Source organism: Hemibagrus wyckioides, linkage group LG03, assembly GCF_019097595.1.
Source record: "Hemibagrus wyckioides isolate EC202008001 linkage group LG03, SWU_Hwy_1.0, whole genome shotgun sequence".
Lineage (NCBI taxonomy): Eukaryota > Metazoa > Chordata > Actinopteri > Siluriformes > Bagridae > Hemibagrus > Hemibagrus wyckioides.
In genome coordinates, this window is record NC_080712.1 from 22,303,138 (window position 1) to 22,375,226 (window position 72,089).

The following is a 72,089-nucleotide window of genomic DNA, read 5'->3' on the forward strand; positions in this document are numbered from 1 at the left end:
ACATTCTTTAACATGTGAAGATGAATTTTATAGCATGATGTAGATAATAATTCTGATATTTTATTTACAGTTGAATCTCATTAGGCATGCAATTAAAATAAATACAGATATGTTATTAGCAAAAGAAAACGGTAGCATGACATCATTATACATTTTTTATACTTTGACATAAATAAAGACTAAGAAAAGACTGACAACATATAGTCCAAAAAATGTACAGTTTAAACTCTGCAGTGTGTTTTTACTTCCATCACGTGGTGAAAACTGTGAACTACAAGACTTGTACCTGGAGCACGTGCACAAAATGGGCAGAAAGTGTAGAAAGTACAGAAAAGTAGAAAAAATGAACTTAGGTGCAACAGATGATTTAATCATTAGCTTTTACAATGTTTGGAACAGTGCAGTTTTTATTGGCAATGTTTGTTCAGTTCAGACACTTTCTTCCTGGTGAACAGCGAATGCTAAGGTCATGGAGAACAGGTTCATATTTTCAGCATTCCCATTAAGGTTTCCTGACTTTTCTCTTATAAGAAAGAAACAAAGCTCTGCTGGTTCTAAAATAGATACACTGACCAGGTATAACATTATGACCACATGCCTAATACTGTGTTGGTCCCCCTTTTACTGCCCTGGCCCATTATACACTATGTATTCTGACACCTTTCTATCAGAACCAGCATTAACTTCTTCAGCAATTTGAGCAACAGTAGCTCATCTGTTGGATCGGATCACACGGACCAGCCTTCGTTCCCCATGTGCATCAACGAGCCTTGGCCGCCCATGACCCTGTCGCCACTACCATGGACCACTGCAGACCGAGAACAGAGGAGATGGTCTCGTCATAACAATTTGGCCCTTGTCAAACTCACTCAAATCCTTATGCTTGCCCATTTTTCCTGCTTCTAATACATCAACTTTGAGGACAAAATGTTCTCTTGCTGCCTAATATATCCCACCCACTAACAGGTGCCATGATAAGGAGACAATTAGTGTTATTCACTTTACCTCTCAGTGCTCATAATGTTATGCCTGATCAGTGTAGTTTGCATTCAGTTTGCGATCAGTTCGGCATTATACAGTATATAGACTAAAATGGTGTCTAACTAATTAAAAAAATAGAGACTTCAGAACAAAAAGGAAAAATATTCAATAATATTTTATTGAAATTGAAAATATATAAATATTTTTATATTCAGCTTTTGCCACCAACAAACACTGACTTCAATATGAGTCTTACAAATCAAGACAGCTTATCTTTGATTCTGTAAAACCTATGTAACCTTTGTAACACACCCTGACCAGACAGGTCTCCATACACATACATTACTGTGCTTGTTTCAGCTGTTTAGAGTCTCAAGGCTGATCCTAAATGGCTTCCTTCACCCTGTATAAGTGCACTATATGAGCTATGACATCATTCTCTCCGGTGCACTCTGGTTCCCTCAGGGCACAATTAAGCCTGTGGTTACATCCCAGACCGCATACTAGCATATTAGGTTATCTTTAGTAGACTTCCTTCTCCCTATATTGATGCACTATATTCAGTACATGTTTTGGGCCCCTGGGCAGGAATGTAACCCTAATGTCTTCCTGTTGGGCAAAATAATAGAGCACATCACCATTAGCTCTAGTTATCATGGATTTTTAAAAAAAATTAATAAACAATGATTAAACAAATAGACAAATGAACAAACAAATAAATAAATGCATAAATGATTACACAAAGAAAGAAAGAAAGAAAGAAAGAAAGAAAGAAAGAAAGAAAGAAAGAAAGAAAGATTTATGAGGTGATGTGACCATCAACCCCATTGTGTACTTCCACAAACTTTTGGCACAAAGTTTGAAACACACCATTGTTCAGGATGTCTTTGTATGCTGTGGCATTACAATTTACAAATTACAACAAACACAACACACCAATCTATCTATCTATCTATCTATCTATCTATCTATCTATCTATCTATCTATCTATCTATCTATCTATCTATCTATCTATCTATCTATCTATCCGTCTGTCTGTCTGTCAGTCTTTATATCTGTCTGTCTGTCTATCTATCTATCTATCTATCTATCTATCTATCTATCTATCTATCTATCTATGTGTGCCCTTGAACTACACTGGAACTGATTTACACGCCTTTTGCCCCGGTTTAGGATTCTGAAGTTACTGCTGGAGGCTGCGTCTCAAACCGCACACTGGCGCACTAAACAGGACCTCAGATTAGTAATCACACTGTGTACACCACTGTGCGGTTTGGGACGCAAGCCTGAATAGGGGGGCGTGTCGTGTGTGGGGGGGTGTAATACGCGGCTGTGTCGTGAAGACAGTGTACAGTAAAGGTGGCTTCAGCAGGGAGACGCATTGGGAAGTGAACAAGTGAGCGGCTAGGGCGCACTGGGACACTCGGTCATGTCAGATAACGGGAGCACGGAGGCGCGGACCTCTCCGAGCCTCGGCAACAAAGTGACCGTTGTGCTTGGAGCGCAGTGGGGCGATGAAGGCAAGGGCAAAGTGGTGGACCTGCTGGCCCAGGACGCCGACATGGTCTGCAGATGTCAGGTAACGTGCGCGTGCTAACCAACGGCTAACGCTGTTAATGTCCGTGCTGTACAGCTAGCTAGGAAAACGTCCCAGTTAGCATGCTAGACATATACATATATGTCTCATAAGACCTCTTGTTAGCTCTGAAGCTAAAGCTGGTGTGTGCTAGCTGACTAATGTACCTGTTATGCCGATGCGGATCTCCGGCCGCATCTCATTCAACCTCAGCGCTTATGATATAGTCACCTTGGTGTGTTCAACTCTAATCCTAAACCTTTCTCTCACAGTGTGAACTGTCAAGCTTGAACACTCTCCACTTATTCCTGTGAATGTGAATGCTCTGAACTGTGCTATTTGTGAAGTTTACACTGTCAGAAAAAAAAACAACACATCTGTACTGGTCTTTTGCACATTTAATATGTTTCATTTACATGGAAAAGTGTATAGTGTGTGTACCTTTAAATTACTCAGTCATGTCCATATTAAGATGGGTATGTGGATATCATCCCAGTGACAAGGAAACCTACAGCTGAGATGTTGACAAATCTATGCAGCTGACTTTTGTCCAGATGATTTTCCCAGTTATTATTTACTCCTGAACCACAGCTCATACTGCTGAAGAGGTTCCTCAAGATGATTATGAAGTGCAGTAGCTGCTGGTCATGATATTAGATGGACGGACGAAAAATCTAATATATCTAATAATGACATTGAGCAACACATTACGTCATGTAGCCTTATCGATGACGATAAGAATGACGCATAGACTGTTACATACATGACCTTACACTCACACACTCACTTTTTTTTTTAATTGCATTAAATGTTTCTTGTGCCTAATCAGCTGCTGGTCCATGCCATGTTTTGTCATCTGCCCTTTTAGTCCTTGACCGGAAAAGTATGTAATTATTTCTCTCCCGAAGGTGTCTTTGGGGAAAAATCCACGGCATTCACGTTCAATACAACCGCAGCTGTGTTTCACATTCTCTGTCTCAATCACTGTTCATGACGGTCACTGATAGGCTGGATGAAGGTGTTATCTGAGCTTGGAAAGAAATCAGCCCCAGCGTTCTTAACTCTATGCATTCTATGTGCAAGCACTACAAAAGTTCAGCCTTAATACATTTGTTATTGACAAATAATCTGATGTTAATCACCAAAAATGTTATTTTGACCTTTTTATCATTTATACCATTTAACCCTAAAGAAACTGAAAAAATTGGTCTGTAATGTTCATCTGTCTCTCTTTCTGTCTGTCTGAGATCTGCCTTTGTGGGATATCTCAAGTATGAGTGAGTGAATGACTGTAGGATTTAAATGAAATATCATTTACCAGCAAGGGTCAAGGTCACAGCAAGGTCCCTTTTCTTCAATAGCCTTCCTGTTTGTCATCTGTAGTTGTTACTTTCACAGTCATGTCCAGGAAGTCAAAACCCGTTTTCGACTTCCTTTTTGGTCCGTCCACGTGTCTGTCCGAGATTCGAGATTAGTGCGCTGTCTCAAATATGACTGGTTGAATGTTTGTAGGATTTATACGGAAATATTATTATAACCAGTTGATTAGATTTTGGAATTGATCCAAACAAACAAGGTCAAATGTCTTCAAAAGCTTCTTGTTATATTTAAAGTATATTCTAAGGTTTTGGATTTTTCATACAAATTAGTAACAAGAAGGACTAGACCTCATTGTGGGGAAGGAAATTTGTTATGGTACAGAGCATCGAATTTATTTGCTTTCAGATATCACCATATACTCTTTTGATACTGATGGTCTCATAGAGCATTGTCTTTATTTGTGCTGCACAAATGTGTGTTGAGATTAGAGCAGTTTATGTGCTATGTGTATGTGGATAAGCTGTGGTGTCATGATGTCAAACATCACACTTCTTAAATGTATTTTAGGTCAATATCAAGGTCAACACTGATAACCGGTATCAGATATACACTCTTTACTCTGATGCAGGTTTAATGTATCTATGAGAACGATCGTATAGTTCATCCATCCATCTTCTAGATGTGCTTATCCTTCTCAGGGTCACAGAGAGCCTGGAGTCTCCTGGAATCTCAGGAGACTCGGGGCGCAAGGCAGGGGACACCCTTGATCTCACACACACTCACACAATACAGATAATTCAGAGTTGTTAATCAGCCTACAATGCATGTCTTTGGACGGGTTGGGTTGGAAACCCCAAAAGCGTGGGGAGAACATGCAACTCAACACACAGGGGGAGGCGGGATTCAACCCTGGAGCCTTTTTTTCCTCTCTCTAGAGCGCAGCTTGTCATGTTACTGAGTAACCACAAAGCTCCTGTAGAATTTCCCATGTTGGAAAAGTTGCAGCTTTTAAATGCAATGTGCTCTTCTTAAAATGAAGTTAGAGGTGACTGGTTCCTTGGAATTGTAGAAGAAATAATGTACGAGAATGTAGTTTTCACCTACATGAAAATACACCATATGATCATATGTATATACAACCCTAAGTGTGTGGAAGTCTGTTCCAGCATGAGTGTTCCTGTGCACAACACAAGTTCCATGAAGACATGGTCGAGGTTGGAGAAGAAGAACTTGAGTGTCCTGCACCGAACCCTGACCTCAACCACACTGGACATCTTTGAGATGAACTGGAACACTGACTGTGCCCCAGGCTTCATCACCCAGCATCACTGCCTGACCTCACTAATGCTCTTGTAACTGAATGAGCACAAATCCCAACAGCCACGCTCCAGAATCTAGTGTAAAGCCTTCCCAGAATGGAGGGGGGCACAGTGGCTTAGCGGTTAGCACGTTTGCCTTGCGCCTCCAGGGTTAGGGTTAAATTCCTGCCTCTGCCTCTTGTGTGTGTGTGTGTAGTTTTCATGTTTTCATGCTTTGGGGGTTTCCTCTGGGTGCTCTGGTTTCCTCCACCAGTCCAAACACATGATTTGTAGGATAATCAACATCTATAAATTGTCTGTAGTGTCTGAATGGATGAGTGAGTGTGTGTGATTGTGTGCGGTGATAGATTGGCACCCCATTCAGGGTGTTCCCTTCCTTCTGCCCCAAGTCTTCTGAGACACTGTGGAGGATAAGCGCTACAAAAAATGGATGGATGAATGTTTTGGAATGGGATGTTCAACAATCACATGGGTGTAATTATCATGTGTACACAGACGTTACTTTTGGTTTATAGTGTAGCGAATAAATATAGTGTAATGAGAATTAGCAAAGAAGTTTTTGGTTAAAGTTAAAACTATGCTGAAATGGTACACTGTTTTGGGACACCCCTCCAAATCATTGGTCAGGTGTTGTTTTTCAGGGGTTGGGCTTGACCCCTTAGTTCCAGTGAAAGGAACTCTTAATGCTTCAGCATACAAAGACATTTTGGACAATTTCATGCTGCCAACATTATGGGAACAGTTTGGGGATGACCCCTTCCTGTTCCAACGTGACTGTACACCAGTGCCCAAAGCAAGGTCCATAAAGACATGGATGAGTGAGTTTGGTGTGGAAGGAAGAGGTCATCCCCAAACTGTTCCCACAAAGTTGGGAGCATGAAATTGTCCAAAATGTCTTGGTATGCTGAAGCATTAAGAGTTCCTTTCACTGGAACTAAGGGGTCAATCCCTGAAAAACAACACCTGACTTCAATGATTTAGAGGGGTGTCCCAAAACTTTGGCAATATAAGTGTAGCTCTGGTAGCTCATTATACAGTACAGTATGGACAAAAACAGAGAGATTTTCCATATAAATTTTAATCTATTAGTGTGGACCTGGCATTACGGTGTGGCCTAAAGGTTCATTTTAGTCACCGTATTGTATAATCTGCTTATAAAAGTGAGTGGCTAGGGCATTTTATACAGATCTGCTCATCCTTTTCTCTGTTATGAAGAGATAAAGAAGTACTAAAGAAACAAAAGACAATCACATCTGGATGTTTTCCATGTATCAGGATTCCTGTATCATCTGTTGGCCACATGGTGTGAAATCAGTGCCACTTATTTTTATTTGTACTTTCAATTAAGAAATTCGGTCTTGTGTGCTCTGTCGCAACAAGTGAAACATAATTTCATTGCTCGGTTTTATTGCTTTGCAGAATGACACACCCTTCTTGTTTCTCTCCACATTACTTTTATAGCATCTGGATCTGATCTCTGTTTCATACACACACACACACACACTCCCCCGGGTATATATATTTCTATTTTTTGAGAACAGTGAGTGGTGGAAAGCCGTTGATGTTCTATAAATACAAGCAGATCAATAAGCAGATCAAAACAAAAAGCATTTTTACCTTTTTTTGGATTAGATTTAGGATTATATGTTCAGCAGTTAATGTAGGTTTCTATTGTTAGACTGAATCAGATATTTATGTGCAGGAGGTTTTACTGGATCTTAAAGCTTTCAAACTTTTTTTAACGTGAGTATGTTTTTTTATTTTATTTCTGGAGAACACTAAGGGATGGGAAAGGCGAAATTATAGATATTCTATAAATATTGCAAATCCAAACAAAAACCTTTCTCATAATGCAGACTCGGTGCATCATCATGCCAGAAGTAGCTGTTAGAAGATGGGTAAATTGTGGCCATGAAGGGATTCACGTGTTGCTCAACCATACTCATATAGTCTGTGGCTTTCAAGTGATGATTGATTGGTATTAACAGGTTCAAAGTGAGGCAAGAAAACATTCCCCACTCCATTCCTGTGACTGTTGACACAAGGCAGGTTGGGTCTGGGGTTGAATGTTTTTGGTGCCAAATTCTGATCCTTAATATCCGTGTGCATCAGCAGAAATCAAGTGTCAGGAACAGCTGGACAGCTGCTTCTTTGTGTGTGTTTTGTGCCACACCTTTCCCATTGTTCTCCTACTCTGTTGTGTCACCTGTTCCCATTTTACCTTAATGTCTAGCCCTATAAATAGGGATCCATGTGTTCCTGTCCCTGTTGGTCATTGTTATCTACACGGTGGTTTTTCTGTTTAATGGTTTATTTATGTTTATGCTCTGCTCATGTTCTCAGCCAGGTTTTAGTTTTAGGTTTTGTTTTAGTTTCTTTGTCATGTATTGTCTAGTGTTAGGTTGGTCTGCCCCATGTCTTGTGTTTGTGTAAATAAAGCAGTGCTTTTTAATCCTGCACTTGGGTCTTATTCCATGGCGTGCAGGTGCACGCACCCCCATGGAGGTCCGGGTTCGAGCCCCGCACAGGCGGGGGTCCTGGACGTGACACCAAGATTTATCAGACCAGACTAGATTTTTCTTTTCTTCAGCTGTACAGTTTTGGTGAGTCTGTGTCCACTGCAGCCTCAGCTTTCTGTTTTTGGCTGACGTACACTGACCAGGCAGAACATTATGACCACCTGCCTAATACTGTGTTGGTCCCTCTTTTGCTGCCAAAACAGTCCTGACCCGTCATGCACTGTGTATTCTGACACCTTTCTATCAGAACCAGCATTAACTTCTTCAGTAATTTGAGCAACAGTAGCTCGTCTGTTGTATTGGATCACACGGGCCAGCCTTCGCTCCCCATGTGCATAAATGTGCCTTGGCCACCCATGACCCTGTCGCCGGTTCACCACTGTTACAAGGGAACACCCCACAAGAGCTGCAGTTTTGGAGATGCCCTGATCTAGTTGTCTAGCCATCACAATCTGGCCCTTGTCAAACTCGCTCAATTCCTTACACTTGTCCATTTTTCCTGCTTCTAACACATCAACTTTGAGGACAAAATGTTCACTTGCTGCCTAATATATCCCACCCACTAACAGGTGCCATGATGAGGAGATCATCAGTGTTATTCACTTCACCTGTCAGTGGCCATAATGTTATGTCTGATCGGTGTAAGTGGACCTTGATGTGGTCTTCTGCTGTTGTATACATTCTGCCTCAGGATTCAAGCTGATTCAAGCTGGATTCTGAGATGCTTTTCTGCTTACCACAATTATACTGTAGCCTTTCAGTCAGCTCAGACATGTCTGGCCATTGTCCATTGACCTCTTTCATCAACAATGTTTCCATCTACAGAGCTGTGATTTCTTTATTACACCATTCTGTGCAGACTCTAGAGACTGTTGTGTGTGAAAATCCAAAGAGATCAGCAATGTGCATGGTGTTTATGATTAAAATTGGAGGAAGGTGTACTGGTGAAATAATATTTAGGTGAAGGGTATGTTTTAAATCCTCTGTTAAATACGGTTTAATCCTGCTTTGTTCCTTTGTACATTGTGTAATATTTTTGGCAGTGTAAGGCAGTGTGTAGAATGTGACCAGGTCAGATTTTTTATAGTTGTGACTCAAAAAATGGCCAAATGGAATAAGCACATGTCTAAAGACCACAATGTATGAAGTATCGTGGTGTATTATTCATCACAGATTCATAATCCCACACTAGGAGTGCAACTTTTGTTTGTGTGAGATGTGAAACAGGGTTAAAGGCTTCTGTAGCCTCTAAAGATCAGGATCAGACAAGCCTCGTCATGTTGTAGCTTTTTTTTAATCAAGTCAGTTTGCAAAATATCTGAGGTCAGTGAATGATGTTGATGGTGATTTGTATGTGGTGTGATCACACTGAAAGCCGTCCTAATCAGCAGCAGCTCAGTGGACAGACAGCGTGATTGACACTGGCATTATGCTCCAGTCTTCATTAACCATCAACATCAAACACCTGAAAAGGTTTTGACTCTGTTTTCTCATTATCATATAGCAGTGAGGAAATGAGGAAAATAGTGGTGGTGTAGTCAGTGTAAAATGGGGAAAGTGCTAAGTTATAAATATGTAACTAATACAAGTTAGTACTAAATTATTTCATTACTTGTTTGGGAAATTATTATATATGTCCTTCCTTCTGTCCTCTCTCTCCCACTTACACATTCACACACTCCCTTACTCATTCTCACTCAATCAATCAATCATTCACTCTCTCTCACTCTCACTCACTCATTCACTAAACCATTCAGTCTTTCACTCTTTCTCTTACTCATTTTTAACTTTTTCTCGAACTCTCTCACTCCCTTTCTCTCTCCCTCTCTCACTCTTTCATTTTGCTCTTAGTCTCTCACCCCTGCACTCACTCACTCACTCACTCAGTCATTCACTCACAGACTCACTCACTCACTCACTCAGTCATTCACTCACAGACTCACTCACTCACTCACTCACTCAGTCATTCACTCACAGACTCACTCACTCACTCACTCAGTCATTCACTCACAGACTCACTCACTCACTCACTCACTCAGTCATTCACTCACAGACTCACTCACTCACTCACTCACTGTCATTCACTCACAGACTCACTCACTCACTCACTCACTCACTCAGTCATTCACTCACAGACTCACTCACTCACTCACTCAGTCATTCACTCACAGACTCACTCACTCACTCACTCACTCACTCAGTCATTCACTCACAGACTCACTCACTCACTCACTCACTCACTCAGTCATTCACTCACAGACTCACTCACTCACTCACTCACTCACTCAGTCATTCACTCACAGACTCACTCACTCACTCACTCAGTCATTCACTCACAGACTCACTCACTCACTCACTCACTCAGTCATTCACTCACAGACTCACTCACTCACTCAGTCATTCACTCACAGACTCACTCACTCACTCACTCACTCAGTCATTCACTCACAGACTCACTCACTCACTCACTCACTCACTCACTGTCATTCACTCACAGACTCACTCACTCACTCACTCACTCACTGTCATTCACTCACAGACTCACTCACTCACTCACTCACTCAGTCATTCACTCACAGACTCACTCACTCACTCACTCAGTCATTCACTCACAGACTCACTCACTCACTCACTCACTCACTCACTCACTCAGTCATTCACTCACAGACTCACTCACTCAGTCATTCACTCACAGACTCACTCACTCACTCACTCACTCACTCACTCAGTCATTCACTCACAGACTCACTCACTCAGTCATTCACTCACAGACTCACTCACTCACTCACTCAGTCATTCACTCACAGACTCACTCACTCACTCACTCACTCACTCACTCAGTCATTCACTCACAGACTCACTCACTCACTCACTCAGTCATTCACTCACAGACTCACTCACTCACTCAGTCATTCACTCACAGACTCACTCACTCACTCACTCACTCACTCAGTCATTCACTCACAGACTCACTCACTCACTCACTCACTCACTCACTCACTCAGTCATTCACTCACAGACTCACTCACTCACTCACTCAGTCATTCACTCACAGACTCACTCACTCACTCACTCAGTCATTCACTCACAGACTCACTCACTCACTCACTCACTCACTCACTCACTCACTCAGTCATTCACTCACAGACTCACTCACTCACTCAGTCATTCACTCACAGACTCACTCACTCACTCAGTCATTCACTCACAGACTCACTCACTCACTCAGTCATTCACTCACAGACTCACTCACTCACTCACTCACTCAGTCATTCACTCACAGACTCACTCACTCACTCACTCACTCAGTCATTCACTCACAGACTCACTCACTCACTCAGTCATTCACTCACAGACTCACTCACTCACTCAGTCATTCACTCACAGACTCACTCACTCACTCACTCACTCAGTCATTCACTCACAGACTCACTCACTCACTCAGTCATTCACTCACAGACTCACTCACTCACTCACTCAGTCATTCACTCACAGACTCACTCACTCACTCAGTCATTCACTCACAGACTCACTCACTCACTCAGTCATTCACTCACAGACTCACTCACTCAGTCATTCACTCACAGACTCAGTCACTCACTCACTCACTCAGTCATTCACTCACAGACTCAGTCACTCACTCACTCACTCAGTCATTCACTCACAGACTCACTCACTCACTCACTCACTCACTCAGTCATTCACTCACAGACTCACTCACTCACAGACTCACTCACTCACAGACTCACTCACTCACTCACAGACTCACTCACTCACTCACTCACAGACTCACTCACTCACAGACTCACTCACTCACAGGCTCACTCACAGACTCACTCACTCACAGACTCACTCACTCACTCACTCACTCACAGACTCACTCACTCACAGACTCACTCACTCACTCACAGACTCACTCACTCACTCACTCACAGACTCACTCACTCACAGACTCACTCACTCACAGACTCACTCACTCACTCACTCACAGACTCACTCACTCACTCACAGACTCACTCATTCACTCACAGACTCACTCATTCACTCACAGACTCACTCACTCACTCACAGACTCACTCACTCACTCACTCACAGACTCACTCACTCACTCACTCACTCACTCACAGACTCACTCACTCACAGACTCACTCACTCACTCACTCACAGACTCACTCACTCACAGGCTCACTCACAGGCTCACTCACAGACTCACTCACTCACTCACTCACAGGCTCACTCACAGACTCACTCACTCACTCACAGACTCACTCACAGGCTCACTCACAGACTCACTCACTCACTCACTCACTCACAGGCTCACTCACAGGCTCACTCACTCACTCACAGACTCACTCACAGGCTCACTCACAGACTCACTCACTCACTCACTCACTCACAGACTCACTCACTCACTCACTCACAGACTCACTCACAGGCTCACTCACAGACTCACTCACTCACAGACTCACTCAGTCATTCACTCACAGACTCACTCACTCACTCACTCAGTCATTCACTCACAGACTCACTCACTCACTCAGTCATTCACTCACAGACTCACTCACTCACTCAGTCATTCACTCACAGACTCACTCACTCACTCACTCAGTCATTCACTCACAGACTCACTCACTCACAGACTCACTCACTCACTCACTCACAGACTCACTCACTCACTCACTCACTCACTCACTCACTCACAGACTCACTCACTCACTCACAGACTCACTCACTCACAGACTCACTCACTCACAGGCTCACTCACAGACTCACTCACTCACAGACTCACTCACTCACAGACTCACTCACTCACTCACTCACTCACTCACAGACTCACTCACTCACAGACTCACTCACTCACTCACAGACTCGCTCACTCACAGACTCACTCACTCACTCACAGGCTCACTCACAGACTCACTCACTCACAGACTCACTCACAGACTCACTCACAGACTCACTCACTCACTCACAGGCTCACTCACTCGCTCACAGACTCACTCACAGACTCACTCACTCACAGGCTCAATCACAGACTCACTCACTCACTCACTCACAGACTCACTCACAGACTCACTCACTCACTCACAGGCTCACTCACTCGCTCACAGACTCACTCACAGACTCACTCACAGACTCACTCACTCACAGGCTCAATCACAGACTCACTCACTCACTCACTCACTCACTCACAGACTCACTCACAGACTCACTCACTCACTCACTCACTCACAGGCTCACTCACAGACTCACTCACTCACTCACAGACTCACTCACTCACTCACAGACTCACTCACAGACTCACTCACTCACTCACAGACTCACTCACAGACTCACTCACTCACAGACTCACTCACTCACTCACAGACTCACTCACTCACTCACTCACTCACTCACAGACTCACTCACTCACTCACTCACTCAGTCATTCACTCACAGACTCACTCACTCACAGACTCACTCACTCACTCACAGACTCACTCACTCACTCACAGACTCACTCACTCACTCACTCACAGACTCACTCACTCACAGACTCACTCACTCACAGGCTCACTCACAGACTCACTCACTCACAGACTCACTCACTCACTCACTCACTCACTCACAGACTCACTCACTCACAGACTCACTCACTCACTCACAGACTCACTCACTCACTCACTCACAGACTCACTCACTCACAGACTCACTCACTCACAGACTCACTCACTCACTCACTCACAGACTCACTCACTCACTCACAGACTCACTCACTCACTCACAGACTCACTCACTCACTCACAGACTCACTCACTCACTCACAGACTCACTCACTCACAGACTCACTCACTCACTCACTCACTCACAGACTCACTCACTCACAGACTCACTCACTCACAGACTCACTCACTCAGTCACTCACTCACAGACTCCGTCACTCACTCACTCACTCACAGACTCACTTGCTCACTCACTCACTCACTCACTCACTCTCAGACTCACTCACTCACAGACTCACTCACTCAGTCAGTCACTCACTCACAGACTTACTCACTCACTCACTCACTCACTCACAGACTCCGTCACTCACTCACTCACTCAGTCAGTCAGTCAGTCAGTCACTCACTCACTCACAGACTCACTCACTCACAGACTCACTCACTCACTCAGTCACTCACTCACACTCACTCACTTACAGACTCACTCACTCACAGACTCACTCACTCACTCACAGACTCACTCACTCACTCACTCACTCACTCACTCACTCACAGACTCACTCACAGACTCAGTCACAGACTCACTCACTCACAGACTCACTCACAGACTCACTCACTCACAGACTCACAGACTCACTCACTCACAGACTCACTCACTCACTCACTCACTCACAGACTCACTCACAGACTCACTCACTCACAGACTCACTCACTCACTCACTCACTCACTCACAGACTCACTCACTCACTCACAGACTCACAGACTCACTCACTCACAGACTCACTCACTCACTCACTCACTCACTCACTCACAGACTCCATCACTCATTCACTCACTCAGTCAGTCAGTCACTCACTCACAGACTCACTCACTCACAGACTCACTCACTCACGTAGACTTACTCACTCACAGACTCACTCACTCACTCACTCACTCACAGACTCACTCACAGACTCACTCACAGACTCACTCACTCACTCACTCACAGACTCACTCACTCACAGACTCACTCACAGACTCACTCACAGACTCACTCACTCACTCACAGACTCACTCACTCACAGACTCACTCACTCACAGACTCACAGACTCACTCACTCACTCACTCACAGACTCACTCACTCACTCACTCACAGACTCCATCACTCATTCACTCACTCAGTCAGTCAGTCACTCACTCACTCACAGACTCACTCACTCACAGACTCACTCACTCACTTACAGACTCACTCACTCACAGACTCACTCACAGACTCACTCACAGACTCACTCACTCACTTACAGACTCACTCACTCACAGACTCACTCACTCACTCACAGACTCACTCACTCACAGACTCACTCACAGACTCACTCACTCACAGACTCACTCACTCACAGACTCACTCACTCACTCACTCACTCACAGACTCACTCACTCACTTACTCACTCACTCACTCACTCACAGACTCACAGACTCACTCACTCACTCACAGACTCCATCACTCATTCACTCACTCAGTCAGTCAGTCACTCACTCACTCACAGACTCACTCACTCCCAGACTCACTCACTCACTTACAGACTCACTCACTTACAGACTCACTAACTCACAGACTCACTCACAGACTCACTCACTCACAGACTCACTCACTCACTTACAGACTCACTCACTCACAGACTCACTCACTCACAGAATCACTCACTCACTCACTCACTCACTCACAGACTCACTCACAGACTCACAGACTCACTCAGTCACTCACTCACACTCACTCACTCACACTCACTCACTCACAGACTCACTCACTCACAGACTCACTCACTCACTCACAGACTCACTCACTCACTCACTCACAGACTCACTCACTCACTCACAGACTCACTCACTCACTCACAGACTCACAGACTCACTCACTCACTCACTCACTCACTCACAGACTCACTCACTCACTCACTCACTCACTCACAGACTCACTCACTCACTCACTCACAGACTCACTCACTCACTCACTCACAGACTCACAGACTCACTCACAGACTCACTCACATACTCACTCACTCACTCACTCACAGACTCACTCACTCACAGACTCACTCACAGACTCACTCACTCACAGACTCACTCACTCACAGACTCACTCACTCACAGACTCACTCACTCACTCACTCACAGACTCACTCACTCACAGACTCACTCACTCACTCACTCACAGACTCACTCACTCACTCACAGACTCACTCACTCACAGACTCACTCACTCACAGACTCACTCACTCACTCACAGACTCACTCACTCACAGACTCACTCACTCACAGACTCACTCACTCACAGGCTCACAGACTCACTCACAGACTCACTCACTCACAGACTCACTCACTCAGTCAGTCACTCACTCACAGACTCACTCACTCACTCACTCACAGACTCACTCACTCACAGACTCACTCACTCACTCACTCACTCACAGACTCACTCAGTCACTCACTCACAGACTCAGTCACTCACTCACTCACTCACTCACTCACTCACTCACAGACTCACTCACAGACTCACTCACTCACTCACTCACTCACAGACTCACTCACTCACTCACTCACAGACTCACTCACTCACTCACAGACTCACTCACTCACTCACTCACTCACAGACTCACTCACAGACTCACTCACTCACTCACTCACTCACAGACTCACTCACAGACTCACTCACTCACTCACTCACTCACAGACTCAGTCACTCACTCAGTCAGTCAGTCACTCACTCACTCACTCACTCACAGACTCACTCACTCACTCACTCACTCACAGACTCACTCACTCACTCACTCACTCACAGACTCACTCACTCACTCACTCACTCACTCACAGACTCACTCACTCACTCACAGACTCACTCACTCACAGACTCACTCACTCACTCACTCACAGACTCACTCACTCACAGACTCACTCACTCACAGACTCACTCACAGACTCACTCACAGACTCACTCACAGACTCACTCACTCACAGACTCACTCACTCACAGACTCACTCACTCACTCACTCACTCACAGACTCACTCACTCACTCACTCACTCACTCACTCACTCACAGACTCACAGACTCACTCACAGACTCACTCACTCACTCACTCACAGACTCACTCACAGACTCACTCACAGACTCACTCACTCACTCACTCACTCACAGACTCACTCACTCACAGACTCACAGACTCACTCACTCACAGACTCACTCACTCACAGACTCCATCACTCATTCACTCACTCAGTCAGTCACTCACTCACTCACAGACTCACTCACTCACAGACTCACTCACTCACTTAGACTCACTCACTCACTTAGACTCACTCACTCACAGACTCACTCACTCACTCACTCACTCACTCACTCACTCACTCACTCACTCACAGACTCACTCACTCACAGACTCACTCACTCACAGACTCACTCACAGACTCACTCACAGACTCACTCACTCACAGACTCACTCACTCACAGACTCACTCACTCACTCACAGACTCCATCACTCATTCACTCACTCAGTCAGTCAGTCACTCACTCACTCACTCACAGACTCACTCACTCACAGACTCACTCACTCACAGACTCACTCACAGACTCACTCACTCACTTACAGACTCACTCACTCACTTACAGACTCACTCACTCACAGACTCACTCACTCACTCACAGACTCACTCACTCACTCACTCACAGACTCACTCACTCACTTACAGACTCACTCACTCACAGACTCACTCACTCACTCACTCACTCACAGACTCCATCACTCATTCACTCACTCAGTCAGTCAGTCACTCACTCACTCACTCACTCACTCACTCACAGACTCACTCACTCACAGACTCACTCACTCACTTACAGACTCACTCACTCACAGACTCACTCACAGACTCACTCACTCACTTACAGACTCACTCACTCACTTACAGACTCACTCACTCACAGACTCACTCACTCACTCAAGACTCACTCACTCACTCACTCACTCACTCACAGACTCACTCACTCACTTACAGACTCACTCACTCACTCCCAGACTCACTCACTCACTCACTCACTCACAGACTCACTCACAGACTCCATCACTCATTCACTCACTCAGTCAGTCAGTCAGTCACTCACTCACTCCCAGACTCACTCACTCCCAGACTCACTCACTCCCAGACTCACTCACTCACTTACAGACTCACTCACTTACAGACTCACTCACTCACAGACTCACTCACAGACTCACTCACTCACAGACTCACTCACAGAATCACTCACTCACTCACTCACTCACTCACTCACTCACTCACTCACAGACTCACTCAGTCACTCACTCTCTCACTCACTCACACACTCACTCACTCACAGACTCACTCACTCACTCACTCACAGACTCACTCACTCACTCACTCACTCACAGACTCACTCACTCACAGACTCACTCACTCACTCACAGACTCACTCACTCACAGACTCACTCACTTACTCACTCACTCACTTACTCACTCACAGACTCACTCACTCACAGACTCACTCACTCACAGACTCACTCACTCACTCACAGACTCATTCACTCACAGACTCACTCACTCACTCACTCACTCACAGACTCACTCATTCACTCACTCACTCAGACTCACTCACTCACAGACTCACTCACTCACTCACTCACTCACTCACAGACTCACTCACTCACTCACTCACTCACAGACTCACTCACTCACTCACAGACTCACTCATTCACTCACAGACTCACTCACTCACTCACTCACTCACTCACAGACTCACTCACTCACTCACTCACTCACTCACAGACTCACTCACTCACTCACTCACTCACTCACTCACAGACTCACTCACTCACAGACTCACTCACTCACTCACTCACTCACTCACAGACTCACTCACTTACTCACTCACTCATTCACAGACTCACTCACTCACAGACTCACTCACTCACAGACTCACTCACTCACTCACTCACAGACTCACTCACTCACTCACAGACTCACTCACTCACTCACTCACTCACAGACTCACTCACAGACTCACTCACTCACTCACTCACTCACTCACTCACAGACTCACTCACTCACTCACAGACTCACTCACTCACTCACTCACTCACTCACAGACTCAGTCACTCACTCAGTCAGTCACTCACTCACTCACTCACTCACTCAGTCACTCACTCACAGACTCACTCAGTCACTCACTCACTCACTCACTCACTCACTCACAGACTCACTCACTCACTCACTCACTGACTCACTCACTCACTCACTCACTCACTCACTCACACTCACAGACTCACTCACTCACTCACTCACTCACTCACTCACTCACACTCACAGACTCACTCACTCACAGACTCAGTCACTCACTCACTCACAGACTCAGTCACTCACTCACAGACTCACTCACTCACAGACTCACTCACTCACTCACTCACTCACTCACAGACTCACTCACTCACAGACTCACTCACTCACTCACTCACAGACTCACTCACTCACTCACTCACAGACTCACTCACTCACTCACAGACTCACTCACAGACTCACTCACTCACTCACTCACAGACTCAGTCACTCACTCACTCACAGACTCACTCACTCACTCACAGACTCACTCACAGACTCACTCACTCACTCACTCACTCACAGACTCACTCACTCACTCACAGACTCACTCACTCACTCACTCACTCACTCACAGACTCACTCAGTCACTCACTCACTCACTCACTCACTCACTCACAGACTCACTCACTCACTCACAGACTCACTCACTCACTCACTCACTCACTCACTCACAGACTCACTCACTCACTCACTCACAGACTCACTCACTCACTCACTCACAGACTCACTCACTCACTCACTCACTCACAGACTCACTCACTCACTCACAGACTCACTCACTCACAGACTCACTCACTCACTCACAGACTCACTCACTCACAGACTCACTCACTCACAGACTCACTCACTCACTCACTCACTCACTCACAGACTCACTCACAGACTCACTCACTCACAGACTCACTCACTCACTCACTCACTCACAGACTCACTCACAGACTCACTCACTCACTCACTCACTCACTCACTCACTCACAGACTCACTCACAGACTCAGTCACTCACTCAGTCAGTCAGTCACTCACTCACTCAGTCACTCACAGACTCACTCACTCACTCACTCACTCAGTCACTCACAGACTTACTCAATTACTCACTCACTCATTCACAGACTCACTCACTCACTCACTCACAGACTCACTCACTCACTCACTCACTCACTCACTCACAGACTCACTCACTCACTCACTCACTCACTCACTCACTCACAGACTCACTCACTCACAGACTCACTCACTCACTCACAGACTTACAGACTCACTCACTCACTCACTCACTCACTCACAGACTCACTCACTCACTCACTCACAGACTCACTCACTTACTCACTCACTCACTTACTCACTCACTCATTCACAGACTCACTCACTCACAGACTCACTCACTCACAGACACTCACTCACTCACTCACTCACTCACTCACAGACTCACTCACTCACAGACTCACTCACTCACAGACTCACTCACTCACTCACTCAGACTCACTCACTCACTCACTCACAGACTCACTCACAGACTCACTCACTCACAGACTCACTCACTCACTCACTCACAGACTCACTCACAGACTCACTCACTCACTCACTCACTCACAGACTCAGTCACTCACTCACTCACTCACAGACTCAGTCACTCACTCAGTCAGTCACTCACTCACTCACTTGATAGGGAAGTGAGCCTTTTTTAACTTGCTTTTTAACTTGCTTTATAGTTAACAAATTTAGTTCATTGGCTTATTAGAATTGTAATGACTTGTCATTTTGAGAATTGTATAGAAAACAAACAAAACTATCTTTCTAAAAGTATCACTACACATACTAACAAAATCTGAACTAAAAGCCAGTCTGTGAGTGTAGTCGAAACATCTGCGAGACACCAGACAGCTGTACGTGCAGCATTCAGTGTGTAATATTTTTCCTACCAAAGCCCTGTGTGTATCTTTCCGCTCTGTGTGCATTTCACCCAGCGAGGATAAATAGGGTTTAGTCGCAGCAAGTTATCATATGAGCATGAGAAATTTATGGGTAGTAGTATTCATTCAGGGGATCACTGGAGCAGCATCATGTACAACAGGCTGTAAGCTTTGTTTGGCCTTTGCACTCTGTGTGTGTCTACTACAGTTTATTGTCTTTATATATGTCATATTAGGTTTTAATGAATTAATTTGTGTAAATTAATCCTTTAATTTAGAATGAAAACATAAAATGATATTAGGTTGTGTAACACGTATATATACTGAATATCAGCATGATTACTTTTATATAACAGTTCTATAAAGTAGTTAAGTGACACTTTAAACACAGTGGCCAAAGGTTCTGTATTTTTGCTCTGCTAGCGGAAATAGATTTTGAAGCAACTCATATTGATTATGTTATATAGCTAGGTCATATTGATTTGTACATTTCCATTAAAGCTGCTTCTAGTAAAATGCTTGTCCCTTCTTAATCTGATGAGTTTTTATATTTTGAACTAAAAGTCATATTTCTGAAAAAGTATTATTTGTCTCCTGATGATGATGTCACCAAGACTATTTTAGTAACCGTTTTGAACTAGGAAGTGGAATTTAACATGGTGAGCACCATGATGAGTGGAGTGATACACACAGTGACACATCCCAGTGCGGTTATAGGAAATATAAGCTCTTGGCACACTGCTTAAAAATTCTAATTAGTGGACCTTAATCTTAGCTATTCTATAAAAGTACAAAACTAATATTTAAGGCTTTAACATAGGCTTTGTCAAATGACCATTAAACATTTCCAAAACATTAGACATTGTTCTGTAACTATTTTATACACTAACTTTCTGTAAGGTACTGCCATCTTTCTCATCCAGCATCAGCTATATCACTATATAAGTAAAGCTGTGAGTGTTCAGTGCATGAAGTGTCCAACATTCCACACTTCATTTTTTTTTTTCGGTTAAATAAGTGCATCATTCAGGTATTTCTTCTTCTTGGAACTTTCCGTGTGAGCACTACTCACACTATTTATAATATAAAATAGAGTAGAATAGTGTAATGTAGTATAAGTGTGCACGAGTCAGTGCACAGTGACCAATACCACATTGTTACAGTAAATGCACATCTCCCAGGCACATGATCTGCATGTCTTAGAGATCACCTAAAATGAAATTCGGGGCATAATATACACGCTGCTGTTGATTCTGCCTTGACCCAGAACATTCAGTTTGTCTCTTTGTCTCAATCTGACCTCCAAACCCCTATTTATTTGCCATTTAACTTATATAATTAGTTTTAAAACAAATGGTAATAAATAAAAATCGGGCTTCGGGGATGCATAAGTTTGATGAATTAAGTCTAGAATTCAAGGAATGGTCCTGAAACAGTTCTGTTTTGTTAATTGGATAAATAAGGTGAACTTTATACTGAAAAGAAAAAAAAAACTTGTTAGCAACGATGCTTAAAGCTACCAGTTTGCAGTTACTGCCTGTAAGAGAGAACACGGCCTGTTCCGCTTTTTATAACAACGCCTGCACCAGCACTTTTCTTGGATCTATTTCTGACTTGCCACAAACCGTGCTGCAGTGCTTGGACTGATAGATACAGCGGTGTTAAACATGAGCAGATATAGTAACAGCGATGCCATGAAATAAGGTTGCATAGTATATGATATTGAGTGTTGAATGAATGTCGTAGAAGCACTAATACACAACAGTGAGCTGTCTTTAGACCATTAACTGATATTTAGAAATGTACATATTAATATATTGCAGGTCACAGGTTAAGTACTCACTTCCCAGTGTTTAATATGTATGTAGAAGGAATATCTGAATCATAATCAGACTATGTAATTAGGAGTATAATTTCATATAATAGGAGTTCATTTGATATAACAAACAGTCAGACACATTTTGTGCTTCTTGATATGTTTTAAAATCGTTCTGTTTATTCCAATTATATTCATATTTCTAATCCTTTTCCCGTTAGAACTGATATAGTCTACTTCCAAACCAATATAACCCTAGTATTCAGATTCAGATGTTTCACCCTTCATTTGCAAGCCGTAATTACACACGTTGACTGCATCTAGTCAGGCAGAGCTGCTTTTTCAGTATGACGTTTCCTCCTTTAACTGTACGCAAATGATGAAAGGCCACCTGTTGCCTCGGGGGCGTAGCATATTCTAGCACGTTTCCATCGAACAAGATTCACAACATACCAGCGAGTATATATTTAACATAGTCCTCGTATACTGACATACACAGACAGATGAACCATTTCGTTTTCTCAACAGAATTTGAATACATGGGAGTCGAGTTCCCCAAACCGCACAGCTCTGACCCTCTGCCTTTTCTTGGCCACTCGACTAAATGCGCTACAATGTGAAATAAAGACATGCCTGTAATTTTGTTGCTGTTCTGTAATACATCTAGATGTATGCAATATTTACTTCATCATCACTATCCTCTCTTTAATATTATACCAAGCTTTGCGCTGTTTAAGCTGCATATTTATGGTCATTCTGATAATGTTTGTAATTTATTAACTGCTATCACCGTGATCTTGTTTGGCACTATTAAATAAACTTGTTAACTGTTCTTAGGAACCTCAGTAGCTGGAAAATGGAAAGGTTTAGTGGGGTTCAGTTGATATATGTGCAATTCAAGGTACACTGACTGATGTGTAACCTTATGTGCTATAGGCACTTCAGAAGCACACCTATGTAAGCTACTCTTGAGCACTAAATAAGCACTAAAAAACATTGAGCTAAATACTCTGCTTAACCAGAAGGCAAGTTCTTGAAAATGAATCTCAGCTCAAATATCTGTTTTGTTTCTTAACTGTTTCTCATTTATAACCTCCCTTCATAAACTAAAAATAAAACAAGATAAACAAAGATAAAACAAGTCAGTGATTACATCATCATTCATATCATCATACCAATGAAACCATCATTTATAGAGAAACTAAATGTTTCCTGGGAAATTGTTTTATGCCTTTTGTCTTGCACTGTTTGCACACATGCGCTTTATGTGAAAAGGTTCATATTACTTTTTACCCTTTAGTTCTGTGTTGTCTTATGTAGCTCTGTGTTGTCTTATGTAGCTCTGTGTTGTCTTATGTAGCTCTGGGTTGTCTTATGCAGCACCAGGGTCCTAGAGCAACTATGTTTCTGAAAAACACATCACGTGTCTGAAATGACAATAACAGCTTCTTGACTTGACTTGAACAGTGCAAATGTAATGAATGGACCTAACCGGTCAGTTTGTAATTCCTTGCAAACCTCAAATGCAAGCTCTGGTATATCATAGTACCCTGACAATACCCAATTACCTCTGATAAAGCAGCTTCTATTTCACCATTAACCATCACAAGATGAATTATTATTCTCATCATATTGGCTCTCCACCTAAAACACACCATGGGTGCAAATCAGTTGATATGGCAGCATGCTGTGGCAGTGGCTTGTGACAGGTTATTACAGGGATCTGAGTGGTGTGGCTCTGTCACTGTGTGTGATAAGTTGGCAAGCCTGATACTTATCCCACTCCAGGCATAGGCTTTCTCCCCTCTAGGAACCAAGCTTATCAGTCACAGCTAGCTACTTTTAGCTTGTCAGGTTTGGAATATGGAAGTCAGCCAACACAACCTGACGCCCCCAATCCAGTGACAGTCATGTGGAGGGTAAAGATAAAGAACGTATAAAAATGTCACAGGTAATTGCTGGAAATCCTGCTTCTGAAATCCAATTATTATAGAAAAGTCTTGGAATTAAATAAACAAATAAAATCCAGTTATTGATCAGCAGTTTGTTAAACTTGCACGTTTTGTTCTTTGTCCTTGTAATAGGACCATGTGACCTTTTCGTCAGTTTCTGTTCTTGGTTATGGTTTTGATAAAACTGTTACTAGAACATCATAATCTTTAACACACAACACGCACTGAGTGTATCGAAACATTTTCAAAATGGCTAGTTCTCTGTAGTTGCTGTGATTATTATAATTATATAGATTATTTTAAAAAAGTTTCAAGTTTACAGAGCCTGAACCGTTAGCTACGTAAAGAATCTTTAAAGATGTAATTACAGACAGTTTGTTTAAACCTGCTTTCTAGACACGAATAGAGCCTTCACAAGTCAATCTTGCAGTTTTACTTTTCTGACATGTGACATTTACCCTTAGGTTCATATTAGCAGGTAATACGGTACTCATGTCACTAGTTTATTTGTTGTGGGTGTGTAGCAATGGCTACTTTTGTTCTAGTTGCTACAGTTCTTATGGGAAAGTGAAGTAACCAAAAAGTATAGTTTACAGCTACGTAGTAATGCAAATGAAGTAAAAAGTAGCAGATTAACAAAGCAAGTACTAGCTACGTACACTCACCAGAGGCACCAGTGACCTCTGCTTCTTCCTTCCAAGCTTTATTTGTCCGTGTAATATCTATATGCTTTTTTAACGAGAGGTCATACATGATAAGATGAAACCATAAACCAGTTATATGTTTTCCTTCCATTTTTACTAGGCAAAAAGTAAAGGGAAACTAACTGAAAGTAGGTATTAAAAGTTGTGAGCAGGGAACTGAAGAAACATTGGAACACGTGCACTAGGATTCCAATATAAAATGCTGAGAAAGTGAAAATCTAGATGTACACTATATTGCCAAACGTTTTGGGACACCCCTCCAAATCGTTGAATTCAGGTGTTGTTTTTCAGGGGTTAGGCTTGACCGCTTGGTTCCAGGAACTCTTCAGCATACCAAGATATTTTGGACAATTTCATGCTCCCAACATTGTGGGAACAGATTGGGGATGATCCCTTCCTGTTCCAACATGACTGTACACCAGTGCACAAAGCAAGGTCCATAAAGACATGGATGAGCGAGTTTGGTGTGGAGTCCTGATGATGGAGGAGAAGGCCTGGCTCACAATCTCCACTTTAATTCATCCCAAAGGTGTTTTATCGGGTTGAGGTCAGGACTCTGTGCAGGCCTAACTAAGGGGTCAAGTCCAACCCCTGAAAAACAACACCTGAATTCAATGATTTGGAGGGGCGTCCCAAAACCTTTGGCAATATAGTGTACGTGTCAGAATCTTACCCAGTCAAAATGTATTTAAGTGAAATTAAAAACTTCTGAAAGCTTAAAAGAAAAAAATGTAATGAAGTTAATGTACACTGGTCACAGACGGGTTTAGTGCTGTAGTTTTGTTGATAAATTACTTTCATTTAAATCACTTCATTTAAATCACTTTCAAATTAAGTACCATGTAAATAAAAGTTTTTCCTCAGCTAGGATTTGACTTTCTGTCTTGCCAACTTACATTATCTACTTACATCACCGTTAATCTAACATCGCATTAACAAAGAAATCATACTTCCTTGGTTAAATATTAGCGAAACTTACCTCAGCATGCTTTTTCAAATGAGTTCATGCCTTTAGGAGAGCAAAAAAAACCCCACATCATTTTAAACAGGACTTTTTTACTGATAGTGTACTGATTGTACTGGGATACGTCCAGATGTGTTCGTCTTCAAGTTCCGCACTGCGGTCAAGGACCATATCTGTCTCGTGGAGCATTTTTTCTATGTTGACTGGACGTTAACCAAAAATGACAGAAATAGATCTGAGCACATTTAATTGATCTGTCAGTCATTTGTGATATGTAATGCATACATTGAGGTCTAAATAAATAGGCTAAATATTAAGAAGTATTTCAAAATTAAGTAAATTAAGTATTTATTTTAAGTATTACTCAAGTATCAATCCATCTATTCATCCATCCATTTTCTGTACAGATTATTATGTTCAAGATTTTAGGGAACCTGGAACATAACAATCTCTCTCTCTCACACACACACACACACACACACACACACACACACACACACACACAGACAATTTAGAGATACTCAAGTATAAATATGGCAAAATAATACTAAAGTATAATAACAAAATACACAGCTTCACCATGTCCTAACTGATTTGAAGAAAATCTGTATTGGCCTGCTGATCTGTTTCTTTGTTGCTCAACTCTGAAAATGAAATGGCAGCTTGTGCTACATACATAGAAACCGACCAGACACCTGTCATTTTATTGCACACTAGTGTGAACCTAGGGTCATTGCTCATAAAATGTCCTCGTCATAAAATGATCAGGTGAACAAGGCACCAGCTGATTTCAGTATGTTCTTCTCAGCTTCATGATCTGCTATGTAATTTACTCTCAAACCTTGTCTTATGTGACACAGTGTTCTGTCGTTGCTGGGTAACGTGATAGCGTTTCCAACTATAGTGAATGAAAGACTCCTGTAGTCACAGACTTGCATCATAACTCAAGTCGTGTAGAATGAAACAAGCATGGACATAATTTCGACTGCTCCACGTGTTGAGACCTGTCTAGCAGAATACTGTAAAGCTACACTGCATTGTTAACACTAAACGCACCATATGGCTCTTGCGGCTGCTATGCATATGTAACTACAACTAAAAAGGAGAGGCATCTCACAGGAGTTGACCAGGAATAGCTCGGCTCTTCCGCTCATTACGTACAGAAAATAACATAAACGTGGGCTGATTTATTGGATGTGCTCAGTGAGAACAGCCCCAGACCCTCCTGAGAGGTCAGAAGCCAAGCCCTGACGCACGAGGACACTTGATATCTGTGCATGGAGACTTTTTTACACCAAGGTTATTTACGTTCACGTACATAATCTGTGTTTATTTTGCATTTAAGTACATTGTGTGTATATGCACATGATATGAGAACGAGGTCCGTTCCAAGAAAGCAAGATTAAATGGAAAGAAGGGAAAGAGTATATTCTAATATTACTCTTTGTAGTGCTGTTATAAAGTTTTAGCTGGTTTTATTAATCAGTGTATATATATATATAGTATCTAGTAAAAATGTAGTAGCTGTCTGCTCTATCTACTCTTTCTGTGTTTTATGAGGTGTCTATATATCATTTATACTGGGAAAGCTGCTGTTCATTCCTGCTTAGAAATGTATACTGATTTGTAGGATTTATAAATATGAGAAATCTGGATGCCACTTCAGGGTTGGACTGACATGGCTATAGTGGAGTCCAGAAGTCTGACACAACATCAAAAATCTTTGTTCTACATATTAAATTGGAAGAAGGTTTTAGAATTGTGGAAGAAAGTTATAGAATTTATTTAACTTTCAAGATTTTATTTTATTTCTGGTCGAGTGCTCACGTTGCAGGAGTCTGTGGAGTCTTTCAGAAATCTACTATCTATCATTCCTGTGCCAATGATAGTGGCTTCTTGAAGATTATCTTTAGCATGATAAGAGCAAGTGCTGAGGTTGTTTCACTCTAACCAGCAGATGAACTGATTAGATTGTGGAATTGATCCAAGTGGGCTCAGGGTGACAGCAAACTCAGATAGTTTTCCCTTCAATAGCTTCATTCCTGCTTTTCATACAGAGATATAACTTCCACAATCAAGGAACTCAAAGCTCATTTTCTCAGCAAAGGTTTATCAGTTTTTCTGTCAGTCTATAGACAATTCTTTCTAGTGCAACATCTGTACAGTGACTTGAACTTGAGCAAGTTGCTAAAATGTTTCTGCAAATATGGAGCAACTTGCTGCAGAGACGTCTGTACCAGTGGGAGTGAAGAGAGTAGAGCGACGTGACCCGTGGCAAAGAGCACACGCTGCTTCTCATTCATCTCGTATTATATGATGCATATATATATATATATATATATATATATATATATATATATATATATATATATATATATATATATATATATATATATATATATATATATACACACTGCTGAAACACAAACGTCAAATCTTCTTCCAAAAGACCTACCGAGAAACTTTATCACCATGGCAACCAGTAGCAAGAACGTCTACTGGCGACTTCATAGTACAGTGACTGGAGATTTCCAGTGATTAAATCACTGTATGTTTGAACATGTGATTTGAACATCCAGTATTTGGTATGTGAGGTAAACAAATTAAGAAGATGAACAAGACTTGACTTCCCTGTTGATGCTGCTGACATTGAGCTGTATTTCACTGGTGTAATCCAAACTTAACGAACTAACACGTGGGTCTGTACTGTAAATAAATCAACTCGACTCAAATGTCAGTTTAAAAAATGTGTCCTTTGAATAGAAAGCTCAGGAATAAAACCAGTCTGTGGCTCGAATATATAGGCAACATCACTGTAGACAAGGATATCTGAATAGTAAATTAATAAATTGATAAATGAATGAATCATTTGTTGACTCCGGTACGGGAAACGCAGAAACAAATGAAGCATCACAGAGGTTTTATGTAAGGAATGAACTGGAATCATGGCTTTTTGAGCACATCTGCTCCAGATGGGAGAACATCTTCATGCTGAAAATGCTAAATATGGACCGCTGTACAGTTGAGTTATTTAACACAGAAAACAGGAGCACAACAGTTTGCATTGAGACTTAAAAATATCCTGTGCTTTGTTTGGAAGCTAGCGAACAGCATTGTCAGCCGAGACAAAAAGCCTCACAGTTCTATTAGAAGATAGCACATCATTGAGTCACTGTAATTACTCAAAGCTTGCCCACATAAGGGCACTCGTGTTAATTAATTCCTTTTCTTACTTTTGCGTCTCTGCAGGGAGGCAACAACGCAGGACACACAGTCGTGGTGGACTCTGTAGAGTACGACTTTCACCTTTTACCTAGTGGCATTATCAACCCTAATGTCACAGCCTTTATTGGTGAGTATTTCAACTTTTTATTTTTATTTTTTAATAAACAAGAAAATTGTACTGCATGAATGTTTTTTCATTAGACTTGAGTCATACCCTGGACCGATTCTCAGTGTTTATCTGCATTGACCCTATTTGGCTAATGGCTCTGTGGGTAATGTGTCAGCAACTTCTGGGTTCAGGAAGGAGTAATAACATGATGCACCATTGCGAACCATTTCACTTTCAAATAGCAATGTAGTTCATCATGCTAATTCATGAGAAAATATGTTGTTTTCAAGCAACACTTCTAAATGTGCGCATGCGAGAGCATGTCCTCCTGAAGTACTCTATGCATTAACATGTCCTGTTGCTGCCTATCACTACACCATACTATATCTATATCTAAAGTAACGCATCACTCGTCTCACCGCAGGTAACGGCGTAGTGATTCACCTTCCCGGTCTCTTCGAGGAGGCTGAGAAAAATGTGCGGAAGGGTAAAGGTGTGTTTGAGCATTCACGAAACACAAACACGGCAGATCCTAGGCATGTCTCTGCGTGAGTCCGAGACCACTAACTGATATCTTACTGCGTGTGATTCCAGGTCTGGAAGGCTGGGAGAAGCGGCTCGTCATTTCTGACCGCGCCCATATCGGTATGTGCGGTATCTGTCTCCCGGCGTCCATCACTATCAGGAATGTTTTGTTGTAGATTGCTCAGATGTAATAAGCCAAATTTCTTCACCTGGTTTCCCTCAGTGCCCACATTCATAAACAAAATAAGGCTTATCTTACATGAAAAGCAGGTTTTTTTTAATATGTCTGTGTTTTAAGTAGTAAGTTCTGTGAGCCACATTTTAAAGGTTTTGCATCCATTCACACAGTACATTCTTTTGGGTAACTTAGATGGAGATTTTAATTCGGATAATGTAGTAATAGCAGTAGCAGTAGCAATAGTAGTAATCTACACACTTAAGTAATCTTTGTCCACAGTGTTTGATTTCCATCAAGCTGTGGACGGAGTTCAAGAACAGCAGAGGCAGCAGCAAGCCGGCAAAAAGTAAGCGCTGTTTCTGCCAAAGAAATGCAGACTAAAGAAATCTCTGGTTTCTTTTCTTTTGTCTCCTCCCAGTTTGCTGCAACCGCACCAGATACAAAATAGAAGATAAAACATCACTTTTCTTCTGTTTTTTAACTAGTTTTTTTAAAGCACCTAAAAGACTTAAGCCTGCCTCATTCTGTCTTTCCAGTTTAGGAACAACGAAAAAGGGTATCGGGCCTGTCTACTCCGCAAAGGCTGCAAGGAGTGGCCTTAGAATATGTGACCTTTTGTCTGACTTTGAGCAGTTCTCAGAGAGGTGAGGGCATCACAGATTTGACTCTATTATTCACTGATCCGTGTATAATGGTAACAGACATAATCCACCAGGCAAGCTGGTTTATAACTGTAGAGCGTTTTCTTTTAACAACTGTTGTTAGATATGACACAGTCTATTTGTTGCTACCATTAAATCTTTAGGATGTAATATCTTTTTCTTTCTGTCTTCGTGGAGTTTTTGTATGGATCCTGATTCATAGCTTTAGTCTACTTTAATGCAGATAAACGCACAAATTCTGTCCTATCGGATTCATTTGTTGTTATATGAGCTAATAATAAACAAAACAAAATAAAAAGATAGTTTAAGAAAAGTTTCATCGTTCCACTTTGGTATATTTTTTAATGCCTTTTCGTTTACAGGTATAAAAACCTGGCCTTACAGTACAAGTCTATGTACCCATCGTTGGAGATAGATATTGATGGCGAGCTGGAGAAACTCAAGGTGAGCTGCTGATTCTCAGATTATAATTTACTCAGCCAGCCTTGAGTAAGAGTAACTGCTCCTGTCTGACCATGTTTAGCCCTTAGCCATAGCCTTAGCCTTGTGATATAGGCTTGCAATTGACAAGTGAACACATATCACAATATGCTGCAATCACAATATCATAAAGTGTTCGAAAAATTAAAAATATTTAATATGTGATCTAATTAAAATATTTCATTTAAAGAAATCATTTGAGATACAAACATTTGACATTTAGCAAAGTCCATGTGTAAGGTATGTCTAAGCTTGCGTATAGAGCAGTACTTTATTTCTCTCAGGCATATGTGGAACGGATAAAACCCATGGTAAGAGATGGCGTGTTCTTCATGCACGAGGCTCTGCACGGTGCACCTAAAAAGATACTGGTGGAAGGTGCCAACGCTGCCCTGCTGGACATTGACTTTGGTAAGTCGCTTAAGCTGACAAGACAAGTAAACTCTGCTGGAATTCGGGAGGGACAAGCACAACTCATTCCATTCCCGACCACATACGGGCGAAAGAACATGCATTATACTAACAGGCAATATTAACCATTTCCTTGCTGGAAACTTGCTGGAACATCACCTCACAGTAGCAGGTTAGTCTTTTCCAGATCATGCTCTGTGAGTCCTGGTGCCCACACGGTGCATGTTTACTTGGAACTCTACTCACTTCCAGCATGTTCACTAATTTGTTCAAGTGTATGTTGAACCTCAACACTGCTATGCTGTGTAGAATTAAACAGCTTTGTACTGTATATTAGAAAACACATTTGTTGGGCTTTGACATCTTTTTGCTTTGGTGATTAAAAACACTTGCATTACACTCAGATGAAGACATGCTGAACAGATTCACTGAGCTGCACTTCTAGAAAAAACAAACTCAATAAAATATTGATCAGTTTGTTTTGTTCAGGGTGTTTCTAAAACGATTCGAAGAGCACAGCAGTTTGTCCTTGAAGTGATAATAAATTTGTAAGGTCGGCATATCTGTGTCATTTTATTCCCATGTTCACACATGATGAATTGACTCAGTGAGTGAAGACATGGACTCAGATTCTCCAGTATGAAACAATTTCATGCTGTGATACAATTCTGTCTTATCAGGAACGTACCCTTTCGTAACCTCCTCCAACTGTACAGTGGGTGGAGTGTGTACGGGCCTGGGCATGCCACCTCAGAACGTGGGGGACGTGTATGGCGTTGTCAAGGCCTACACCACCCGAGTAGGCATCGGAGCCTTCCCATCTGAACAGAATAATGTAAGCATCTCTGTTTGCTCTGCTCTCTTTTTGCTCTAGACTTACATTGTTTACTTACTTACATTAAGCACTCATTACCATGTCAGAAGACCAGGAAGATACATCTGACATCATAGTATGTATTTTCAGCAGACACTGTTAATTTTCTCTAGAAGATGCACTAGGAATAAGAGTTTGTTGTGTGTATGTCCATGTGCCAGTTCCTGTGTTTTCTCTGTTCCGGTTCATGTGCTGGTTCCTTTACTGCATTAGTACTGTCCGTATCCTAATACAAGGATTCAAGATATGTGTAACAGACTATAGACAGTTCCTCCTTCTTTATATAGTAAACAAATCAAACTTTTTTCCATTGGTTCTTTAACTGTATGGCAGCGCCATCTAGTGGTGGATATAAGTATTTGGGAATTTTTTATGTCCTTTGATTATTTGCTTATAGGTTGATTAGGACAAATCCTGGCTGAAATCTGTGTGAAGATTTGACTGACTTAACTTAGTCACTGTGTATTGGTTTAAGGAAATTGGAGAGCTGCTTCAGACAAGAGGGAAGGAGGTGGGCGTGACCACAGGTCGCAAGAGGAGATGCGGTTGGCTAGATCTGGTGCTTGTCAAATACGCCCACATGATTAATGGCTTCACTGCGTGAGTTTCCATCTTATCCTCTTTCGGTGTTTACTTTCAGTTTTTTTCTAAATCTAAGTGTACCTGTGTACTTATTGTGCACTGTGTTCTGTTGTAACTGTATATTTGTTTTCTGAGCTGTCTGACTGTTCAATCATGCATCCACTTTAGCTTGGCTCTAACCAAATTAGACATCCTGGACGTCTTCCCCGAAATCAAAGTTGGCGTGGGTTATAAGGTGGACAATGAATTCATACCATATTTTCCAGGTGAGCAGGCAAACACACATAATGTTTCACACAATTATTACACAATTATATGTTTTCAAGCACTATATGGTCAAACATTCGTGGACACCTGACCATCACACCTGCATGTGCTTCTTCCCCAAACTGTTACCATAAAGTTGGACGCACATGATTGTATTGGGATGTCTCCATATACATATATCTATATATTCTTTATATTCTTTATATAGCTTTATAATTTCACCTCACGGGAAGTAAGAGATTTAAACAGGTTCCAGCATGGCAATACCTCTGTGCACAAAGCAAGAGTGTGTGTAGAGTGACCTTAATCCCACTGAAGACCTTCATGAAACACCAACTGCATCCCGGGCCTCCATGATCTGTCTCTGACCTCACTAATGATCTTATGGCTTCATGGGTACAAATCCCCACAGCCACACCTCAAAATCTAGCACTGCTCAGCTGGTCCTGCCATCTCTCAGGGTACAAGATAGGTATACATCAGCTCCTCACTGATATCAGAACAGTCACTGAGTGTCTTCAAATAACAGATGAGGACCTACCTCTTGCTGAAATACTTAAACTAGAACTTATTTTTTCCTTTTTAAAAAAAAAAACAAAAAAACAAGCACCATATTTCCTCCAACAGTGTTTTAGATTCATGGTATCCTTAGTCTGTGACCTAGCAAACCGTTATTGATGTATTCACTGATAGAGATTTCAAAGCACTTTTGTATGTCGCTCTGGATCAGGGCATCTGCCAAGTGTAAATGTAAAAATCTAGTGGAAGAATGGAGGTTATTATAACAGCAAAGGTTGGGTTAAATCTGGAACAGGATGTTTAAAAAGCTCATACAAGTGTGATAGTGAAGGTGTGCACAACATTTTGCCCATATAGTAAATAAACAGGTGAGTGTAACTATCCTGAGGGCAAAAATGACAAAGAAATTATGTTCACAGCAACAGGACATTGACTGTGTTAGAATGCTTAAACTAAAGGGGTAATATAGTGCACAGTTGTGTAAATAAATAAATAAAATAAATAGGATTGGTTCATATGTGTGCATTTCCTTTTTTTTAATGTAATATCAATATTATAAAATAAACTTTTAGCCTTTCCACCATTAGCCTTCACCTTTTTTCATATCCACTGACAGCCACTGGATCCTGTCCAGTTCTGTAAATAATCTGATCTTACTTTGCCAGAGATCATTCACTGCTTTCTTTCACTCAGGTCAGGAGGCTGAGATGAAAGCAACCCTTTTCAAATAATCAAAATAATATTGATTATTTTTCTGCTGATTTGCCTCATGTTTTGGATGCCATGTTGCAAGATATATTTATGCAAAATCCAGGGAGATGCAAACTTCTGCAATTATCTGTACAGTGTTCAGTCTTTTAAATACAATCTGGGTGTGTTTAGTAGTTTAGCTGGAGAGGGGTTACAAGAGACTCTTCATAGTGTTCTCTAGAATTTTTGGCATCTCATATAAAAACAAGCAAAATATATAAAAAGAATATCACATGCATTAAGTGATACTAGAGAAAGAGTCTTTTTTTAAATTAATTTATTATGTTAATCTTATGAAACTTGAACCTGCTAACTCCCACCAATAGAGTGAATGCTTTCCTGTTATACCTCACTTGAGCACATGTAATGTTATAATAAATCCTGATCATTTCTATCAATAGTAATAATAAGTAATAAATAATAATCTTCAAAAATGATTGCTTTTGTCAAAATGTACTGAAAAACCATAAAGATGCCTAAAGAGACTTCATTTTGGCAGCAAATCAGGAGGTGTTACATAAGGTCGAGGTCCAGTATGAGACTTTACCTGGCTGGAACAGCAACACCTCAGCTGCTAGGACCTTCGAGGAGCTTCCCGAAAACGCACAGAAATACGTTCGCTTCATTGAGGAGTACCTGAAGGTGCCTGGTAAGAGGCTTTGCTATAATCATCTAATTTCAGCCATTATTCACTTAGGTTATTGATAACTGTTGTTCATTGTTTTTAATAGTTTGAGTACATTACTTAGATGGTTTTCACACTGGGCACGTTTTCTGCAGTCCAAATCCGAGTGTGATTGATCCCAGTGCCCCAGCAGCATTGGTCTGGTTTCAATCTCACTTGACTCCTTTGCACTTGCATTCATTGCATTGGTGCTATTATGTGCATTAATGCACCTAACCTCTTCTGTCTCCCACAATATTCCCCTGCTATTCAGGGTATATCTATTTAGAAATATTAATGTTCTCATCATCAGCTACCACACATCCACAGGTTACTTTACTGCCTGAACAAGTGCAGACCCGAGTACGAGTTGCGTTTAATTTAACAGGAACCGCGACACAATTTCAGTGCAACCGCACTCAGATCCTACAGGTAGTCTCGGGTTTGGTACCGTGGTGCACTTTCTGCTCCTCAATACATCTTTCACGTTACCAGTTTTTTTTACACAGACCGTGCTCAGTGTGAAAGCCTGTTTATTTGTCCTTAATTACACAGTGTCAGAGTTTTAACTCTAGGCCTAATAGAAGCATTTACTAACTATTTGCTTATCTGGGCCAGTGAAATGGATCGGTGTTGGCAAGTCAAGAGAGTCGATGATCCAGCTGTTTTAAGGGCTGTGCGGTACTATCCAAACCCTCTGACTCGTTGGGGGGTCAGAGACAGGATCCAGCCACTCACCTCTCCAAACACTGCAGTTTCTCATAAAAACAACATGATGGATTCTTTCTTCTTCACTAGATGATACGGTCCTCAAGAACTATCTCACTTCATATGTTTCTTTGGAGGTCACTGTAGGACACCGTATTGGAAGGTCCTTTGGTCTTTAGGGAACAAACTGTCGAACCTCTCACGAGCACCTGTTGATCATTTTCAAGTAGGATTTTCTGAAACGGACCTTCATGTGTTCTTGTGGGTCCTGTGTCTTTGTGTCTAGTTTGCCTTTTAATGAGTATTTAGAGCAGCATCACATCTTTCAGTTATGCAGACTGAGTGGTTAATATAGAGTCAGAAGCTGAATGTAGGCCCTGATTTACTAGTATAATTAATTTATTTCTAATTTCTAAGTGTCTCTAGGAGGCAGAACCACTAACCTTGATTTGTTTTAACAGAACAATTTCTTAACCAAATGCTGAGTAATTTAAGATTTCCATTATTGTGCCACTGGACGGCTCGCAGTATTTCGGTATGGCCTCAGTTTTGATTCCTTTATTGGAATGACCTTGACATGAATATTGGTTTGCCATTCAGGTTACTATGTAAATGACAATGAAACATTTTCTCATTTGTCACTGTTCACATATAGTTGACAGAGCACACATCCTATTTGTCTTTGTCTTACTGATGTGTACTTACTGCCCTAGTATTTCATTTGAAGTTTTGAAGCCACTGTAATCAGTCACAATTACACGCACACACACACACACACACACACACATGGTTCTTTAGTAATAGTAGTAAAATTAGAATTTCTTCACTTTCTCAAGTATATGTTTACTATTAAAAGGTGTGATATTGACATTAACCCTTTTGTGGACAGTGTAAGCATGGTAACGTAAACCTATTTACTTCTTACTTGTGTTGCACATGACAGACACAGGCACAGACAGGTTTTTGGCACTTTTCAGGCCAACTTCATTCATGATTTGAATGTATTTCTAATGAGACTCACTTAGTTCAACTCTCAGGATTTTCTGGTGGTCATAACTGTATATTTTAATTGTAATCTCTAGATTTCTTTGAATGGTTTGACTGCTTGTCTCTTGTCTATTTTGGGGGGGGGGGGTTGAGTAAATATTTAACAACTCGTGCCATTATACTTCACTCTACAAACTAATTCAAACTTCTTTAATCTTTCTTTCTTTCTTTTATTTTTGACAAAATGTAGCGATACTTCATTATATCATTGCTAATCAGCCTAGGAGTTTAATATTTGAATTCAGCCACACATCTTTTTGAGATAGGAAAGGAATAGAAAAACTTTCTTGGTTATATTATAAATGATGACATGTTCAGGTGCCATTTAGTGTTCTTCTGGAAAATGAATAAGATTGTGGCCAGTAAGTTTTGGATAACACTTCCTACAACAACTTGATTTTATAATACAGTAAATGTAATCTTAGTTTTGTGTATGCCGAAATTCTTTATGATGTGTGAAATAAGACTTATGTATAGATATATATATGAACCTGCTCCTGAAGAGTGCAACTGCAAAAGCATGACATGTCTGCGAGTCCAGGAGCGCATAAATGGCCCTGCTCTATGAGTTCGAGATGCATTTGCGGTGTATTATGAATACAAGCTTTTAGGAAGTGTTATTGAATTGTGGTTCATGTTTTTGGGTGTGTGAGTTGTTTTTTTTGTTTTTTTTAAACCACATTATATCATATTGGGCTGCATTTGGATGTATTTATGGAACTGAATGTTTCCTCATTTTTGCTGCTCATCCCAGTAAGATTATAGGTGCTCACTGTTGATTATCCCTTTAACTTAACTTTAATTCACTGTCACTGAAAATCTGTAGATGCACATATTTTCTTTGTCTCATTGTGACTCTAGAAATAATAGCTCCTATTGTAGCGTTGCTCTTTCTGTCTGTCATATTTATTCCTGAGCTCCTGATACGCATCTTTCACACTGCCTTCATCAGTGAAGAAAGTGTGCCTTGACAAGAAGTCCGAACCAGGTACAAAAATATATGTGAATGGTTAGAAATTGAACTCTAGAAGTTCAGATATAGAGTATTTACCAATAAAATATTTTAATACACACTCTTACACATTTTATATACAATGATTTGAATCCTCTTAGAATCTTTGGATGCTTGTAAAAGTCCCTGTTTCCCTCAACAGCAACATTTTTTAATACGGCCAAGGGCATTAATAATGAATTAATTAATTAATCACTTGCCAACTATGTTCAATGGTGTAAGCTTTAAATCTCTAGGTGCATTTTATTTTCTTGCTCTTTTAAAATAGAAAGCCCTATTCTCCTGTCTCTAGTTGAGTCCATGGTTGCTAAAAAAAAAAGAGATTTCTCTTTGTATTGTTTCCTAATACTTACCATTGCTTATTCTGATCATTCAGCTAACGTGAGAAAGACAGGACAAGCTTTAAAATAATTACACTCTTTTTTTTTGTGCCGATGACTGCATGTTTGCACAACCATACACTGACCTCTGTTTTTCAAATGATTTCTCTTGAATTTTCTACTGTATTGCTCCTGTTTGGTTGATCTTTAATATATGTATATACTGAATGCAGAGCCATATACTATCGGTCTTTTTGTCTGTGAAGGATGGTGTCATGTGCTTAGCTGTAGAAGACAGAGAACACCAGTAAGGGGTGCATGTTTTACTGGTGTGGTTTGTACAATACAGATCCAAATCTTTGTAGCTCAACCAATATTCAACTTACACAAAAGACAATTTTACTCCAAAATATTACTCAATAAATATGTAAGAAATGATCTTAAGTCTTTGAGCATCAACGTAACAAAACATACTGAAACATGTTCCAGTATGACTTGGCTCCAGTGCCCAAAGCAAGGTCTGTGAAAATAAGAGCCGGTGTGGAAGACATCAAGTGGCCTGCACAGAGCCCTGACCTCAACCCTACTGATCACCTATGGGATGAACTGAATGCTGACTCTCTGCCAATTTCACTTGTTACTTGTGTAATTGCTGCTTTATGAACACCAGATAACTGCCAGGGGAATTGGGATCATGTGCATGCATGCTGAGACCGAAGTCAAGGTCTCAAGTGACCGTATGATGTAGTATTTGATATTAATACCAATTTCTAACAGTCATCAGTTCCTGGGACCTTCTCAGAGTTTCCGAATCCCGTTTTTAATGATCAGTCCTGGTGGTTATCCGGTTCATACTTAAGCACACAACCATGTGGTAGTTTTTACTTTCTGGAGCAACATTTCTCTAATTAATGCAGGTTGTCCAGCCCATCTCTAGGCCCAGTTGATCCAACTGGGTGTCCACCACCCAGTTGACCAGTCTTTGTTTAGACAGGGAACCTGCTTGTCTGCCTTCCATGGTCACCATTCAATCTAAATTCCAAATTGAAATCTATCTCTTGCATTCAGGAGTGCATCTGGAACAGCTGGATCAGCCTTGAACCTGCTGTTCACTGGACAAGGGTGCCAAATATTTCTACCATAGTGTCTACAGTTTCCACCTTTGAGTATACAAGGCCTGTGTTCTTAGGGGTCTTACCTTTAGGACTGACTTTTGGACGGCTGGGTTGCAGTTCTCAATGTTCTTCAATCCAAGGCAAGTCTAGAGGGGTGTGACATCCTCAGCTGGGACTGTAAGGTAGAGCGACATGTCCAGCTGAGCAAGGTGGAGGCACGACTTCCCCAGCTGGGCATAGAGAGGAGGCAACATCCTCAACAGAGCAGGGAGCCAGTGTGACAACATCAGCCAGGCAGGGAGGTCGGGGCGGCAACCCCAGCTGAGCCTGGAGGCGGGGAGACGTCCCCAGCTGAGCACAGAGGCGGGGAAACGTCTCCAGCAGAGCAGGGACACAAGGAGATGTCCCCAGCTGAGAGAGAGGCGGGGCAACATCCTCAGCTTGAAGCCATCAGTTGGGCAGGGAGGCAGAACGACCTTCTCTGTAGGGCAGGGAGGGAGGGTGACAATCCCTGATCAGGGTTTGTGCAGTCTCTTCCCACCATTTTGTCAACATATGTTAGGGTTGATGTTATGGAGGTCTGGGGAGGAGTTGTCCATGGTGGAGATGACAGTTTTTGAATGAACAAAAGAACAGTTCTTGACTAACTACAATTAGGGCCAAAGGTTTATATACACCTAGGCTAACCAAGTCTCACAAGTATTTCACAACTTCACACATTTCACGTTCCCATATATTTCTTTTGACAAGTCATTTATAGCATCTAATTTGTTTGCATCACAGATAAATTTTAAACTTTATATTAGTCTCTCTATTGACTGTCTCTTTAAACAATATGGATGGTGACTTGTAGATTCGCCAGTTATCATACCTAAGAGTGGCTTTATAATTATGTGGCTTTATTTAACAAAACTACCTTAAGAGCCAGTGCCTTTTTGTCCTTGATACCAAGCAACTTAGCTAAAATCTCAGATAAAAATCACAGACCTCCACAATTTCTGAACAAGTAAATGTACTGAGAGCATCTGTAAAAACACTCAGATCCTGATGACTTCACAAACATTGCATTGTTCAGAAAATAGGCACAAATGTACCTCCAGGGATGACCAAACTGACCAAGACAATGATAAAGGATCTGGTTAAAGAGTTCTAGGTATCATGTACCAAAGTATGTCTATTCACTATTAAGAGAGGCCTACATTACCTTGGTCTGTAAGACTGTCACTCAAGGAACAAGCCTTTCCTCGAAGACTGGCATAAAAAAAAAAACCCTAGGCTAAAGTTTGCAGGTGAGCAACATGTTGCCTTTTGGAGATGAAGCACAAGCTGAACCACTTGGCTCTATAGATCAGTGCAGCGTATGGATTGCCTCTAATAGAAATGGAGTAGATGTACCCTTGACTTAACACAGGATATGTATGGTAACCTGAATTGTGTTGTGAGAAGAAACAGAGATTGCACGTCTTTAGTCTAGGTGTATGTAAACATTCGACCTGAACTGTAGCAGAAAGTGCAGATAGGAAGTATGAATTCTACTCATACAGGCAGAACGGAGCTCACAGGACTGTTTTACCAGCTTTGGAGGACAGGTAACCTGTTGCTCTGACTGTAGTTACAAGCTAACCCTAACCCTAGACATGACGTCTACTGTGTATACAAGGTGAGAATAGGGAAGCGAAAAATAACCATATTGAGACAGGATTTATATCAAATATTACATCTTAGTCACTTCACTTGGTTAAAAATTTCAGCATGTTTGCACATGCACAAGAAGTTATTATTTCCAGACAAATTCATGAGTGGTTTTTTATGAGCACCAAGAAAAAGCCAAACATGTTACATGGCCTCTTAGTCACTAGTCCTAAAGATAACTGGATCTTAATGAGATTTTCTGGAGAACAGAGTGTGAAGTGAAATGCTATTCCTGCCACTGCTTAAACTAGGGCTTTTCTTCTAAGGAAAGAAATCGCTCAGTACATCTGTAAGTGTGAAAATAACTGACTAGGACTGCTCTTTGTCATTTCATTGTTTTGGGTTTCCATTATTTTGTTCACATGTTTGTATCTTGCATTACAGTAGCTATATACAGTATAAAGTTGGGTCCAAAATTCTGAGATACACTATCCCCCAGATCTACATCAAACTCACTCATCCATGTCTTTATGGACCTTGCTTTGTGCACTGGTGTACAGTCACGTTGGAACAGGAAGGGGTCATCCCCGAACTGTTCCCACAAGGTTGGGAGCAGGAAATTGTCCAAAATGTCTTGGTATGCTGAAGCATTAAGAGTTCCTTTCACTGGAACTAAGGGGTCAATCCCAACCCCTGAAAAACAACACCTGAATTCAATGATTTGGAGGGGTGTCCCAAAACACTAGTCGGGATTTTGCACTATTTCTAGCTCCCTATTTAAATGTAAGTGTGTGATATTGATCATGATAACTGCTCTGTACAAACACTCAGATTATCCTCATGTCTAATGTCTTCTACTGAAACACGTGTTCAGACGACACTATGTCCGATCTAGAACAGATCATGAGATTTTGTCCACACTTTTGTGGAGTCCATGCCAGCTCGAGTCTCACACACATCTCATTAAGGCAAAAAAAAAAAAAGGAGACGAAACTAATACTAATCAACTCTGAAACTCATAGAAACATTCTGCTTTTTACTCAAGTTGTTGTCAATAATCTCATTTGTAATGAACTCAGATTTGTGGACCCCATTGTATATATATATATATATATATCACTTGAAAAGTTTTTATGACTAACAGGGAACTGATTATAATCACCACCAGGTGGAGATAGCTGCTTGAAAATAAACATTAAATGACACCAGTTTCCTGCCCCTGATTTTATTTCGAGTCTGCATCGAGCTAATAAAGCTGTGTTTTTGACTGATTTCATTAGCAATAGATTAATTCTTCAGTGATTATTTACTTATATTTTATTCTCATATTTTTTGGGAGGGCTTATTGGTCTGATTCCACAGTTTATATTATAGGTTATAGTGGCTTAAATTGGATATTATTATTATTATTATTATTATTTATTATTATTACTGTTTTATTTTATTTTTTTCATTCAAGAACAGAGTATAATAATAATAATAATAATAATAATAATAATAATTAGTGGTGTAGTGACAGATTCAACTTATTTGCAGAAAAAGTACTGGAGAAAAGTGCAATAAAGATGTCAACTATTACTGTTGTCAACTAAACTGTGAGTATAATGTAATGTATAAATCACATGACATCTCTAATATCTGTAAACAAACATTTCAGAAGCATAGTGCTCCCTCTTTAACTTCCATCCACGGAATGTAAAGTGAATTTTTCAAGCCGGTTAAAACCCAGCAATAATTTGTTGACTGACTTGGCTATGAAGACGGATATAAATGTACGCATACTGTATGTGAGATGAGGTAGGAGGTGAGGAATATGGTGAGAATGATGAAAAGGCGGCTTTTCTTCCTGATAACCGTAGACAGTGTAGACTGAAGGTGTCGATTGCTCATTCAGTCATTAAATATTCATAACACTTGGAAGAAGATAAGATTTGTACCAAAAATGTTGATGGAATTCTACCTCATTATTATGGGAATATGGAACTATGGATATTTAACAAATAGTGATGGTTTGTGTCCAGCTATGATGAAAAATTAGCACGAGGTTATGAGCAATTGATAGAAATTTGAATGATGAATTTGTATTTTTGTATTTGTATCTTTCTATAGAATTTCAATCCAGTGGACTGTTTGCTTGTAATGTTTTTATTTGATCTATCTATCTATCTATCTATCTATCTATCTATCTATCTATCTATCTATCTATCTATCTATCTATCTATCTATCTATCTATCTATCTATTATAATTATCTATCTATTATTACAATTTAATTATTTTGGACACAGTGGGTGTTAATTGTGTGCTTTAAATGTTTGAATTTCTTTATATTTTCCTCAGAATGATACATGAGAGCTCCTGATTTCACAGGGTACATGTAAATCCCATAATACTATTATTATAAAATTATTAATAGAGAAAAAATGCATACCTAAAAGTATATAAATACTGTATGGCATCCGAAACATTTCAAAAGATGATTTTCTGGAGCATTATTAATTACACTGTACGTTTAATTCATTCATTTAAGATCCCTGATTTAATTCACACCACTGTGTTGCCCTTAATTGAGCCATAAAACCTGGAAAAATGTCTAATAACTGCTCAGCAAAATGCAAACACTTTTATCTTTGTTTCTTCAAGTTGCATAAATTAACATGACATTAAGGAAATAACAATGAGGTGTTAAGGTAAAGTAAGTTTTTGCTAATTAATGAATAGAAGTGAACTCATTAACTACATAAACATACTTTATGTTGATTTATTTTATAACATAATTTCGGAAGTTGCCTTTCCGTTATTCTCAGCTCCATCGTCTCTGGTTCTCTGTGTCTGTATGGGTTTCTTACATTGTTTTCCAGTTTCCTCCCACCACCACCACAAGTATATAGGCTACACTAAATTGCTTCTAGGTGTGAACAAGTGTGTGAATGTGTATAGTGCATGATTCCCAGCTCTTCCAGGGTGTTTGTCCACCTCACATCCAGTGTCCACTGCACACGTTCTGGTCCTACTGCGAACAATGTGATTATTGAAGATGAATGAAATTCAGCATTCAAGTATTTTTAGCCTTGTGTATTTTTTTTATTAGAAAGCATAACCCAGTACACACACACACTTATACACACACAAAGGGCCCCTGTCTGGTGTGGCGATCTGGTCAGAGCCTGAGGAATGGGTCAGGACAGAGCCAGCTCTGTTTGTGTGTGTGTGTGTGTGTGCGCGAGAAACCCTCATTAGAGCAGATGTGCTGCTGCTGTGATGGCTGCTGCTTCCTTCCTCTGGCCTGAGAAGACAGGCAGCTGCTGAGCAAAGGGCCAGCGTCTGATCCCTGACCCCAACCTCTACCTCTGAAAAAGCCCGAGCCCTGCCAGATGGGGGTCAGCAGAGCAATGGGGGTTGGGATAGGGCGAGGCGGAGAGCTGTTTATGAGTTTGGAGCACTGGCTGTTGCTTTTTGGGGTGGAAACTGGTGAAGTTGGTGTGTGTGTGTGTGTGTGTGTGGGGCAGGAGGGGGCTGGGGTTAGGCCTGTAGTGGAGGGGGGTTATGGCAGCAACACATGGCTCAGAAAAACATTAGGCACAAGTGGTTTGTTGAGTGGTTTGGGTGGTGTGTGTGTGTGTGTAGGGGGGATTCAGTTGGCACACTCATTCTAACACTTTTGTATTTGTTCTTGAAGTCACCATAACCATGCAGTTAATTATCACAAAAAAAATAATACACAGGAAATCTTTGTAAAAAAAAAAATAAATAAAAATAATAATCTTAAGCACAGGCGTACTGATTGCTTTTGATCATTTGACTCTTGTCAAAGTATTTAAAATGCATGTCTTGCATATTTTTGACATATTTTCAGGATAATAGTCCCCAGTTTCACACTAAGTGCTCCATTATGCATAATCTAACAAAGCAATAATGAGTGTACATAAAGATTTACAATATGGCCATCATGGGTGGAACTCCAGGCACTGAAGCACACACACACTCACACTCACTCACACACATGCACAGTGTGATTCATCCCGCTGTGGCGTCCAGTGAGTCAGCCATCCACCTCATGGCCCAGCAGCAGTGGGAGCTCTGCCTGGACATTTGCTCCTCCATGTCTCCAGAATGGACAGGTGTTGGCGTCAGCAGTGTCCAGACTCGTTTCAGCAGCTGCTGCATGCTTTCTAACGCACACACTTAGCAGCACAACTCCCCCGGCTGACAGATGTAGTCACACCACCCAGCTAGCTTTATGGAGCCCTGGCTGTTTTGACTTTAAATATTTGCCCAGGAGGGACTTGCCGTGTTTGGCCATGGCTGGAGGAGCTGCATGGTTGGGCGTAGCTGCAGGAAAATCCACACCCCACACTGGCCAACCTTGAGACATATGAACTGGAATAAAGCTCTGGAGCTTTGCAAAGGTGTGAAGCTATACCGAATTGAGACCGAATTACCATAGAACATATTCAGCCATAATAAAGACAAGATTCCTGTCTTTAAATGAATGGTTATGGAAGCAAACAGAGGAAAGATGCCAAGCTAAATTCCCTAATGGCGTCTGAATCGGTTGCTGTTCTTACTTTGAAGAACTTGTGTCTACTCGGTTATGTGCAACATCTCTACCTGTAAATGGATCCACATCCATACCACTAGATTGACCTGATGCTGCTTGACCAAGCAAAAGTAACTTCTGAACATCAGACTTGCCTTACCAGTGAACCAAAGGCATCTAGAGTACAGAAGCCAGATATTCACGATACATCCACTGTGGCATATCACACTCATTTCATTTTGTTGCTCTTTTCATTTATAAGTAATTGTGATAAGAACATGCATGCATTTTCAACACGATTATTCAGCTGTTTGATAGAATTGGTTGTAGTGGAGGGGAAATAAATTCCAAGGGTACCCCTGGAGAAAGAAACTAATCCAGCTGGATTTGGACAGAGCACCATGAAAAGCACCTTGTTCCACCATCTGGGCACACATGCTCCCATCCCATTAAGGTGCCACATTAAGGTGCAGCTAATTGCGAGAGGCAGCCGACAGGAGTGCAACCTGCAATACTTTCTTACTGTCCAAAAAGTGGGAGAGGAGACTAGAGAGAGAGAGAGAGAGAGTGAGTGGGAGAGAGAGAGTAGGAAAAAGAGAGAAACTTTCCTTGCACAGTGAATTTATCTTGAAACCCTGCTTCTAAGGACTGCCAAACAGATGCCAGTAGAATTGCCTTTCCTTTCTCCCTCTCCCCCTGCAATCTAAGTATGGCGCCCATATGGTAGCAGCTGAGGGGAGTGATTGTTGGTATTGTTCACTTTGTCAGCGGTCCTGGCCAATGCGGGAGTGCTAATGATAATGCTGTGTGCAGATGTGTGCTGGATTCAGACGCTCGTTAGACACTCGAGGGAGTTGAGCAGCCCTGCTCGCTCACACCGGCCTTGCTATCCGAGGTCACTCAAGCAGACCGGGAGGACGGGGCAAGAGAAGTGCACCCTGTATGTACCCGCTGCGTATCCCAGGGTCGCTTTCCTCACACGTTTTAGTCACTCATGCTACGCTTAAATGTTATGTTAAATGTTATTTTACATGTGGGCTTTGTGAAAGAGCCGCTTGAACACAAATGGTCCTTTTTGACTTTGGCATAGCTATTCGACCAAAGGCATGCTGGGAAGCCACGGGCATTACTGAGGCTGTTGCAAGAGATCACGTGTTTCTGAAGCCCACATACAGTACATACCGCCGAAAGCAGAGCTGTGCTAGATGCAGACGCTCGCTTATGTTTAGAATTAGAGATCGTAACCGAGTGCCAAAGCACAGTTCATGAGCACATAGTCATGAGGCCAAAAGCTGTGCAGGATTGGGAACCAAACCAATCATAACTACTTAGACTTCGTTTCTAACCACAGATTCACCCTTGTTAATTAGCTGACAAGTTGAATCAGGTAAGATTCCTCGAGGTAGATTGTTCATCAGCAAGACAGAAAGCTAAACTCTGCTGTGCTTGCAATCACCACAGTAGTGACAACTAAGATTCAGTGAGCAAGTCAGTTTCATCAAGGCTCAGTTGTTTAGAGGGCACGTCAAAGTTACAAGTGCTGCTATCGCATTCATCCTCCGTCTCAGAGCTTCAGGATTCCTCTTCTGCCTTCCACCGTGGTTTCGGTGTGGCCGTGGATAATGCCGCATTGTGAGAGGGAATGTGGCGACTTGGCCGTGCCAGGTCCCACAGGCTGAGCCCACATTTCTCTCTCTCCCTCTCGCCTGTCGCGCACACGCTAACCCAGTTCAGGTTGTGCGCATTAATCCTGTGAGTCGGCCTCGGGCCACTCCTGAACTGCTGCAGGTTGGTGGAGGCGACAGATGGGGCCCACGCTGCCGTGGCTTGCAGGGAGCAGAGAGGTTGGCATCTCAACATGGCCACGCTCCTACTCACACTCACAGTGACATTCGCCTGCCACAGAGAGCAGGTCTTAATATTGCAACAAGGTCTGGTGTACAGGGGAGAGGACATGGAAAGGAGTCGCTCTGTCCTTTTTGTCAGACGTTCGGTGATGCTGACGGTGTCTATAGGTGACTAGAGCTGTGGCTAAAGCCGTAAAAGAAAGGTGTCAAGACGAAAGGTGTTGACCGGTAATATGAGCTTATAACCATCCAGTCAGCATGGATGAGATCTGGACACAGACGTCAGACTTAGTGTGATTTGTTAAAAGTTTGCTGTACGTTGTGCTTTTCTGAAATAAAATTGATATCAGTAGATCATAAAAGTGTTTTCTTAACAAATTCACATTTTTGTAGGTTTTTAGGTCACTTAACAACTTGAAGCAAATTAGGGCAAGTGTGAGATGACACTCTGTGGTCCGAATCTTGTTAGCTAAGTTAACTAAAAAGACAAATTTTGGACACCACACACACACACACATATCTTGGCTTATCTGCTACGTGTGTGAAAAAAAAAATTGTAAATTTGATATCCATCCCCTGTTTTCTCTTAAAGCAGCAAGCTGAAGTGATGAAGGAAAAGGTGGTTAGATTCCAAAGTCATAAAGGATGTACAAGTCCCACGTTACCATCGCTGAGCAATATTCCTGTAAATTTGTATCTGTGAGCTCTGGCTTGGCACGGCTGCGGTGTACATCTGCTCTGAACTGAGAACTGAGGTTTACTCTCCTGCTCCAGCAGTGTGTGTGTGAGGAGCGTGTGGGTCCTGCTGAGTCACACGTTTGTGGTAGGCAGGTGTGGAGCTTCCTTGGAGATGGATCGAGCAGACAGTGTGCCATTGAACAGCCAACAGAACAAGGCCTTACCTTTCTCCTAATAATTGTTCGGTCCTTCTCACACCTACACTCGAAGACACATGCACACACCCACGCACGCAGCACCAGGGGTGCCCTCAGAAATGCGCAGCAGAGCGTTCACTCGTGTGTGTGTGTGTGTGTGTGTGTCAGCCTCTGGAGAACGAGTGAAGAGAATCACAAGATTTATCGGATGAAGCTGAAGAGCACTCGAGCCAGCTAGACATCTTACATGAAGAGCAATTCAACTCAGCGGGCCACGTTTGAGCTTTTCCAAAGTAATTTGTGTCAAATTAATAATAAACACAACATATCACAAAAGTGCTGTTTGATCTGCTCTTCTCCTTTCACTTCGAAATCATTCCTGTGCTGCTAAATTCATTCTGAAGCAGTAACAACTATTCCTTTATCCTTTATTGAACACATCATACACAATACACAGGGTTTTGTCTGAAAAACATTGGATTTACAATTAAATTACCTGGAAAAAAAAAAGATCTGTAGAACCAACAGTTTGCTATATAAGTGTAGAACCGAGGAGAAATCTCTCCTCCTGAAGGGAGGGAATATATTTTTACTGATAAAGCAGGAGTATCAGATGACATTACTTAACGTGTAGATGTGTTTTGAAAGGCTTAGTATTATTATTATTATTATTATTATTATTATTATTATTATTTATATTCATACTGAGATTTGTGTTACTGCAAAGCTGTAAAACAGATAATTACTGTATGGCATAATTACTGTATACAGGGTGCCTGTACAATCTAATATATCTCAAATAAGTGGTTATATTTTTTATTTACAAGAGTGCAATTTATTATTATTATTATTATTATTATTATTATTATTATTATTATAATTATTGTATCATCAGTTCCAAATAAGCCTATAACAAGTCAATAAAAAATGATATATACTGTCAAGCATGACAGTGAACATACACACACACACACACACACACACACTATTCAGTATTAAAATCCTGGATTTATTTACACCAAAGAAAACTAAACTAAAAGTAGAACTAAAAGTGCACACGATTGCACTTTTCATAGTAATCATACTGTACTGCCACTGATCTATCTATCTATCTATCTATCTATCTATCTATCTATCTATCTATCTATCTATCTATCTATCTATCTATCTATCTATCTATCTATCTATCTATGTATAAATTAACAGTTGAATAGAAAAGCAGAAATATTCTTAAGATTTTTTTGGCCCCTAACTCCAGTATCTAGGTACAGTTAGTGTAATAGAGACTGCATGTAGCTGTGTCGCAGTGTTAGAAGTCTCTGAATACTATTATACATGCTGCTGGTGCGAGGACTTTGGCAGCTTGGCTTGTTTCGAGCTTTATGTACAAAAAGATGCCAAAAAAGGTGACAGTTCAGCCAACAAAACACATTTATTATATTATACCAAATTTCTTCAAATTTTAACAATTTCTTAACTCTAGTAAAAGTTTTAAGCCTCCCTCTCCCCCAGTACTTGTAGGTGCTGATGAAACAGCAGTGTAATCACAGGAGGACAATAAAATAGGGGTCACATGGAGGTAGCTTCCTTCTGACAGCAGCTCATTTACATACAGGATCTCAGATCACTTGTGATGTGAAGAAAAAAGTATGCTAGCTGCTTAAAAATGTCATTGTAAAAAAAAAAAAAAGGAAGCAAAGTTAAACAAAAGAAAAAATGACATGCAGTGTAGAAGAGTGGCCTTGCCTCTGGGCAGCTGTGTGAGGAAAGGCGTATACAGCTGTTTGCAGCACAATGACTAGTACTGCTTTTCTGCCTTCACATCTGGAAGAAAGGACTTGGCTGTTCCACATGATTGATCAACACGCACCGCTCGTAGAATTCACTCTGGTCTAGTTCAAGACTGTATACACAGGGAGAAGGAGCACTGCTCTAACTATGCTGGGTTTTATCGAGGATGAACACAATGAAAACCAATATAAATTAAAAACATACAGTAGACACTAGTGGCGTTTTCACTGCAGTGTTTTTGAAAATGTTAATAATTTATTTCTATATATTTTTTAAATCACTTGACTGATTTAGAAAAGTTTCTGTTAAGTAAAAAGTAGCTGATATGTTGCATGTTCTGAATTTGAGTATGGCTAATGATTTTATTTTATTAAATATTTCTTTCACTCTGTCTCTGGAATATTCCCATTTTGTTACATCGGACCTGCCTGCTCCGTTCTGCAGCCTGGAGATCTCCAGCCACTTAGAACCCATGATCAATTGATATGAACAGCTTTACACTCAAGTCTCCATCAGTGAACAGTTGATAACTTCAACAAGACTCCAGGTTAAAACTAGAATGAATTTTCTGGTTACATAATTGTACTTTTTGGCCATGTATCAACAGATAATATTTGTAATCACACTATCTGGTGTCACCCAGACGAGTTTGCCTTCCATTCTGAGTCAAGGTTTCTTCCTCATATCGTCTCAGAGAGTTTTTTTTCCTCACCATTGTATATAAAAAGTCTTTCTGTAAAGCTGCTTTTTTATTATTAAAAGCATTATGGAACTAAAAATGAATTCTACCACTGCTGGATGGAAACATACTCAGCGCAATCAGTAGCAGGCATCGTACACACACGTATGACGTGTCCCAGGCTGAACTTGCTAAGGTCAGCATAGCAGTGGTGTAGTCAAGAAAAAGTGCAGACTCAGTACTGCTTGCATGCTGCCAAGACCCCCGCCATTATCAACATCCCACACCCTGACGCCCACTTATCTACAACACACAGAAGAGCCAAGAACAGCTGGTGCAGAGAGAAGCCCAGTGAACATGTTCCACAGCGGTGTGCTCTGGCCTCTGTGTGCTAGTGAGACGTTCAGAGCTCAGAAAGCAGCTACCATCCTGTACACTGGACACAAAGCCAAGTTATGGCATTTAACTCCCTGCTTCATGTTTGTGTTTAGAGTTTTGCTTCACAGTAGCTGCGTCTGAAATCGTATTGTGACAGAACCTCGATACCTGCATTCCATTCAGTACGTCCTGATCAGTATACATGTGTAGTAGGAATGCAATCTGGATATACCACATCCATCATGCTGGCACTGTCAAGTGACCAACAACGTCAATAATAAGATACTCAGATACAGTTTAATGTTTAATACTTACTTATTGCACTTACACTTAAAAAATGACGTGCTGCATTCTGTTATTTTTTTTCCTCCTGCAGCTCTTCCACACCAATCCCAGTGCATTATGGGATAACACAGTGTCCTTTATTCCAATATTGCAGAGTCAAGGCATGAGGTATCCGAGTTTTATGAATAGTGAGAATGAGGACATACTGCTCCTTTCACATACTGCATTTCTCCTACTGTATAGTAGAGCACTAGGGATATTTGGACACAGCCGGCGAATGTCACATACATGACTTGTGAGGTAGCACATGGCTTTGGCTGTAGTTGCTGTGGTTGCTACACTGACCGTGACCGTATGGTGTTTCTCCCTAATGTCCAGGAGATCCTTGTTTCTTGAAATAAATGGCAACACACAACTAAGTATATAACTAAATAATAAAGACACAGAATCCATTCAGAATTTCATGGTTACTGGGATTGTACATGCCAGTATTGCCATAGTACTAATATTTCATTCATTTATTCGTATTCAGTGCTTTATCCGGGTCAGGATCATCATGTTGGATCATCTATCCCAGGAACACGGGAATACACCCAGGATGAGACTCCAGTCCATCACAAAGCAACATGCATACACATATTCACCTGCTCATTTACCTCTTGGGGTAATTGTGTTAGGGGTATTGAAGCCAAACTGCCTACTTGCATGAAGTTGGGGGTTTTGGGAGGTGAGAGAACACTGAAGAACTGGAAGAAAAGGCACATGGAGAACATGCGTCCTGTACTTATTTGCAAGTGTATAACTGAGTCTATAAAATAGAATTAGGAAGAATTTTAAAAAATGATACAGATCGAACCTCTCAGATCTTTTTTGTTATTATAACAGGATGTTGTGGAGTTTCATTGTGATTATTGCGCCCGAAACTGTCTGATTTATTTCAAAATTTGCTATTTTTTCCGCAAATATTGGCAAAATTACAAGCACAGGATTCTTCTTTTAAGCCACTACCAAGGAAGACAGATATGTAAATACTCTCCTAGGACAGCTGTACTCATGTTTCATGCACGTGAATGGTGATGATGATGTCACACATTGCGCCTTGGCCTAAATCGGCCGAAAATCTGCAGTCATTTTGAAAAATTGCACACTCCTCCAAAATATCAGGGAGTAAATTAAGATCTCAAAAACCAAATCAGTAAGGCACAGATTATAATTAACAGTAATGATATCCACAGTGCTGTGTATTTCTTGTGTATGTCTAGGACGTAACGCTCATCTGTCAGTTCCACCCCCACCAAAATCCAAGAAAGACTTGGAGCTCAAAAGGAATTGAATGTTTTATCTTCAGCCATGAATGTCCCACAGACTTTTTAAGGGCTTTTGTATATTTGTGTGTGTGTGTGAGTGTGTGCACGAGTGAGAACGATGGAGAGGGACCTTGGCCTATGGCTCTCACTAGTCACCCCCCCCCCCCCCCATACACAGACATTTAAGTTGGAGATTGCGTCTTCTTTTGTTCAGGGATGCAGGGTGGATGGGATTACCCCCTTCTCCTTGTTATAAACCCCCCCACCCTGAAAAAAAAACAACAAAAAAAAACGCCACTGCATTGTGTAAGGACCGGCCGCTTGTTGCTCGCCTTCTGGCTGTGCACGCTCCCCGCTCCACAATGGCTGCCTTTTAAACCCAGCAGTCTCTCGACAGAAACACGACATCCTCTAAGCTGTCTGTCTTTCTCACCTTTTATCCGTCGCGCCCTTCTTCTTTTTCTTTTCATTCTCACATTCTTTATTCCTTTGACTCTTTCACTCGGGATTCCTTATAAAATGCTTAAATTCTAAGTTTACCTGCTTCCTTTGCTCTCTTCACTTCTTGTTAAGTGCAGCAGTGAGCTCGTTTAGTCTCACCTAACTCTTAACCTTCCATTAACTGAACGTTCCCTATATAGTGTCAGATACGTAAGCGACCATGAACACTCTGTATTTATTTCACTCTGTCTAGTCATGGGCAGAGCTTTAAGCAGACAAAAGGCCACTGAGACGGAGACAGCTGTAGCCTTCGCTAGTCCTGGGTGTCACCGGAGTCCGTCGTACCTCAGGGTAACAGGCCACAGAGGTCTGGCATGCAGCATCTCCAAACTTCAGGTCTGCAGCTCCAGACACAGACCCAGGCTGCTCCCACACTTAACATGTTGAGCTCGCTACCCTTCGGCACGGCCAAATGTTTCTGCAGCTGCCCTTTTGTCCCTGCTCCTTGAGTAAACAAAGGACAGATACAAATTAATGACCTAAATTCATAGAGTACAGAACATGAGTGAATCGGTGTGACCCAGACAGACAAATGAATATCTATCACCTCTAATCAGCTACCAGCATTTTAAAGGAACAAAACTTACCTTCACTTTTTTTTTTTTTTAATCATTATATTATTAGTAGTATTGCTGGATTTTTTTAAAAGGTTACTGAAGTTACTGAAGAATCCTATCAGGTGGCTGATGTTCTGGTTTAAGAATAAAGAAATTCCGTGAAATATTTCACTTTAAAATATTAGTTGATGCAACACTCGAGAAGCACTGCATAGGAAAGTGTGAATGGATTCATGCAATTCTTATCAACTCACGGGGGGAAAAAATATTTTTAAAACGAACAATGGTCATTTAGAGCATTTATTATTATTATTATTATTATTATCATCTTAATTATAAATTTAAAACACTAAAACACGTTAAAATGTTCTTAAAATGAGGTTCCAAATGTATAGAAATATATAAACCCTAATAAGCAATAAAACCCTGAGCACTCTCTAGTTCTTCTCCTCTACATGCCTTCCTTCTTATTTTTAAAAACGATTTAAATTTCTTATTCAGATTTCACTTGGTGTTACGTGTTTGACAGAAAGAACAATAACCGGCTTTTTAAATAACTTTTCTGTATTCGTTTAGGATTTTGAAGATCTGGATCTTGAGTATAATTCAGGAAAATTACTTCATGTTTATGGAAAACAAAAAACAAATCTAAACAAATCCTTTGAGTTGGAGGGGGAATTGAAGGTATAGCATTTTAAAAACCTTTATCTGATTGAAGAAGATGGTATGTGTGTGTGTGTGTGTGGGGAGGGGGAGCTTGGAGCTCAAGGCCATCTGTGGCAGAAGCTTGTTGAGTAACGCTCTCTGCCTTAAATGTGGTCAATATTTAGAGTATTTATAAGGCCAGGTTTGCCGAGCAGGAAGACAATAGATCATTCTGATTTGTTTCGCTGGAAAACTGTACTTGAGGAGTTTTGGCAGCAGGTTAGGAGTGTGCGTGTGTCTGAGGGGACAGGAGGAGGGGCTGCTTTTCATCAAGCTGCTGCACATTTTCCCTGGTCCAGCCCACGGCTTTGCTGGAGCACCAGCCAGATATTAAAGCAGCAAATACATAAGCGTGCACACAGACACACACACACACACACACACATCCGGACAGTACCCAATTCAGAGACCTCACGCACTGGAAAACATGTTTCCACCCACTCAACATCTACAGTAAATACGATTATTCAACTGAAGGCAAAGACACTGCCTTGACAGTGTATAAATCATGATTCCTTCTGGCAGCTCCAAAGGCAAGAAACAACACTTCTCACAAATGAATGAAGGTACTTATAATTTATTGCAGTTTGCACACAATTTAAAAATTTCACCAACAGCACACCAAAAAGTACAAAACTAAACAGCCTCATAATTTACTTCCCTTGAGAAAATGAAACATACTATGATTGTCAAAGCTAACGGTCTAACTCCATAAAAAGAACAATGTGAACATACCAAACTCTCAAAAGGGAAGCAAATACATGTGAAGTCAATCTGCCTCTTTTTTTTTTTTTTCAGAACGCGATTGTCCTTTTTTTTTTTTTTTTTCTTTTTTTTTTTTCCTCCTTTTTTTTTTTGACATAACTTTATTTTTATTCTCTCCCACCTCCTACACACTCGGTTTAAATTTTGTTGTTCGTCTTCACACTGGCTGTTTCCAGTTTTCAAGTAAACTAAAGGTTCATCTGTTTTGTGGACATGCTTCATACTCCATTTCACAGCTTCATTGCCAGTGAACAGAAGTGAAATAAAAATACATCCCGTAACTTGCCAGTTCCAGTTCTCCCGCTCTGAGCATCAGTAGGCTGTTAACAGTAGTTTAAGGCGGTCAAGTACGATAGTAGAAGCCAGCATAAAACAAAAGCAGGAGGGGGAAAAAAAACCAACAAAAAAACTGTCTCAGGAAAACACCCCCCCCCAACAATCCCACAGTTGATAAATTTTTTTTCTTTCACATTTTAGAGTGCAAAAGGTAAAAGTACCACCGTGCAAAACGGCACGAGGAGCGCGCGCTGTTGGCAAGAAAAAATAATAAATCTCAACCCTTTCTACTAGCTGTTGCACCAACCTATTGTATACTGGGAAGCTCAGGGCCCATGAGGCCATACAGGCACGCGAGTTCTCCACTCTCGTCCTCTCTTCTTCATCATCATCTCTCGTTTCAACTTCACTCCTGTTAGTGTCCGAGGCTCCGACAGCACTTTTTTTTTTTTCAAATTTATATGCATTTCCTTTCGTTTTTTTTGTCAAACTAACAAATAATATCTTGAGCTTTTTGTTCAATTCTTCCACATTCAGTAAGAAAATGACAGCTGATGTTAATTTATACAAAACTAAAATAAAAAAAATCTTATCAAAAAAAAAAAAAAATCACATACACAATGTTGAAAAGAAAGAGAGAGAGAGAGAGAGAGAAAAAATCAATCTACAGCAGTGTAACTATTTTAATTCTTCAATAATCTAGCATTTATAGCTCTGGTATTTATGCAATAATGTCAATTTCGATCAAGAGTTAAAATCTTAAAGGCATCTTTTTCAGCATCTAATTTCATTTTTAAAGGTGCAACCAAGCATGGCAAACATTTTCTCCTGTTAAATAGGAACTATACAAATCACACACACGCGCGCACACACACACACACACACTCGGAGCTTTATGCTGTTTGATGATTCTTCAGTGTTCGCCATACACAGTAGATCTGCTGAGGAACTAACACACTGTCATATGGGTTTTCATGGCAACTGAATCTTCGTGGCCATGGAATTTGATGCAAGTGCCAATCGAACAGATAAATAAATAAATTACAAACACACACACACCCCTAAAAAAAAAAAAGAAGAAAAAGGGAAAGAAAAAAAAAAAAAAAGGCGACACTTTTTAAATGCTAACAGCGAGTAAACATGAGACGGAGACAGCAGTTGGGAGACCAGCAGTGGAGAACAGCAGTGTGTGAGGAGGTGCTAAGCAGGAGCGCCACTAGCTTTGGAAAAGATGTTCAGAGACGTGAAGCCTCTGCTGACACCCGGCTCCATGCGACACACTCGAGATCGGTTGGCCAGAGACGTACTGCAGCCTAACATCAGTGCATTAACACAATCTTCACAGCCCAGTACAACAGGAGTCGCTCTCCGAGTGAGAGCTTATAGAATTAAAAAAAAAAAAAAAAAGAAGAAGAAAAAAAATTAAAAATAAAGACTACTTAGGAAGCAAATGAGTTAATTAAAAAATACACTTTCCAATGCAAAACAACAGAAATAAGAGTTAAATAAAATTCATGCAGTTTCTACAGCTGTAATATTAAGGTAAATATATAATATATATATAGATTTTTTTTTTTATTTAAACAGACGGGTGCCCTGACTGTAACGACTCTGTCTATTACAGTGTACAGCAATACAGCAATTCACATCTTCTTAAATATACAGGTTGGACATCATGCAACAACAGATCCCAGGTTTTTTTTTTGTTTTGTTTAGTTTTTTTTTCCTTTTTTCTTTTTTCCCCCGAAAAACAAACCGAAATCATTTCTTGAAACACTACGGAAATCGCTAGAAATGCAGCAAATGAAACCCCATTCTCAGCAGAAAACAAGTGTTGAGGGTTTTGCTAACTAAATGAAAGACATCAACTCATCAGCCCGATCGTTAAATGATAGAAAAATGTGTTGGTTGATATGAAAAAAGGAGGCTGTACATTGCATGAGTGCCTTTTGTCTTCTATCAGTCAGGTTTCCTATCACCAAAGTCCCAAAAACAAACCAAACCAAAAAAAAAAAAAAAAACCTTACAAGAGCCTAAATAACACAAGCTTGGAGCTTTTTCGAGCAAACATCCTCGCAGGATTTAAAGGACTTACTTGTTAACATACTGTGTTTGCGTGCATGGAGACACACACGCACACACATTCTCACACACACAAACACACACACGCAGCCACTCTCACACACCAGTATGAGATTTGCAAAATAAACGTATAGTAGTAGTGCACGATATATATACACATACTCAGAATTGAGCCTCATGTGTACAGGTCAATAGAAGATCGTAGTACCCGTTTAGTGTAATGGTTCTCAGTTTTGAACTTCCTCAGTGTATTACCTGAAATCTTCAGATGCGTTCTCATGGCATGGATGTTAAATAAAATCAAGGAGTGTACAAGTGTACGTATATACACTGTCAAATCTAGAGTTGCACATTTTATGTCAGAGGTGACAGCTGTAGCCATCGCCCATGTTTCATCAAAGAAAAGGAAAGAAAACAAAAACAACAAACAAAACCAACCTAAATTGACCAGAAAATAAAAATCAGTAGTAACATTTTCATGTGCTAGTAAAGTGCAATTTAACGAGATAAGCAATGTATATATAAGAAACATGACTGATGCAGACCTTTGAACCATCTCTCTGCCTCCCTACTTCCTTACCTCTCTGCCTCTCTTGCTCGCTCTGTCTTAACTTAAAAAGCAGTTTCGTTTGTTTATTGTTTGCTTTCATTTCCACAGTTCTTGCGAGCTATCCTCGAGTGGCCAGTCTCGGAGAGTGGGAAGGCTGAGCGCCTCGCTCTTCACTGAGAGCGAGTTGACGAGTTCGCAGTGGAACTTGCGGATGTGACGGTACAGGTCTCCGGACTGCGTGAAGCGCCGCTCGCACCACTTGCAGGCGTGTGGCTTCTCGCGCGTGTGCACCACGGCATGCCGGCTCAGGTTGTGCGAGTATTGGAAGCTCTTGCCGCATGTGGTGCACGTGTAGGGCTTCTCGCCCGAGTGTGTCCGCTCGTGCCGCTTCAGCGTGTACATGCACGAGAACGTCTTGCCGCAGATGGAGCATGTGGGCACGTTGACGTCGCCGGAGGTCGGTTTAGTGCGTGCGCCTTCCTGCTCACGGAAGTGCGTGCTCAGGTGGATCTGCAGCACGTGCGGACTCGGGAACACCTTGTTGCACAGCGGGCACATGAAGATCTGCGCGTGCGCCGCGCCCAACATGCCGGACACGTAGGGCAGCAGAGGGCTCTCCTGTGCCCGGTCACCCTCACCGCCTAGCACCTCGCCATCTCCCTCGTCCTTGCTGTCACGCTCCAGAGAGGCCTCTCGCAGTGCAGTCAGGTGTGCCTCCAGGCCGAGTCCTAGCCGCTGGACGCTGTGTCCGTTGTGCCCGACGTGCATGCCGTTAGCATTTGGCGTCTCCTCCTTCAAACCGCTGTGTTCCATCTCGTACTCGGTGCTGGGCAGCTCGTCGTCGTCTGAGCCTGTGTCTTTCTCCACCTTCACTTGCACCAGAGCGCTGTGCAGACTGTCTGGAGTCGCCGACCCGCACAAGTACGGGTTCCTGGCTTCACCTGGAGTGGCGCTAATGCTTGATTTTACAGACAGGTCGAGTGCACAGTCACCAGTTGGGCAGAGTGAACCCGTAGAGCTGCTGGGACTCGCGGCAGCGGCAGCAGGCGACTTGCCATGCGCCTCGGCCTCTCCGGGGCTGGCCGTGCGCTCTGACGCCAGCCGTGCCCACATCCTGGCCGGCTCCTGCGGGCACTGGTTGTCTCTCTTGCTCTCGTCCTCATCGTCGTCGCTGGCCAGCAGGTTGGCGCTGCCGCCTTCTGAGAGGCTCTCGGCTCGGTCCGAGCAGCTGGAGGCGTCCTCCTCGCGCCGGGTGCTGTCCGCCTCGGCCGTGGCCTTGTGTTTCAGCTTCTTTTTGCACACCTTAACGATGTCGTACATGTGCAGATAACTGGCGGCAGCCAGCACGTCCTCCACGGGCAGGGACTTGAATTGCAGCTTGCCCTCGTACATGAACTCGAGGAGCAGTGCGAAAGCTGGCGCCGTTACAATGTCACTGTTTAAATGCACCACATCCCGCTTGTCCAGCTGGTCCTTGTAGAAGAGATGGAAGTACATGCTGCACGAGGCCAGCACGGCGCGGTGGGCACGGAACTGGGCATCGCCCACCAGGACGGTGGAGTCGCACAGGAAGCCCTGATGCCTCTGCTCGCTCAGACACTGCAGTAAATGTCTGCTGTGGTCCGGAAACTCCATGCTGTCTTCATAACCTGCAACAGAGCGCACATGTTAGAGAGGCCCTGGCAGAACAACAATTGTTTTGTTTGCAGCCCTGTGTGGAACTTCTTTTTTTTTTTTTTTTCCCCACCCTCTCCGTCCCCCTCTCTCGCTCCCCCCATGCACATACTCACTGGCTCTCACACACACTCTAATTCTCTCTCCCTCCCCTCCCTCACTCCTTCCATCCCTGTGGGAACACTAGAAAAATGTTCACTGCAGAGCCGATATAAAAGGATTACAAAGATTCAAGTCTTTTTAAAATAAATAAATAAATAAATCACTGAAAATATCTGCTCTCCTCATTTTTCTTTTCAATCCTTTTTTTTTTTTTTTAAGAGGAGTATATGATGGTGTTCATTTCATCCACCAATCTAGGAAATAAAGGCACTGTATGTCAGTAATAAATGTAAAGACTGCAAAGAATAAAATAAAAGGTTGCACATTAATTTTTTGGCATTTTTACAACATCTCTAAAGCTTTATATCTATTCGGGCAAATAGTCTTATTTTACACGCCCAAGTATACGTTCAAATAGAAAGTCCAGAATTTATTAGTAAAAACAGAGAAAATGTAATTAAAAATTAAACCAATTAAAATGAAAACTAAATGAAATTAAAATGCAATTGGTGCAGCTGTGAGAGTCTCTTGGTTATAAACCGGAGTCCTGATGCTACAGATTCCTGTTTGCGAGTAATTTCACCTTTTGTGCTCCTGGAGTAGTTATTTTTAATAACCCACTTTGGCCAGGATGTTGCGTTTAGGTAACCGGCTTGCAGGTACACAAACGGCTCGACGATGCAGTCACACTGCAGCAAAGAATGCAAAGTGATCTTTAAGACTTCGCTAAGTGAAGTCTCAGAACATCAGGTCAACTTTCATTCACACTCTAACCAGCAGCCACCGAAACTAATCAAAGACAAAAACTCCAAAACAAAAAGAAAGAAAAAAAAAGCAACCAAACGAATGCACGGACACTTGAAGAGTACAATAGTTTTAAAATACCTATAAACCCAAATATAAAGTAGAACAATAATTCACACCTGTTACCCGTGGAGACTGCTCCCTTCTCAAAAAATGCATCATGGGCACCATGTTCAACCAGCGAGCATAAATAAACTCATTTGAATCTTCATTTAAATCTGATTGGGATACCAAGCCAACCCCCCCTTAAACAACGCTCAGACCTTCGTTAATGAGGGGGCCTTGGTGGGGAGGACTTGGGACAGCCAACCCCAAGCCAACCCCACCTCCTTTTCAATCTCCTCCCCAAATCTTTGGAGAAATGGAACATCCTCCCCAAAGAAGAAGCCCACAGCAGATTTACAATACAATCACTTTAAGTGCCCTGTAGTCTACATCAATCCTAATCCTTAAAGATGGCTAAAAATAAAGATTGTAGGACAGCTCGCAAGGTAGCAGCGATCAAATTAGGAGGCTCCGAGGACAGAGAGGGACGGAGAAGGAGGCTTATAAACATCTGATCCAGCTGACTGAGGCCATATGGCAGCTGCTGCCCAGATAAAGAGATTAAGACTAGGAGGAGTGCGATTACAGCTGTCTAGCCAATTCAGGCAGCTCAAATCTGCAAGTTCTAAATTAGTCACTACCAGCAGAAAAAAATGCTTTCAACTAGCCTGAAGAGTCATTTCTGATTTTTAAGAATTGATTTTAAGTCAGACAAAAACAGAGTATTTTCCTATTGCTCAAATGTTTTGAGATTTATGTTTCAGTTTTTCATAGAAATTTTGTTCTCATTTTACAAAACCAAAAAAAATAAAAATAAATAACGGTTACTGACTAAAAATATTATTATTATTATTATTATTATTATTAATAATAATAATAATAATAAACAACAATATTCAGTTTAAAATGACTAAACTGCATTAATAAATCAGGGGGAAAAAAATCCTCCTTGTATTAAATTGACAAATGTACAATTCAGGAAACTTTTTCTTCATTTCTTTCAACTTCACACGCACAACAACCAAGAATCGCACAACTGTTACAACCGATCTACTGTTCCCCATTCATAGCAAAGCAAGTGAAACCAAAGCTTGCGGACAAAACAAGCAGCTTAATGAAAAGCTTGCTCGGTAACATTGTCCCGACAACAAGGAGCGTCACTCGTCCCCTGCCTGGTTACACTACACTGCTGCAAAATCCTTCACTTCCCATTCCACCCGGCTTACACGCATCTGACTGCTAACACATGGGAAAAAAAGACAACAACAACAACAACAACAAAGAACGAGAGAGACAAAGAAATGAGTTAAGGAAAGGCCAGCAAGCTCTCTATTCAGAAGCCACAGACCCCCTGGTACAGTACCTGCGGTTCGCATCAACTTGATTAAGTCCACTGTTGTGGTAGCGCCTGCTGTAGCTCCCTTCTCAAAATCAATGAAGGGCTAGTAGGAGGAGGAGGAGAGAAAGACAGACAGAGAGAGAGAGAGAGAGTGTGTGTGTGCAAGAGAGAGAGAGAGAGAGAGAGAGAGAGAGAGAGAGAGAGAGAGAGAGATAGGGAGCAGGAAAAAAAATTCAAACTGCGAGGGACAGATGCAAAGTGGAGGAGATGTTGGAGGGGAACGCGATGCCTCCTCCTGCACACAGATCCGCACACACACTAACTCGCAGTCTGTGCGGCAGAAGAAAAGACTGGGGGATGGCAGCCTGTCAGCTGCTCTGACATCATGTTCAGATGGAAATGCTACCTCCAGCTGTGCTCCTTTTAGTGCCATATGCTACTCCTCTACACTCTTGCCACCAGCCTCTCCTTTATACAACTTTGTTTCTCTTTCTCTCCCTTTAAAAAGGCGAAGGAGGGGTGTGTGTGGGGGGGAAAGGAACTGTTGAGAGGTGATTCTGTGGAAAACCGGCCAACTCCCCCCCCTTCACTTGTAATCTCCCGGCAAAGGCGAACTTTAGAAAATAGGTCTGCGTGAAAGCCGACACTTTTTTTCTAACCTAGTTTCCTGCACAGAGAATTTAAATACCCTCAAGTTTTTTTTTTCTTTTCCCCTCTCTCTCTCTCTCTCTCTCTCACTCTCACTCTCACTCTCTCACTCATTCTCTTTCTCACTGCTCTCCTTCCAGTAACCATAAACAAAGGCCGGCACAGTGCATTTGCAAATGACAGATCCACGCAGCTGATATTGTTTTCGACTTCTTCATGGTTCACCGGCCGCACCATTACTGTCATTCATTCTCCTCACCCTCTGGACGACTCGCTGAGGAGGGGAAAATGAAATAATGGACAAAGGGAGTGATCCTATAGACCTCATGAACAGGGCTTTAACAAAAAGCTTCTTTAATGGGACTACTTAAGGCTTAGTTGAACTCCATGTTTTTACCCTTAATCACTTATGTCCTCCTTCATGGGCTTCACGTAGTAAAAATAATAATAATAATAATAATAATAATAATAATAATAATAATAATAATAATAATAATAATGCATCGTCAAAATCAAACTCAAACCCATTATTTACAGTTTAGTTTAAAGAAAAAAAATAAAACTAACTAATTCTGAAGTTCAGAAGCACCTTTGCAGTGTTTCCTTACTTATTATAATCTAAACAAATGCAGTAGTTTTAGCAGGCTGTAGCTTGGAAAGGTTATCTAAATAATAATCTGGGAACATCTGCCAGGTTTTTTAGGAAACACACCAAATTTTTTTTTTTTTGGTGAGCCTAATAAACTTCATGGCTTATTGCACCTGCCTCTATTCCTGCCTCAACTCCCAACATGAAGAAATCCCACCAGCATTACTTCACAAATAATCCATTATTCGTGTTAGCAAATCGCACGCGCTCTCTAACTGATACATTATAACGCAAGTGTGTGGCTTTCCCTTTTCCTTTTTTTTTAATAACCTACCGCTGTTCGGTCTATTTAAAGAGCTTCACATGAAGAAGCCCACAGCTGTGCGAGGTTTGATTGAACTGCATGCCGGAGGAAAACTTGTGTCCATAATAACACACGAAACAAATGCGTCAGGAAGACAGACGTGCTAACTTCTCACCCTGTCTAAACTTAAACACCGAGGGGGGGTTTATACACGGAGGATATCGTTATAGCGCATTCGGTGGCACTATTTACTTGGGAAAATAGAACCGGAATCCCTCGTTTCCTTAGGCTACAGAAAGATGTAGAGTATACACAGACAGCTTAACAACACCGCCGTGTGTGTGTGTGTGTGTGTGTGTACCCTAACACGGTGAACTGAGGAAAAGCTAGCTCGGAGCTAACAGAAGGAAAAAAAGTAAGGCAGCTACCTGCACTGTTACATTTCCACAGCAGGCCCGGATTGAGCTCGCGCTCAGGCTACTCGCTCTCCACTAACTGTGTTTTTTTTCTGCCTCAACACAACAGCGGTCAGGAGAGAGAGAGAGAGAGAGAGAGAGAGAGAGGGGAGAAGCTCGCGACTTTTCGCATAACAAATCCAGCCCCTCGCAGCTCTACCCCGCTTTTCATCTGCTTAAAGAGCGCCTCGTATTTTTTTTTATTTATTTTTTTTTTTAAATAAAAAGGCACTTACAGACAAGCGAGCTCCGACGACTTCCCACTTCCTCTGGCCAAATCCTTGGCGACGGGGGGGAAAAAAATAAACCCAGAAAGAAGTGAATTGACTTTCAGCAGCTTTCCATATCCGCCGCGCTGCAGGAAACACGGAGCGGAGCGGAGCGCAGAGACAGGAGCTGCGGCGGCCAGATGTTTCCGAGCTGTTGCTACTCAACTCTCCGGGAAAAGGAAAAGGGGGAAGCGCTCGTGACTGGCGGCGTCCGAGGCCAATAGAGGAGGCGAGGAGAAACGCCGAGGCGAATTGGAAGCAGCCGCCGACTGGGAAAGAGGGAGGGATGTGTTTGTCTCCTCGGCGTAGGTTGACACCGGGTAACAGTGAGAAAGCAGAAAAAAAGACCAAGCGGACTGGTTTCCTAGAAGAGAGTGGCGCAGAGAGGGAGCGTGCGCACGGGCGCATGGGTAATGTAGTCCCGCGCAACGCGGCCACAAAGAACAGGTGCGTTATCCGGTTTCCGCCCGCCTCTCGCAGGTCACATGACTCACATCTCCTGAACATCTCCTGAACAGCTCAGCAGCACAGCAGGCAGGAGACAGCAGAACGCCGCGGTTTCACAGTGCTGTGCTGTGGAGGGTGCGAGAACGACGAGATCTGCTTCACCATGTTATATAAACACGATAGCTTATACAGCCTGAAATACAGCACATTTCAAAACATTCTTCATCCTCAGGAACGAAATCATGGACGATTAAGAAGGCGCGTGTCTATAAAAAGGACCTACTAATCATAGTATTCTAACCCCTGTAGATCAGCTAGCTTAAAGTAGCTTGAAAGGACGCGTTAGTGCTTTTAGAAAATGTAATATTCATGAAAAATCTGATCAGAAAAAAAGAAATAAAGAAAGAAATAAAAATAAACACTTGAAATGAGGAGTGGTTGAGGCACGTGACCGTGTAAAGGAAGTCAGATCATTTTATTACACTGATTGGTTGATTAAAAAGTATAATATTAACAAATAAAAATGTAATCTCACATAATAATAATAATAATAATAATAATAAAAAACATGTTTGTATTCACGGTTTAAAAACATGCACATGACTAATATGGACAAACAAAAGTCTAGTAGTCTAATGGTACACTGACTGATTGATTCTTTCATTCATTCATTGAAAAAATGTATGCACATATATGCATAAATATGTAGAAATAAGAATATTGTTAAATAAACATTTTTATTTATTTATTTTGAACTGTGGAAAGTAATGTATGTGTATAGCACTTATTTGGAATAAGTTTTATTATTGTTACTGTTATTTATTTCCCATTTTTGTGTGAAAGTAAAATCTATAATAATAGGTTCTATCTATATAGTTCTTTTTTTCCTTCTTTTTCTCACTTGCATGTTTGCTTGCTGAACTGGTTAAATGAGTTGTTCATTCCAGTCGTGGAAAGTATGATAGCTCTTTACATTACATGCTTGATTTGCTAAATAAATCATTTAAGTGAATAATTGTGTTTAATTTTGTTTAATTTCAAAATTGCTTTGTGCATATCAGTGTTACTCATACAATGAATAAAACGTTCCATAAGAATTATTAAATGAAGCACAAAAGTACATTTCCTCCCATGTTATTTTACAGCCTGTCATGGCCATGGTGAAAACTAAGCTGAAGAACATTACAAGCACAACTAAATTGAAAAATTCAGTCCAGACGCATGTGCCAGTACAGATCATAGCATAACAATTGACTTGTCTAGAGTCGAGTGTATCCTGCGGTGCTGAGGCTGTAGAGTCAGTGTGGTGCGCTGTAGGGAGTGCATAATCAGGTGAGTGCAGAGGCCCCACAGATGTGTGAAGCCAAGTTCACTCAGGGCCTGATGAATACACTCACTTGTTCCTCTGAGCTGGCTGTGAAAACCCAGCCCGCCCTCCGCCGTCATGGTCCCACACTCAATGCGCCTCTTTCGCCCCAGTAAATTAATTGGCGTTACTAATACATTTCAAAACAAACCACTGTCCTCCCAGGTCCGGAATCTTGACCTAACACCATTATTATTTAATGCTGAGAGTGGCCTCCTCATTAAGCTGATGTGACGAAGGTTTCATTGCGTGAGCTTCTACATGTGGGGGACGGTTTAAAGCTCTCTGCATTCCTTCTATTGTTGCAGCAGTGCCACCCAACAATCTGCTCCTTGTTTGGTCAAGGAGTGTTCTGAATTATCATCATTTAGCAACATTCACATCATGCTTCAATAGAACTGCACGTATGAGACCAGATCTAACTCAAGCCTGCTGGTGACTTATATTTTCATACCTTATATTTTCATAAGCTGTGATCCCTTTAAAATCTTGTGTATGGCAAAAGATTCTGTTCATTTCATTTTCACTTATTATTTTGTAGCCCATCCTGTAAACAACATAAAGGCATAATTCTGCTCTCAGTCTAAACCCAAACTTGGAATATTACCTTTTTATTAGAACTTGGACACTGGCCACATTATGCAGTCCAGCACACTGTTATGGTAAACATATTAGAACCCAAAATATTTCATTTTATTGATTAAGCAGCTTGAACCCATTCCCTTGTGCTTTAGAATGCAAGCCACTGCCAATGTTTCGACGCCTGAGGAAACATTTAGGAAGAGAAAAGCTTTTTTTATGTTTTAAATGTTGCAAAGTTCAAAGTCTTATCTTGTGTTTGAGAGAGATTATCAGTAATTAACATAGCTGTTATTTTATTCCATGCCCCCATACTATAACTAACAGACTTTCTTGATCCCACATGCTTTTTGGAGGCTGTGATCCCTTGGATGTGGTTGTTCTATGAGCGGTTTGTGCAGCCTGATGTTTGAACTGTGGGTTTTTTTTACTTGTTGTGCCGGACCCCCTGTCCCCCCATCTGTCATAACTGAAGTGAAAGATGTGAAGGCTGCCTCATCTGCCACTGAACTGCAGTGTCTTGGAGTACTGAGCCAGACTCTTCAAAGTTTTCCTGTGGTATCGTGAGAGGAATATTAAAACTGTACGAGCAATACGAGACAGGATATTGTCTCAGGAATCTCAGGAATCCACAGTTTATGGTGCATAAAACAAACGTTGTTTATTATTGATCAAAAAATGTTGCCTTTACAAAGGTTGCAGTATTTTAAGCGTTTGTCTGAGTTCCTTCCTCTAGAGGTCACTGTGCAATCCGTGTTGGTGAATGTCACGTTTAATATCAGCTCAGTTGGACTATATATACATCGACCATCCTTCTTACAAACGTTGATGTTATTCATGCTCTCAATATGAGGAGAAATATATACATGCCTAGATTACAGACCCATGCATCAGTAACTGCACAAAATATTATTTATTCAAACGAGAACAGACAATAATATGGTCACTAATGAAGAACAATTGAGTAGAGACAGTATGCAAACATCTAATTATTTCTGCATTCACTGCAATCATATTCATTAACTTTAATGACAGCATATGAGATATAATATTCATATGATATTTCTATACATCCGACGGCTTGATTTGCTGAATCCATAATGAATGAGCAAATGATTAACAGCTTGTCTGTGGAAGCAACTTCATCACTTCACACCAACAGACTATTTGGTGGAAAACTGCTTAATCAAGGTGACAATAAACATGTTATTTTTTTTACAACTGTCAAAATCACTTGCTTTTAGCTGGTAGTACACACACACACACATGCACACACAAACATACACATGCACACATATACACACAAAGAGCAAACATGCCAAGGGAGAAAACCAGTTTGTTGGCCAGCATGTTTAAGCATTTCTCCCGATTGCTAGGATTCTCCTTCTAATTATGCAAATACGTGTTGCTTGGAGGTACAATTTTCACAGGGTGCCTGCCATTAGACAGGATTAGGCAGATGTTGATACACTGGCTTTTTGATGGGATTAATCATGCTCCAGAGCACACAGCCAGAGAGAGAGAGAGAGAGAGAGAGAGAAAGAGAGAGAGAGAGAGAAAATGTCCAGTAGCACAGCTGCATTAGTACTTTAATAAGTTTAGAAAACTGGGACAGTAAGACAATGCACACATTGAATAATGAAGATGCTGCTGCAACAGCTTTGTTATAATAAAAATGCATGTTGTTACAATGATCTCTTAATGATGCTTTGCCCTGGTGAGTTCACCTTGAAGCTATGATATACCTACTGAGGTATATTTGTTTTTGCCCAAAGCATGGATACACAAGGAATCATAAAATAAGAAATAGAGCAACACACAGGGGGGAGCAGTGTTGGTGCTTTACAGCCTCTTGCGTGTTCTGGATATGCCGAAGCTTTTATTTTGTTACATATATACATTAAAGCATAGTGAAATACTTTTCTTCTGATATCCCTGATAGCTTGTTAGGAAGCTGAGGTCAGTCATGATGCAGCACTCTTAGAGCAGAGAGGGTCAAGGACCCAACAGTGGCAGCTTGGCAGTGTTGGGACATGAACCCTTAACATCCTGATCAGTGACCCAGAGTCAACTACTGAGCCACCATTGCCCCGCTCCTAGGTATGAACAGGTATGTTGAGTGTGTAATGAACAGATTACTAAAAAGATACTGGAGTAATTGGAGTAATCTAGAAAAAATGGTGATAATATTAAAACTAATATTAATACATATACGTTTAATAAAATTTAAAAAAAAAATAAAAATAGATGCAAGCAGCAATTTAGGGGTCCTTGCACCGAGTGTACCACAATATCTGTTTCATGAGCCACTATTGGCATGTGGATGTTATGATGTCACATCACCACTGGCTAGGTCCAGAAGCACGGATTTGCAGGGAATCAGGTGTGTTTTCAGTCTGCTGAAGTTTAGTGTCAAAAAGACTCATCATGGTTTGAACAAGGTAGAATTTCTTCATCAATTTCCATTTCTTTCCAAGCTTCTCTTTTCTTCAGACATCTGGTCCACATCCCTCTCTTTGTCCCTCAGAGCTGCACACTAATCGAGATCACATCCTCTGAAGTGACAAACTTAACTCTCAGCTCAGTGCTCCTCTTTGGGAAATATCACTTTGGGAAATCTCATTTTCATTACCAGCAAGGTCTCTGAGGTGGTTAAAGTCATCATCGCCGTAATCTTCATCACTGCCATTGAGAAACCTATTACACTTGTCCACTTCCGCCTCCTCACCATCATGAATTATATCAAATCTTTACATTTATACTCCAGAGACACAAAGATATACAACTTATAGTAAAATGAGTAAAATTCTGAACAGGTCAAAAGTAAAAATTCAAAGATGATAAAATGCACAATAAATAATGTATAGCTGCAAGAAAATACCGGTGTTCCTAAACAACAAGGGTGCAGCAAAGTCTGTTTCCTGAGCCGGTCGGCATGTTGATGTTATTATGCTAAATTACAGAACATACATGCAAGGTTTAATCACATTGTATGATGTACAGTGGAACTCTTCCACAAAGTGTGACAGTCAGTTTCAGGACTGAAAACATTTTCTTCTCTTTGGTCAGTGGGTTTTGATAAGAGACAGACAGTGATTCTTCTTCGACTGTGGCAATTTTCAAAGAAAACATCTGTACCGGCAATGGTCATTACACAAACAGCACATCTTCCCAGATTCCTCTTTCTACCCATCACCCACATGTTCATAGCTAAAGTCACCCTTCTCCCCATCCAAAAATAAGAAAAGGAAGTAAACGTGTGTGTAGCGTATGTTTGTACAATAAATTCCACTTCTAACCTTGCAGCAGTTTAGCCTAATGTATGTAGTTTATATATGCATGCCTGCCAACACTGATGCAGGTCTACAAGGAAGAAACATATCAGGGCTGTTGGGATCAAGCCCCTGGGCCACTCTTGTGTCCAAGTTTGTTTGTTTTTGCCAGGCCCTGAAGGCCATCCTTTCTGAGGCATGTGCCATGGTTTGTGAGTTTTTGAATATGTCAAGCATGTCTTTCTCCTTTGCTTGCCCTCCATCTCTGTTTTAAAATATTTAGTCAAGCATTGTCTGTTTTGTAGGTTGTAAATAAAGCTGTTCGTTTCTATATCCTTGCTTATCCATTGATCATAACAGACACTTGTATTTCTGTAACACAGGGGTTTGTGTCTCTTAATTACATATTAAGAGCAAATGTGGTTTATTGCTTAAATGTTAAGGATTTTATTTCCTGGATATTTTCTAAGGTGCAGGTTTTTTGGCAAGAACATGGTAGAAACCTGTTCAACAAAAAAAAAAAAAAATGAGTCCATAAAAAAACAACACACAACAAAAAAACCTGCTAAATTAATGCCAGCTGTGCTAAAATGGTCTCTGATGTACATGGTGTAGTTACACCAGTCACCAATGTCTATCGTAGGTGTTAATTTAACACTAATGATTTGGCTGTGAAGCAACAGTTTAAGCATAATGTCAAGATTATGCCATTAGATTTATCATTACAATCAAAGGAAGTGATAATAAATGCACAGTGATATACAACTGATCGGAATGTGAAAATAGGGTAGACTTGCGTTGGTGTGCTAAATGACAATAAGAGGAAATGTGTGACATCCCTTTTAGGGTATATTCCTTAAAAGCAGTTCCTGAAGATGAAGAAATGAATAATGGGCCTAGCTCTAGTAGCAGGCACATTAATAAACCTATAGGAAATAATAAATCCATATACAGCAGATGTTTTTTATGCAAAATGATTTTTAAGTGATGCAGAATTCAATCCATGCAAAGAGCTGAGCTATTAAGGGTCAAGGATCACACAGAAGGGCCCAACAATAGCAATGACAACGTTGCTTATTAGAACCAAACCTCCATTGCAAATGCAGTTTAAATCCCTTTAACTATGATGAAGCAACAGATAGTTACATCACATCATCGTTAAAGTGATTTTCCACTTAATTGCATGTAGTTACATAAACTAATTACATAAACCATAAGCAAAACAGCAGCAGCGGAATACTTCGGTGAGAAATGACACACTCCACAAACCTCCGCACTGAAAGCTGTGAGGTAACGGCAGTAAGGCGTGCGCACCCAAGGGAACAAAGCAGAGGAAGGACTCTCATCATCCAACTGAGCATGCACTCTCTGGAGAAGAGCAGAGCCTAGGGGTTGTTTCTCTGGAGCTTAGCCTCTCCCTTGCTCTCTGGGGAGGCAGCAGCAGCAGCAGTAGCAGCAGCAGCAGTGCTGAGCCCGCTGCACATCACAGTCCCACAGTTATTATAGCTCATAACAATTAGCATTTAATTAAAAACCCAACCATATGGAGGTGTTCATTCTTTGCTGCTGACAACATGCTCATGAGTTAAGGGTAATGCTTTATGGTGAACAACACAGCTGGAAGAATGTGACTCTGTTGTGCACTTTGTGTGTATGTGTGTGTGTGTGTGTGTTTGTGTGTCCGTGTATACTATTTTTTATTTTTTTAAATTTTTAGTTGCATAATATATTTCAGATGTTCATTGAATGTCTCCAGTGACCTGCACAGGTGGATCAAAGTACCATATAATGTGTGTGAAAACTCAATATTTCCCTTCCATAAGTTTACCTTTTTTCCCATCATTAGTCTTTTCCACAGATGATAAGGCAGACTTTGATCACATTTATCACTACAAAGAAGTAGAAGTTCACAAAAGCCTTTTACTGTGTATTGGGGGATTATGTGATGACTTGTTTGAATAAGATGGATACTCCTGCCAGCCTCGATTCTAGGATGATGGATGGAGACACACAAAAGGAGGAAATAGCTCTCATAAACCCAGCCTGTGTGCTGGCACATTGCTTCA

At 41.4% G+C, this 72,089-nt stretch overlaps 2 protein-coding genes across 5 annotated transcripts; one reads left to right on the forward strand and one right to left on the reverse strand.

The window, feature by feature from the left end:
• The first annotated feature begins 2,295 nt into the window (after positions 1-2,295).
• Positions 2,296-37,985, forward strand: adss2 (adenylosuccinate synthase 2). The gene is made up of 13 exons (XM_058385865.1): positions 2,296-2,561; positions 29,163-29,265; positions 29,672-29,740; positions 29,842-29,892; positions 30,230-30,296; positions 30,487-30,594; positions 30,975-31,056; positions 31,377-31,503; positions 32,184-32,338; positions 32,853-32,977; positions 33,128-33,225; positions 34,995-35,144; positions 35,778-37,985. The coding sequence occupies exons 1-13, from the start codon at positions 2,412-2,414 to the stop codon at positions 35,828-35,830; spliced, it is 1,338 nt and encodes a 445-aa protein (XP_058241848.1). The 5' UTR covers positions 2,296-2,411; the 3' UTR covers positions 35,831-37,985.
• A 17,318-nt stretch (positions 37,986-55,303) lies between these two features.
• zbtb18 (zinc finger and BTB domain containing 18) lies at positions 55,304-64,976 on the reverse strand. Of its 4 annotated transcripts, none has more exons than XM_058386366.1 (2): positions 64,327-64,976; positions 55,304-59,779 (listed from the first exon to the last, which is right to left on the reverse strand). In XM_058386366.1, the coding sequence occupies exon 2, from the start codon at positions 59,763-59,765 to the stop codon at positions 58,227-58,229; it is 1,539 nt and encodes a 512-aa protein (XP_058242349.1). In that variant the 5' UTR covers positions 59,766-59,779; positions 64,327-64,976; the 3' UTR covers positions 55,304-58,226. The 4 variants fall into 4 exon arrangements, with proteins under 4 accessions (XP_058242349.1, XP_058242350.1, XP_058242347.1 ...); XM_058386367.1 differs by lacking the exon at positions 64,327-64,976 and adding an exon at positions 64,064-64,286; XM_058386364.1 differs by lacking the exon at positions 64,327-64,976 and adding an exon at positions 62,119-64,044.
• Positions 64,977-72,089: the final 7,113 nt, after the last annotated feature.

Bases quoted from the DNA above. Each gene is read 5' to 3' on its own strand.
- adss2 (XM_058385865.1), top strand. From the start codon at position 2,412: ATGTCAGATAACGGGAGCACGGAGGCGCGGACCTCTCCGAGCCTCGGC. The intron at 29,741-29,841 runs GTGTGTTTGAGC...GTGTGATTCCAG, and splicing joins AAATGTGCGGAAGGGTAAAG to GTCTGGAAGGCTGGGAGAAG. The intron at 33,226-34,994 runs GTGAGCAGGCAA...TCATTTTGGCAG, and splicing joins ATTCATACCATATTTTCCAG to CAAATCAGGAGGTGTTACAT.
- zbtb18 (XM_058386363.1), bottom strand. From the start codon at position 60,881: ATGGTGCCCATGATGCATTTTTTGAGAAGGGAGCAGTCTCCACGGGTA. The intron at 59,780-60,829 runs GTGTGAATTATT...GCTCTGTTGCAG, and splicing joins GCAGTCTCCACGGGTAACAG to GTTATGAAGACAGCATGGAG.